Below are 62017 nucleotides of genomic sequence, written 5' to 3'. Positions count from 1 at the left end.
ATTCAAATCTTAAAAAAACTAAAGCAAACAAATGAACTGACAATTATAACTGCAGTTAATTGATAATAATTAAAGTTAAAGTTATTTCATGAAAAGCAAAGAATAAAGAAATAAATAAAATAAAATAAAAAATAAAAAATAAACGAAAAAGAAAAAAAAAAGTATATTAAATTGAAGTAAATTAAAGTTTAAATAAGGTTGATAATAAGTAAATATATAAAGATAGAAAAAGGAATCAGTGCGTTGGTACATCTTTTCTGCGTAATCTTGACGAAGGCCGCGTTAGCAATAGATTCCTTGCAAGGTGGTTCGGATGAATTTCAAGTTTTTGTTTGTATTTGCATTTGATTTTAGTGAGTTCATCTTTGATTAGTGGTATTTTCAGATCTTCATGAATTTTATCACTTCTTATATACCACGGAGCCCCAGTAATTATACGAAGGATTCTGGATTGAGTACGCTGAATTAACTCAATGTTGGAGGAACATGCATTACCCCATAGTTCAGCGCCATACTTCCAAATTGGCTTAAGTAAACTATTGTAGAGTAACACTTTGTGGTTTAGCCGTAACTTGGAATTTTTATGCAATAACCAGTGAATTTTTTGCGTCTTAAGTTTTATTTGCGTTCGCTTAGCTTCTAGATGTTTACGCCAAGTTAGTCTCCTATCCAAATGAACACCCAGATACGATACGGTGTTTGATTGCGGAATGGTGATGCCGTTGAAGGTTACTGGGGGACATGTATCCTTACGTAGGGTAAATGTTACATGTGTGCATTTACTTTCATTTACACGAATGCGCCAGTTGGCTAACCATGTTTCAATGAGTTCGAGGTGTTCAATTAAGTCCCTAGATGCTATGAATCTATTTTGGTGAGAACTAAGGACAGCAGTGTCATCAGCAAACGTAGATGTCACAAGACGAGAGTTGCTTGGTATATCCGAAGTAAACAGGATACAAAGTATTGGACCTAGAACACTGCCTTGAGGAACTCCAGCCTTTATGTCTAGATTAGCTGTTGTATGGCTTCCAACTTTTATATGGAATTTCCTGTCCTGAAGATATGACTCTAGTATTTTGTGAGAGTAGTCAGGAGTAAGTTCCTTGATTTTATAAATAAGTCCAGCGTGCCAAACCTTGTCAAAAGCTTGTGCTATATCAAGAAATATAGCAGAGCAGAATTTTTTATCTTCAAATGCTTTCCTAATCTCATTTGTTATGCGATTCACTTGCTCGATGGTGCCATGTTTGGCACGAAAACCAAATTGGTGGTGAGGTATTATGTTATTTTGCTGTAGATATGTTGTTATCTTCCCGAGAAGCATTCGTTCAAAAAGTTTTGACAGCATTGGTAAAAGACTTATTGGTCTATATGAAGACGGTAATGTTAAGTTTTTTCCTGGTTTTGGAATCATTATAATTTGTGAAATTTTCCAGCTTTGAGGAAAGTACCCAAGTCGAAGTATTGCGTTAAATATTTTTGACAGTATTTTGAAAGCTATTTGAGGTAACTCTATTAGCATTTTTGCTGTAATTTGGTCATATCCTGGGGACTTGTTGACACATAATTGGGTTTTTGCAACCTGTTGAATCTGTTTGGTTTTGAGTTTAAGACGCCCATAATTGACTAGAGGAGATTGAATTGGTAGTTCAAAGTTATTGGTCGGAGGATTTGGTTGAAATACCTGACTTAAATGGTCTGCGAACACATTTGCTTTGTCTACTTCATCCCTAGCCCATTTTCCGTCGGCTTGCCTGAGCGGTGGTGCACTCTCCTTAGGTGTTTTTAATTTCCTTACCGATCGCCATAGGGAATAATTCGTACTTTCTGTAGGTGTTAGCTTTCGTACGTAGGTGTTCAAACTATTTTCCATCTCTATGAGCAATGCTTTTTTTAGGCGTTGTTTAGCTGCCAAAAACTTGAATTTACTTGTAGGTGATCTATGCTTTTGCCACATACGTCTCAGATGTCTTTTTTCTCTGACGATATTTTCAATTGCATCTGAAGACTTTCTTGTAGATCTAGTAAAAGTTATCTTATCAGTAGGAGTAGCGTGCTTAGCAGCCAATTTTAAAACTGTGTCAAATCCATTAAGAGCCGAATCGATTTCACTTACACACTGTAGAGATGGGTTTATATCTAAGTGGCTACTAATATATTGACGATATCTTAGCCAATTGGTTTTCTTTGACGTCAGTTTTGATGCGCTTTGATTGCTTATAGGTACCTTAAATAAGGTTATAAAAACTGGAGAGTGATCGGATGATAGTTCGAAGCTAGAGTGCGCAGATATTAGTTCGCGGTCAATATTTTTCACTACACAAAAGTCGATTAGATCTGGTATTTTTTTGGGGTCTGATGGCCAGTAAGTGGGTTGTCCTGATGATATGAAATCTAAATTGTTGCGGCGATTTGTAATGGTAGAGTAGAGTTGCTTTCCTTTTGGGTTTATTAGACGGGAGCCCCAGTATGTATGTTTAGCATTAAAGTCTCCCGCTGCTATAAATTTTTTACCGAGATTATAAAAGAAATCCACGAATTAAGCTTCTGTTACAAGAAATCTAGGAGGACAGTAGACAGCACTGAGCACGACTTCATCTTCAATGAATTTAATGCATATTGACGTAGCTTGTATGTGGGCTGTGGAGTGCTGTTCTAGGACGTGATGCTTAATTCTTGAATTAATTAGAATTCCTGTTCCCCCGTGGGGCTTATCTTCAGGATGGTTTGTGAAGTAAAAATTGAATCCAGGTACAGAGAAGTTGTGTTTACTACATAGATGGGTTTCAGATATTAGAAAAACATCAATATTGTGGGACGACAGAAAATTTATGATTTCAAGTTTGTGCTGGCGGATGCCGTTGGCATTCCAGTGACACATTCTAAGACAGTTCATTTATTAGCTGAAAGAAACTGCATCATTTGGTTTTGAGATTTTACTATATCTTGCACTAAGTTTTGCATTGAGGCCATAAAGTTCGTCATAAGCTGGGTAAGAGTTATTAGCATTGATTCTAAGTTTTGATTGGGGGTTACTGAATTTTCAGGAATTTGTTTAACTAAACCATTTTTTAAGACGGCTGAGTATGAATTAGCTGTTTCAACTTCTTTTGTGTTTGTTTGGTTAATATTGACTGGATTTAGTGGAATTATGGATGGAGCATTTGGTACCTTTTCGGAGCGTGGGATAGCTTTATTCTTAATTTCGATATAAATTGGACAGCCACGGTAGTTTGCAGTATGATTACCACCACAGTTGTTACATTTTCTGGAATTAATGTTGTTTTTATCTGTACTGCATTGAGTTGAGTGGTGAGCACCACCGCAGGCCACACAAACTTTGCGCAGAGTACAATAACTTTTAGTATGCCCAAATTCCTGACAGTTTAGACATTGCACTGGAGTTTTGCGTTTATGAGGCTCCTCCACTGTTATCTTACGGTTTAGCAAGAAACGCAAGTGGTAAATTGGATGAATCTCGTTATTTTTTAATTTTTTAGTATCTGGTTCTAATTCAATTTTATATAAAGGTTGAGGAATTTTATCTTTGTTTTTTATGTTAAAAACTGATTTTACCTCAAAGCCAGCATTTTCAACAGCAATTTTTATTTCTTCAGTATCAGCATTCGGTTCGATGCCTTTAACAACTACTGCTATTCCCTTGCTACTTTTGAGCTGATAAGTATAAAAATTTTTGGAGTTTTCCTTTAAATAGTCGTTAATCTTACGGAACTGGTGTTCGGTTTCAGTTTGTATCTTCGTTTCTTCTATTGCACCTCTTTTAATTTTATATTATAATGTTCAATTTTCTGTGATTCCAATTGATCGATTTGATTTTTGATTTCTGCAACTTTGTTTGCGTTAAGATCCTTAAGGCGTTCCAACATCTTATCAATATAATCATCATTCAGTGACAGAGCGCTTTTCAATTTCCCTTCGATTGACACCTTTTCAGAAATCTTTTGCTGCTCCAATTTTTCAATTTCTTGTGAATCAATATTCAATTTTTTCTTTAGGTCACTAAAAATAGCTTCACGCTTCTCCACATAATATTCCATTTTAGATTCCAATTGTTCCTTCATTTGATTGATGAATTCATTGGCGATTTCATCCTTTTTACGTTTTGCCTCTTCAATCTTAGCAAACTTATTGTTTAAAGCTGCTATTTTCTTTTGGTCCAATAAAATACGCCTCTCTTCGGCAGCCATCAATTTTTGCTCAATCTGTTTAGCTGAGACATTTTTACTAGGTGAAAGTGGACGCTTTGGTAGAGTAACATATGGTGCTGGTTCAGCTAAAATCACTTCATAACTTAAACCGCCGTGAGATTTCTTCTGGCAGTGAATCTCAGTGGCTTCATCAGATTCATCATCTACAGCGACAACTTTATCAGCAGTTTGAACCATGATTGTAGTTTGAAAATTTGTTTGTATTTATATATATTTAAAAAGAAATTGCACAAAATTTCATACAAAATGATATAAAAATTATTTTAAGCGCATTTTTTTTAAAATATTTATTCACTACTATGTTTATATAAAATTTTATTTAGACTGTACAATTTTTTATTTATTATTTATTAAATATTAAAAGAGAAAATAGTGTTGTTGTTTTGCGTCAGCCAGAAAAGGTAGTAACTTGCTGTTTTTTGCCACACTTGCGAGCCACCGAAAGGGCTAGTCGATCTCCAAACTCTCCATGACAACCAAAGAGAGTGTTTTCGCCAGTAATTTCAGCTTAAATTGGAAAAATCTCGACTTATAGAAATAATAACTGCGGCATTTAGAAATTGAACATCTCTCAACCTAAATGGAAGTTTCAACCGATAAGCTGAAAACAAAACTTAAGAAAACAAAAGTTGTCAATAAAACCTATTCACGGCCGATTCTACAGGTCCATAAACGTTGACAATATTTATAAATTAATGTCAAACAAATTGCTATTAAATAGAAACTTGTATGCTGTGACCGTAGCTTTTATGTTCGTCATACAAGACCTAGTAATCCCAACGAAAAATAGTAGAAAGAATGTCATAAAAGATTCAAATATCTCCAATGATACTTGCAAAAGATGTATGAATCAAACCGAAACCATTGAATATATAATATCAGGATGCACGAATTTGACACAAACAGAGTACACGCGAAGAAATAACGTCGTGAAGATCCTCCACAAAAACCTATTTAGTAAATAGAAACTCCAAGCAGAGGAACAACCGTACTACAGATATAATCCACAACCAATTATGGAGAATGAAGATGTCAAGATATACTATGACTGAACAATCTACTCAGATCGTACGAGACTCGATAACCGCCCAGATATCACGATTCTTGATAAGAATGAACATAAATGCTATTTCATTGATATTGCAATCCCTACTACCAGAAACATGAGTCGTACGTACATAGAGAAAATTAGCAGATATGCTGAGCTAGCAGTGGAAACTAAACAAAACTGGAACCTTAAGGAAATCAAGACCATTCCAATAGTAACAAGCGCTGAAGGTGTAATTGACAAACATTTCATGTGTACAAATGAGAGCATCTTTGGACTCCGACAAAACCTTGTCGATACCATGCAGAAATCAATCCTCATCGATACCTGTCATATCACAGGACTGAATACCTGTCATATTAGTTGATTTCATCAACTAAATCCTCATATACAAATAGAATAATACAATATATTTTGTTTTAAGCTAAGGCTTCCAAAATATATTTTTATACCCACTAAGGAAAAAAATAAGAAAGAAATAAAAATAATAATAATAATAATAATAAAGATTTTATTATAAATTCATTTTATTATTTAAATTATTAGAAAAATTTCTATATTATGGCCGTGTGTGAATTCGAGTAAATTGAGGTAAAGTAAATTAAAATTTCCTCGAGATATTTTGCACTGCATTTATTTACACTTATTTAATATTTTTCTGTTCAAAGTTTTTAAATTTATAAGGTAAATTTTTTCTTGCCGATAATGGCGTGTTTTTTTATGACGAAAGAAACTATTTAAAAGTTTTCAAATTTATTTATTATTATGTTGAGGCTAATTGAGTCAGTGCACTTGAGCACTTTTTTTCTCTATTAACTGCGAGGTTTCTTCATAACCCTTCTCTACGTCTTGCCGGATTATTGTTTATTCCTTCATCAGACTAAACAATAATTGATCTTAGATTTGCCTAACTCCCCGAGGAGTCTGTAACCATTCTGAGAATCGATAACGCAGTGTTGGTAAGCCTGTCAGTTTTCGTAAATAATTTCAGTGCTCTATCCTTTATTTATTTAGTTATTAAACATCTTATAAAATTTTCAGAATGATAATACTTAATTTTTACCTACTTTATCCTACTCGAAATTCTGGTAAATGCTAACATTCGTTGGTATACCGACATAATTTACTATTTCCCTCAATTTACCATCAATTTACTAGAACTCGCACACAGCCTTATTGCACTTATTGATTATTTTTCTGTTAAAAGTTTTCAAATTTATTTATTAAACATCGTAGAAAATGTTCTCAATGGTAATAACTAATTTATCTAATTTTTATTTAATTTACCCTACTCGAAATTCATGGTAAATACCAACATTCGCTGCCATACCGACTTAATTAACTATTTCCAATAAATATATTAGAACTCGAATGCGGCCTATATCGTAATAATTTAAACAAATTATTTTTTTTTGATTATTTTTTTATAAATTATTTTTTTTTAAATATTATTCTTTTTAAAAATGATTTTTTTTTTAAACATTATTTTTTTAAGCATTATTTTGGTTTAAAAATAATTTTTTTTTAATAATACTAGATTCACATATACGTATAAAATTTCATATTTCAATAGTTTTAAATAAATTAAAGTAAAATTTTTTTTTAAGAAATTTAATCAAATTTAATTTTTTAATAATTACAGTTTTTTTTTTCCAAAAATAAATTCAAATATTTGCTTACGTCCAACTTTACTTCCTCAACTGTTAACATTTGTTGTTATTTTTTTAATTGTTCTCATTTTAGGCACTCAACCACGAATGAATTGTTGTTGTTTTTGCTGTTAACATTCAACTGGGGGGGCAGTCGTCAGTCGTCAGTCGTCAGCTGTTAATTGTTTTGCGGCAGGAGAGCAATTGAGAGCTTCGCAACCGAAAGAAGAGCGACGGAGAAATTTTAAGACTTGCAAAAACACTGAAAAATGCGATTAAGACAACAAAAGACAAACTAAGCGTCAACATACATTTTAGTCTAGCGTGAATTGTTGCTTTAGTTGGTTAACAGCGCTGTGTTCAACTCGCGTGGAGTACGTTCACTTCATAGCCAAGCCAACTTAGTGATTTTGTATGTGTTTCAATTTACTTTTAAACAACAAAAACAAAAATAAAAATAAAAAAAAATTAGAAAGAATCTTCTGTCTATCTACCCTACCCTACCCCCTTGTGAAGAGAGAAGAATAGTAGCAAAATAAAAACAAGTTGGATTGGATACCGTTCAGTAATATAAGAAGAAGAAGAAGAAGAATTTATATGAGAATAAAAAAGGCAAAATAAAACGTGTACCGTTGCGTTGTTGGCAATTATTTTACAGTAAGAATAAAAAGCGTTTGGCATCACGCGATTGAAAACGAGAACGAGAACGAGTAATAGTAGATTTGTACGTTAAAAGCAAAAAAAAACTCGAACAAAATTTGAATAAAAAAATCCTATTAGAAAGTTTAAGTGCAAATTATATATATATAGATATTAAAATTTGTTCAAATATAATGACAACTTCAACGCTTAAACCACACAATTCCAAAACGCCAAAAGAAAACAATGAAGCAGATGCGAATTCCACCAGTTCATTGACCGCGATTGAGAAAACAGACTCAGAGGATAATTCTTGGGCGTCAGATGGTTTCAATTATATAAACCCATTTGTTCACCGGGTGAACATTGATAATCATGTTGATTTAGCCAAGGTAAGTTCAATTTTAAATATTCAATAGTCAATATGTATAGTTTTTTATTTCCGCTTTTTCTGTTATTTTTTTTTTTTTCGTTTTAATTTTTACTCATTGATAAATTTTTTTCGTTCTCTTCAACATGTACGGCCTTCATTATAAATTCATTTAGTATGTCTTCCTCTTACGGCCATGCATGCACTTGACATTCATTCGTTGCCGTTCTTTGATTTGCTTACGCTGACTTTGATTTCATTTTACTTTACACTATTTTTTTTTTTTTTTTTTTGGTTTTGCCAAACTAAACTAATTTCGACGTTGTTGTTGTTTTATTGTTTTTTTCTTAATCGAGTTCGCAATTAGTCTCTCATCAGCAGTTTTTTTTTGCCTAAACTTTGTTATTGTTTATATCTTAAGAAAAAAAAGTGCGAAGTGTGGTGTTCCCTTCCACATATGCTGTTGATGTGATTTGGGTTCGTGGAATTTTCTATATTTATAAATGATAAATTCAAAATTCTCATGATCTTTAATCGGAATTAGTTCATTTTTTATCTTATTTATTTTTTGTCACCTTAAATTTTTTCCCCAACTAAAATAAAACTTAATAGAAAGTAACTTAAAAAGCATTTTAAGTAAGTTGGCTGTAAAATAGGGGAACCACTTTTCCATTTACACAAAAGAAGAAAAAATCAAGAGATATTTTATATTCTTTTTTAAAAAATTGATTTAATGTTGAATATGTTTATAGAGAGGTTTTCTATTAATATTTTTGGTGTCTATATATTCTTTATTTTTTTCGTGTTGTTATATGGCACTTTTTTATTACATTTTTGTTCCTAGTTCTTCCGTTCTTTTGGTGCTATTGTTGTAGTCTCCTTTGAATGTGGCGTACTGTATTTGGTCGTCGAAGTCGACCAGTGGCACCGAAGCCATTCTTGGAATCTTCTATTAGTGCTCAGATGGAGATACTTTAGCTAATTCTCTTTTTATATTTTGTTTGTAGTGCTGTTAGCTTGCACTTTGGCACATAAATATTTTAATGTATTTTTATCAGGACAGTCTGGGGTAACTTTTTTAGTCTAGATTCACATTTAGAGTAATTCCCATTTTCGATTTGTAAGGGTCCTGTCCCTTAAAATTTTTAATTTTATTAGTATTGTTAGCAAATTATTATAAGAAGACTTCTCAAGGTACCATGATCGTTCTAATGTACCATGATACCTTGAAAAGTCTTCTCAGGGTCCTCAAGATTGATCCAAAATTGATCAAAAAATACATAAAGAATAGAGCCCTGAAATTATTTACAAAAACTGACAGACTTACCAACACCGCTTTATCGAATCTCAGAATGGTTACAGGCTCCTCGAGGAATTATGCAGCTCTGAGTTCAATTATTGCTTAGTCTGATGAAGTGATAAACAATAATTCAATCAAAACGCAGAGAGGGGTTATGAAGAAACCTCATAGTTAATAGAGAGTAAAAGTACTCAAGTGCACTGACTCAAAGCTTTTTCTTATAGTGAGCATAACTATATTTCCTTTTCAATTTAGGCTCAACTAAAAAGTATAAAAATAGTAGTAAAAATATGATATTGCTCTACACTCTACATGACAATACTCTAGATATTTTGCCGGAATTTTAAGGTAATCTTGCTATTACCTTAAGACACACAGCTGTTTTCTATGAGATTGGCTATTTTATAATGAGTTATTGTGATTATAAAATGGGTAAGAAATTTGTCTTTTACATTCTTTGTCTGTGGCCATCTTTAGTCAATAGAAGATTAATAATTTTTCGGGAATCTTTTCTTATCGATCTGATAGAGCTGTTATCCTGTAAAATCAGGGACTTAGTTATGTTTATAACCCTATGTGGCTGATTCATTTTCGCTTGAGTACGTCTACAAACGACACTCTAATCTAAGAAAGTCAACTTTGTGAATAAAACATTTTTATCGTTTGGATTAATTACTTTAGTAAATGATGGAGGGGATTTTTATAATATGAATATAACTTAAAGTTAATCTATTTTGTGCAGTTAATTTCGGTAGAAAATTAAAACTTTTTATTGCATAATTATTATTTTTTTCTTTTGAATCAAACTATTCAGTTACTTCACTCTTCAATTAATTATGAAACAATCACTTTCAAACCTTAATATTTGGGCTATCTGAATTTATTTTACTCATATATAACTAATACTTGAAAATAAATTTAACTTTATATATAATTTTATAGTTATTAAATAACTTTTTATATTGTCTAACCAAAAAAAGTCTCATTCATTAGAAGTTATGCTGATATCATTGCTTAAATTGATAAAACTTTTTTTATTGCCCCAATAAATCTATAGTGTAAACGAACGCTCTCTTCTGTACTTAATGTGTACTGGAAATTATCAAAGTTGAATTGGAAAAAAAATGATAATCATTTTTAATACAGATTTTGTAGAAGTACGAATTTCCCTTGATAACTGGTAAAATTCTAAACATTCTGGTAATTATCTGTAAAAAATGTACAGATTAAATATTTCGTAGGTTTCATAGATTTATATGAATTTATTGTTTAAATCTATTAATCGTTGATTATAATCTATTTGATATAATGTGCGGTACTATATTCAAATGGAACAGTAAAAAAATTATTTAAAGAAAAATTAATGAATTTATTAATACTTATGACAATATCAGTTGTTTATATAAATGGTGGATCAAGTATATTGCTATTGACTATTTGCATTGCAGTCCTTATATCAGTGTTTCCATAATAAATGTATAATATATATATTATTTTTATTTTTTGACGAGATCAGAGATACTGTTGTATTTCTTTATTTACATTAAGATAGATTAAGATGGATGACTTCCATGGCTTAATGTGATATATATATTGTTTTTCTTTATAAGTATTGTAGTCCCTCTTATATCACTATTTGCAAAACAAATGTATAATATGCATTATTTTTATTATTATTATTAGACGGAATCAGAGATATAGTTTTTCTTTATTGCCAACGAGATGTATCTTGTCATTAGTTCTAGTTTTTCATTATAACATATATTATATTTTATTTTGGAGAAGTTCGCAGTATTCAAAGTTCTTGAATGTGATTCTCAGCATAAGAGTATACCATTTTTTTTGGAGACTGTTTTAACTGTTAAATTGAATTATTCATATAAACAATAAATATATTCTAAGTATAGATAATGTAAAACATTATGTATAAATAACAGTACATTCTTATTACTCATAATTATTTTTTGTCATTTCCATGTAAATTTTTGCGTTATATTTTTATTTGTTTATAATTGTTTATTCTTTAAAAATATTAAAATTATTTATTTATCACTGAGTTATTGGCTGTGTAATTCCAGTATGAGTCATTTTTGCGGATAATCTCACGTCATTCACACTTTTGTTCTCTCTTTGAAAAATATTTATATTCCGAAAATAAATAGAAAATTTGTTTATTTCGATTTCAGTTTTTCTTAAAAGTCCACATTTGAGGTTGAAAAAATTTCAGCTTCAATGTTAATAATATTTTGACCGTGGCCCCCTCTCAAGTGACCTGTAACTGTAACCCAGATTTTTTCATTGAATTGAAGATTTTGTGTCGCAACTGATTTTAATCTCAAAATCTTGTATTTTCGTAAAGTTTTAAAATTATAGTTAGAATTATAATTGTAATTATAAAATACATAATTAAAATTTTATTTTTCCGTAACTTATTTTTATAATTAAAAATTTTTTGGTTTATTAGAATTTCTATATATTTATATATATTTATAGCACAAAAGATCAATCATGGTCGCAGTGCTCTGCTCAAATGGGAGCTAGTACCCTGTTATTTCCTATTCCTATATATATTTATCCACCATAACAACTGGTTACCTAGTTTTGGCCTGACGCAAATATTTAATATTTATATTTATTGAAATTAAATACAACTATATATAATTTCCATATTCATATTGATATATCTTGACGTTTAATTTTTTATTATTTATAATGTGTACTTAATAAAAGAAAATCAAACTCTCTTATTGAGCCACCGCGTAGAGATATCAGTCTTGTAGTAGGTTTACTAACAAGTAATTGTATTTTAGATAACCATGCTAGGAGACTAAATCTCTCTTTCAACTATACTTGTCCAGTTGTTCTGTCCAGCACATGCGCGGCATCGCCTTATTACTTTAGGGTCTTTCTTTTTTGAGAATCTCTGTGAACTGCATGACCTCCCTCTGAATAGTATTATAAGCTTTGCCAAAGATTTTAAGTGTTTCTAACCCTTGAGTTTTTAATTATACGGTAACACAATGGGCCTAAAGGTCTAAGTGGATCGCAAAGGATCGCAGGATCAATTTAGAAAAAAAAATTTTAATTTATTTAACCTAAAATTGGTGCCAGGTCTTAAGATATTACTGGCTAATGAAGAAATCAGAAATACCACTTAACTTTTCTTCACATCAATTCTTCCTTCCTCTTGAAATGAAAATAATAATTAACAGGATACTGGCTCTTAATGCAGCAGAATAGAGCAACCCTTTAACCTTAGCCTCTGTGATTTTTTACATAGAATACTTCAAATTAGCAAAGCAAAAATGTCAAACCACAGGTCATGATATAAACTGTCTAAAATCAATAAAGAATAGAGCTACTATGTGGTTTCGCCCGCTATTTTCAATATCCAATACAATTATCGTATTAACGCGACGCTAAGGCTCTTCGCAGACCTCAAATGCGGTATCGAAAGGTTGCAAAAGCGTTGGAATGATTGTATCTCCCTAAAAGGGGACTATGTTGATGAATAAAAACGAATTTTGGCAAAAAAATGTGTTTTTTAATTAGTTAGTCACACACATTATTGAACGAAGTGTTACTATATTTGTAGGTATACCAACCGGTTTGAGACTTCTTTTAAAGTCCTAAGATCTAGCATATCAATATTGGGATTTAGTTTTCCCATACCTTTAGGGATTTAAGAGTAAAGTAAATCTAAATATGTTCGTTATTTTTTAAGGAGTCCGTTACTGTTGTATAGTATTTTGTTGTAGACAGCACAAAAATGTACGTGTACTTTCATATATGCATTATCATATCATATCTTTAATATTAGTAAATATTTGCTGTTAACATTTCATTTAATCCATTTAAAAAAATTCTATCGATTGATTCACTTTCTTATCTCTGCTTTAACGCATTTCACGGCTATTTTTGTTTTAGTTTCAGTTTATTTTATTAATTTTTTTTTGAATACATATTATATTTACTATATGTATGACAGTGTGTATATATTCTCCAAAAATATTCAGATATTATACCGATATTTATTTACGTAAATATGTAAATTTGGCGTTTCTTTTTGGATAAATTTCAAATTATTTATACTCGCATTCTGCGAAGACTCATGAGAAATCCCACGCAAATCTTCTCGACTTTTTAAAACATCGAATATTCTGCATATTTTTCTTCTCAAACAGTTTATGAATACTAAAAATAATAAAGCACGTAAATATTTATTTTTCATTGAAAAATTTAAACAAATTTTAGCTATGCAAATGCAGTATTGATATTTCCATATTGAATTCTCTGCAATTAAAATGCAAAATCGACCGACGTTCATTTTGCCGTCCATCATTGAAGTCTTAAATTTTTACTACCATATCAATCGAACATTGCCTGGTTTATTTCAAGTTTAACTTTTATTATTTTTATGATTTTATTTAATTAAATTAAAAAAAAAACAAGTTATAAACAGAATTAGTCGCTCTAAAGATACTGGTTTGAGTCTTCAAGTTTTAAATAATCTTAAATTAAAAAAAATATATATATATAATGTAATGTTATTCTGATGAATAATGTGAATAATACATATATCTAAAGAAAAGGTTAAGATTTTATGTCTTTAATGTAAGAGAGAGTCTTATAGATTGTTTCTCTTTTCTTTACTGTTGTCAAATGTCTTTAAGTAATATATGATTTAGAATTGTTCTTTGATAGAAGATGTTCTATAGATAGATAGATACTTCTTTATAATTCAATTTCAAAATTTTTTAACATAAGTAAGTATTATGCCTTGACATAGGTCTAAAAACATTGGCTAAACTTACTTAAAAATATATTGAAAAGCAAAGAATACGACAATGACTTGATAGATAAAAGATGTTCTATATAATGTTTTTTAAGTATTTAGAATAAAGCAACTGTAAATTTGTAAATTTTTATTTATAGAATGTCTACCGCTTAATGAATATCAGAATTTTACAACTCTACTAGAGACTCGATTTTCTTAACAAAAGATCTGTTAAGATCCGAGCTATTCCAGTTATAGCTTTTCTGTATTATTTTTTTTTTTTAAAGAAACATAATACCATCCGTGGATAAGGTTTCCAAACGTAGTTATAACGTGAATAAATTATGGCTAAGCCTAAACCTAACAATATCCCTTGATTCCAAACTTTAAACCTTTTTGGATGTAATGAAAACAAGAAAAATATATTCAAGCATAAAATAACCAGATAGTTTGGCTTCCATTATTCCCATTTTTGATAAGAAGTAGTAAAGAAATAACATGCGCTTAATCTCAATTCAGTCAAATTTCAAATTTGTTTTTGAATATTTTCGGTCACTTGGAATGTATCATTTCTCTGCCCTAAAACTCCAGACTTTATTAGTTCCAATAAAATTTTTGGGGTCAAAAAACTATTAAAAATTGTCAAAACTTATGATTTTTCAATTCAATATTTTTAGATTTATGTGCTTTCGGTGCTGTTGTTACCATTTCGTGTAGTGGGATGTGTACTTTCGCTTGTATCAGCATGGATGTTCGCCTGTATAGGTCTCTATGGCATGACCTTGGATGATCTAAAAATAAAACCTTTGACAGGATGGCGAAGGTAAGTTTTTTACTTTTTAATATATTTTTTTATTCATAAAAATAAATAAAATAAATATTAATTTATTTAATCATTAATATATTTAAATTTAGGCAACTGCAACGTTTAACGGCTGGCTGTATGCGTATGGTTTATGCATCGGGATCATTTCATTATATAACATTTAAAGGAGAAAGAGCATCACCGAAAGAAGCACCAATAATGGTTGTAGCACCGCATTCCTCATATGTTGATTCTATAATTGTTGTTGCTACTGGACCACCTTCCATTGTTGCCAAGCAAGAGACTTCACAAATACCGCTTCTTGGAAGTAAGATTTTATTAATAATAAATTTGTGGTTTTTAAAAATTGAAATGTATAAGTTTACTATTTCTGGAAGACCGCAATTTCTTACCGGATTTTATGTAAATTTTGCTATTATAAGTAACTTTTTGTAACGATTTAACCATATTTATATATATATATCGGCTGCCTTACTTAGCACTATCTAATCTCAGAGTAAACATTAACCGCACGGGGCGGTATGTAGATCTTAGATCAGTCATTGAATAATCACGAAGCTTATGAGGAATACACAAATTAATCAGTGAGATGGGTGTGACTCTGCAGAAACCCCACAGCTATCAATGAGTAATAGACCCCAGATGCACTAACTCGGAAAAGGCTCAAGATAATAATAATAATATATCGGGTTTTTAAGTTTTAAACCTTTTGCTTTGATTACACTAACATAAATAAATGCGTAAGCCTAGCGGATATGAAGTATAGTATTAATCGAATAAACATAGAATAGAATTAAGACATAGAACGGAATCTATGTCTTACATTGAATAATTTTTAATTCTAAAGCCCAATAGCTGGAGAATCAAGCTATGTCGGCATAAAGTGTGGTAGAAAAAGTTTTTCAGAATGGCAAACATTATTAAAATTTATAGTTAAATTGCGGCACTGAGGAAAAGGAAATCGTGCGAAACAAAATATAGCTTTAATATCCTACACTTTTATTTAATTTAGAGAAGTACTTTTAAGAATTAAAACTTGAAAGTAACTAACAATCACATATAATTATGTCTTTGTATAAAGTTAAAAAAATAGATTAAACATATTTTGTAATTATTTTTAAAGAGGTTTCGAATAATAGTGAATTGCAACAACAAAAATTTTTATTTATTTTAATAAATAAAATTTTTGGTTGATCAAAATGGACTTCCCTAAAAAATTCATAAGTCACTACTATTCGAAACCTCTTAATTAAATACAATAGTTTCTATTAAGACACTAGCGTTATAGCTGACATTAAAATCAAATTTTATATGTAATTATTTTTAGAAATAATCAATTATGCTCAACCGATATATGTGCAACGCGAAGATCCCAACTCTCGTCAGAATACTATACGTGAAATCGTAGATCGAGCACGGTCAAAAGATGAGTGGCCACAAGTTGTTATATTCGCTGAAGGAACATGCACTAATCGTACTGCTTTAATTAAATTCAAACCTGGTGCCTTTTATCCTGGAGTACCAGTGCAGCCTGTTTTATTGAAATATCCCAATAAATATGATACTTTTACCTGGACTTGGGATGGACCTGGCGTGTAAGTAGCAGCAATTAAATGTTAAAAAAATTGAATATAAAGTTTAATTTTTTATTTCATTACTATTTTCAGGTTACGTTTGCTTTGGATGACTATGTCACAGTTCTACAGTCGTTGTGAAATTGAATTTTTGCCTGTATATAATCCAACGGAAGAAGAAAAAAATAATGCCAACTTATATGCTCGGAATGTACGTGAAGTGATGGCAAAGTAAGTTTATAATTCATTATTAATTATTTTGTATAAATGTTAATTTATAATTTTATTTGCTTAGAGCACTTCAAGTACCGACATCAGAATATTCATTTGAAGATGTTATCGTTATGAGTCGTGCCAGAGACATGAAAATACCTTTTCCTGGTGATGTTGTAGAAATTGAACATACGCTGTATAAATTAGGGTAACTATTATTAACAAATAAAAAAAAATTTAACCAAGAAGTTACTTACATTAAACAAAATTTTAATAAAAAAAACATTTTTCAGTTTGCTTGATTGCGATCGCGATGTTGAATTAGCCTGTGAATACCGATCCTTTGGCAATACAGAAAAAATTGATTGTTTGACATTTTCTGAATTATTGCAAGTTGATATTTCAAATCCACATTTCCGCAAACTATTTTCGCTTTTAGATCATGTAAGCTGCATCCTTTTTTACCTTTATTGTTTAATTTTTTTTTTTTAATAATAGAATATGTCTTTTATTTGTATATATCTTTCTTAATTACAGCGACACAGTGGTACAGTCAGTCTCAAGAGCTTCTTACTATGCTCATTCTTTTGCAAAGTCAAAAATGATGAAATTGTAGCATTTTTAGAGACTATTGTGCAGGTATGTCCATAGATTGCAATCTGTTATTATAAATAATGATATTATGTTAATTTTATCGTAGATATATGCCGAATCCAAAGATTGTATAAAACGCGAGGAATTCTGCAAAATTATGAAACATGCGACAAGGATGACAGATGAGAAAGCCAGTGCATTATTTATTGCAATAGATCAATCACATACGGGTTATATTACCTTCGGTAAATATTATTATCATTTCTAAATAAGGTATTTATTTGTACCTTTAGTGATACATCTAAAACAGTTAGTATATAACTGGAGGTTTGGACAGATGAATAATGAAACCGGGTATTGTCATTAGGCAATATACTGAGGGAATGGGTCTATAACAATAAAAACGGTTATGGACCCATGACAGTGACGAAGCTTCAGTTAGTAGATAATTGGAGGTTTGGACACGAAAATAATATAATGATATTCTTTCTTTCCAAAAAATTTTCCTATATTTATATTCTATTTATTTTTTTATTTTTTTTTATTTATTTTTTTTGCTTATTTTTTATTTATTTATTTTGCTTATTTTTTATTTATTTATTTTTTTTATTTTATTTAGTCATTTTTATTTCATAATTTTTTCCTTTCATTTAATTATTTTTTTATTTGTTTATTTTATTTTTTTACTAACTTTTTTTTATTTAATTAATTTATTATTGATATATTTTTATTTTATTTATTTCTTATTTCTTGCTTTTATTCATTTATTGTAATTTTATTAATATTTTGTATTTATTTTTTTTTAATTTTTTTTTGGTTTTTATATTGTTAATTTCCTAATTTTTTTAATTATTTTTAATTTATTTATATTAGTTATTTGCATTACTTATTTATATTATTTATTTATATTATTTATTTATATTATTTATTTTTATTTATTTAATTTAATTTTATTTTTTATTGGTTTCTGTTCTGTTTTATTTATTTTTTTATTTATTTATTTTTATTTTATCACAATTTATTTTTATTTTATTACAATTATTATTTATTTTTTTTTTTACAGCTTTATTTTTTATTTATTTATTCACAGCTTTATTATTTATTTATTTGTTTTTTATTTTTTTTTTTGTTTACTTTATTTTTTATTTATTATTATTTTTTTATTTTATTTATTAAATGTGGTCAGCCAAAAATGCAATTAATTAAAATAATATAAAATGAATTTTTGTTGTTGTTATTAATTTTTTTTAATTATTCATTTTTAAACTGAATAATAATATGTTTTATTTGAATATTAATAATTACGTAATAATTTTTAATGAATGTTTTTTTTAAATATTTTTGTAGAGGACTTCACAAACTATAGCCGTGAACTTCCAAAATACCAATATATATATAAAAAACAAGAGCACATAAGAAGAACGTACAACAATTCAAAAATGAAGATACAATAAAAAATATAGGCAAACAGCCTATATTGTGTAAAACTTAGGCTCTTCTAGTATTGTACACCATGTCACGTCAGCAGCAGAATGAAATAAGAGAGCTGAATACATTAGGAAAACATCTGCATAATAATAATGTAATCTCATGCAAAGTGTTTGGGAGCGAATGCAATTTTTCTTCCAATAAACAATTAACGATGATCTGACGAATTTGAAAGTACATCCATAATAACATAGATGTAAAACAATTTTAATGTAGAAATATGTGCTAAGCTATTTAAAAGTTACTGTCTTGAGGAAGGGATGTAAACAAAGTATTATTTAAATCTTAAACCGAAATGGGCCTTCCCCTAAACAACATATATATATATTTTGTATTTAAAACTATTATTTAGTGAACTGTGTAAGGTTAATGTTAAAAAAAATTAACACAAATTGTAAATTTAACATCTATTTAAACAAAAATCAAGAATGCCTCAGCACACTATAATCTAATACAGATACCCTAAATGACAGTCCAAAATTATTAACCCATTATGTGTACATATTTAAAAATATTTGATTTACATATATACACATACATAGCTTCAAATATGTAATAAATTTTGAAATAAAAAAATTCAATACTTCATTGTTTAGTGGTAAATTTTTATTTAATCCATGAGTTGAATGCCGTTCTATGGAACCTATTTATGTCTATTTTAAAACTGATATTTGTAAATAAATACGGCTGTCTTATATATAAAAAATTTAACGTAGATAAAATATTTTTTAAATAATTTTAATATAATTGAAAAATTTTTAGTAGATTTTCTTTTCATTTTGATAATGAAAAACTTATTTTTAATTATTTATTTTTAAGCCAAAAACAAAGAAATAGAACAATTATATTATTTACATAAATATTAAAATAAAGTTATTTTTTTAAGTTAAACATATATTGACTTTATACAATATAAGTACTTAAATTTAGAGATACTCATTTTAATTAAGTTTTTATTGAATTTTAATTTAATTTGAATTATTAAAATTTTTTATTTTGAGTATATAATTACTCTTAAAAAGATAATGTATTTTTAATAGAAAATTTATTATATTAATGATATTATAGTAATCGTAAGAAAATTATGATATATACATATATATATATATATGATATAAATAATATGAATGTATACATGTTGTGTATATTTTTGACTAAATAAATGATAGTTATATAAATGTATTATAAGTGTAATTTTATCTCGTTAATTATAATTATAAGCCCATAAGCATATATGGGTAAGGTAGGATTAATCTGGTTTGTCCTAAGCCACACATAGACGTCTATGTAGATTTGTGATATATAAGGCTTTTGTATCAAATTTTATTTTAACAATGAGGGTTCCTTGCTCGGGTTTTGTCATTGAAAGGAAAACAGGATTCCTACTTAATTTTCTGTAGAGTCTTCTTGCCTAAAAAACTGTTTCCGGCTTTTAGTTGATGAACAAGAGCAATTTAGAGCGGTTATTTTAAATTATTTGGATTTTGTGATACCACATATACATGCTATATACATATTACAAAAGTAGGCGTTTGAAAACTTAAAAATTTTAACTTGAAAATAAAAAATATAGTTTGATCATTCAAAATTTTTCTGTTCACGTGTTAACAACCATTTTATTTTTGGTAAAAATTTTACAAAATTCCATAGTTTCCAACTTTTTGGCTTTTATCTTAAAATTCTACCAAACAAAATGAAAATTTCTGATAAAGACGTACTGGAATATTTGTCGCAACTTGGAAAGCCAAGTTACTTGGACGATATTAGCGAACATGTCTCCTCAATGTATAATATTCCGCAATACAAGTTTATATCTGAGTTGCTATCGACACTGGAAAGTTGTGAAAGCCGTGGATTGATTTTGAAATATGATCACAAATATTTTCTTCCACGCAATAACAAACGATCACCGGTACATATGGCTGGTATGCATTCAGCAAAGAAATTTGTGTCCTTTAAAGATGATGAGAAGAAAAAACGAAAAGCAACACCATCCAATGTAGTTAGAAGAATTTTTAACAATGTGGAACAACAAAGATCATCTGCGGCCGGTTATCTCTCTGGAAATCCACTGTGCCATAATTGCGGAAGGAAACAACTTAATTTGGATTCTTTCTTTTGAAAGAGTTGTGACTGTTTTGTGCGACCGAGCTTAGTTTATGAATTGGTCTTCCAATGTGGATATGCCTGGATGCTGGTGTGCGTTTTCATGCTATATGATTCTGTTCGCCTGCTGGTTTGAGTCTCCCATCTATGTGGTTCTGTTCGCCTGCTGGTTTAGGTCTCCCATCTATGTGGTTCTGTTCGCCTGCTGGTTTGGGTCTCCCATCTATGTGGTTGTGTCCGCATGCAGCTGTGCTTTTCTTTTGATGTCGTTGTAATTACGAGCTGATGTCTATTTTCTTGTGTCTTTTCCAAAATTGTTGTAAATGTGAAGGAAGTTCATCATGAATATCTTTTGGATGTTATTTTAACCCAAAATATATATTCAAACAGTGCCAGTACTTAGTTAAATGGTAGAATAACGAAAATTGAAATATAATAGAACTTACAACAAATTTTAAATGTTTTACTTATTTTTATTATTACAGTCTCTTTAAATCCCTTACTTCAGTGGAGATGTCTCTAAGTATGCTAAGTTTAATTTCTAAGCTTTTCAGAAATATTGACTGTCATGGTAAGCTCCATTATGTTTTTATGAAGTAATTGCTTATAAAACAAATAAACGAAAGTACTCTAGCACATTAATGGACGCTTATGAAACTTAAGAATATAGAATGTTCAAAAAAACATCGAATTCATTGGTTTTTCTGTGATCTGAAGGAATCTGTAGGATAGTAAACCTTATATAGAAGAGTAATTCATGGGTGGTTTAATGAGTTGTAAGGTAAGAAGAAAATAGGGTATTTGGGAAGGAGAAGCTGTGCAGGATGGAGGGGTTTTGCGGTATTGAAGGGCTGTGTGGGATAGAGAGATTGTGTGAGGGGATGCTAATTAAAAATAAGTAAAAGTACTAGCGCAGGATAGTTTCTATGCCTAATGCAGAATCAAACTACAATTATAGGAATTATAATTCGTTGTTTACAATATATATCGAGATAGGGGATTGAAGAATATGGAGATCTATGATCATTTGAACATTCACGATGAAATATGTGAATCGTTGTTTTCACTATAAATGAAAAGATTGAGGATGGGAAAATATGATTATGATCTATGATTATTTGTTCGGTCATGGTCAAATATAAAATTGTTGTTTTCAATGTAATTAAGAGATTGTGAATGGGAGAATATGGTGATCTATGATCATTTGATCGGTCATTTTCAAATATGAAGTCTTTGTTTTGAATGTAAATTAAGAGACTGAGAATGAAAGAAAGTGAGAAATTTCAGTGACAGTTTGTCACTGCAACAAAATGTTCTGTGCTTTTGCCAGACTGTCTGTATAACATAGACCGATTAACATAAGTGGAAGACCTTATCATTGTTCATACTTTTCACAAGAGAAATACAACCGTTAATAGACCTAAAGTGTCTAAAATTTAAAAGAAAATGTTCTATTCGAATTTAAAAATGTTAAGCTATTAAAAACAAAGCAGAAATTTCTTAAGTCCGAAGAAATTTCATTTATTGGAAACAAGAAATAACAAAATTATTTTGTAAATAATTTAAAATTAATTTTTCTGCCCAACTTTTTGAACACATTTGTTTTTCCTCAAAGCTTTGGCAGCATTGTTCAATTGCGAATATCAGCTGATTTTTTTATATCGAATCCAACACAAACAAAAGCTCCGCTCATGTCATTTGTAAATACAAATTCATTCAAAATTTTGCAAAAGAGTTGGTCTTTTCTAACTAAAACTCCTAAAAACTTTTTATTAAATAAACCGTTAACAACAAATAGACATCTCATGTAAGTGCTAATCTTAATTTTAAAGCACTTACTATTTCTATTTTATAAATAATTTTAGTCGATTTTTGCGTTGTGATTATTCAACGCGAGGTGCAAAAATGAAATTTCTTAATCAAACCGAAGCAATTGCAGTAGATCAGGAGCTTTTCAATGAATATAAATTTAGCGTTGATCAGTTAATGGAATTGGCGGGTTTAAGTTGCGCGCATGCAATAGCAGAATGTTTCCCGGCTGATTGTTATAAACGTGTTTTGATCTGTTGTGGACCGGGCAACAATGGTGGCGATGGTTTAGTTTGTGCTCGTCATTTATCTCTAATGGACTATGTACCCTGTATATACTATCCAAAGCCGACACCAAGAGAATTATACGAAAATCTCACACATCAGTGCAAAAAAATGGATATTGGTTTTCTGGGTTGTTGTCCAACGCTAGAGCAAGCAGAGGCAGATTATGATTTGATAGTGGATGCTTTATTTGGTTTCAGTTTTAAGCCACCAGTGCGTGAGGATTTTGTACCTATTATCAGTGTACTGCAAGATACAAAAATACCAATTGCAAGGTAAGTAAGGTCGTAAGTATATATATATAGAGATATTTATATATAATTCTTAATATTTTTAGTATTGATATACCGAGTGGCTGGCATGTGGAGGATGGAAAGACGGATGATTGTGACTTTGAACCGCACTTATTGATATCACTGACAGCTCCAAAAATTTGTGCTAAACATTTCAAAGGCGAATATCATTACTTAGGTGGACGTTTTGTGCCTAATGCTCTGCAAGAGAAATATGAACTTAATTTACCGAAATATCCAGGAAACGACTTGTGTGTTAAATTATAAAAAATCTGTCTGCTCAAGCATTTTTTGAAAATGGGAAATAAATATGTTTTATATGTAGTATAAGAAAATAATATTGCATATTCCGAGCGATTTAATAATGACTCTGCGCTTACCGCAGACCTGAAAGGTATTTATATTAAGTCTCTTCATAGTTTTTGTTAAGCATGCTAAACTCACACTAAATAGCTAATAAGAAGTTTAAAATTAGTTGCGTTTCAGCAAACAATGACCTCATTAATGAACATGGGAGACAATGACTAAACATGGAACCGGTTCGTATACTGTTTTAATATGGAATAATATGCATAAAATAAAAGTTAAATCAGTAATTAGTGGAAAGTGTCATTACTATGCGACTTTTTCTATATGGCGAAGTTAGAATACAAAACAAGCAACAAATAGAAATGAAGATGAAATTAAAATATTAAGAAACTAATATATTTGCCCAGTAATTTCATTTGCTGTTGTGCTAACCCGAAGGGAATTTCGAATACATATACATGAGTTTTGATAGGTTGTAAGAACAACTAGGTCTATGTTGCGGAACCATTCGTCAACCACGACGACCAACTTTCGTTCATCACACCTCAAAAAAGGTTACAATAATAACAACAAAGTCCAATTTAGAGCGGTCAGATTCACTCGTCAATTTTAATGACCAAGTGCCGTTCACCATTCCATAGCAGAAACTAGACCAGCTGGTGTATGTTGACTTTTATTTGTGAACTCCAAACAATGATCTGGATCATCTTTACTGAAACGATATTACTTTAATATGTTAGTTGACAGGCTATATAAAAGCAAGCGGAGTTCAAGTGAAACGTAAGTTAGTGTCTTGTTCATAAATTGAATTCTCGGTTTAACATGAGCAACTCCATTTTATATTTTCAAAAATTGATACTCTACATTTGCCTGCGTTATGTTGACACATTCAAAATAAGGTAAAGATCAATATATATTCTGTTAAGTGCACATTATTTACAAACATAAAAGCAAATTTTACTAATTCCTTCTACCAACACAGCTGGTATTCATTTTATTTGTATAAACGATTATAATATTTCTTACGGCGATCCTCTTCATATGTATTATTGCGTGCCCATTCTTTCAAATGACCTTTGGAACGTAAAATAGCGGATTTAGAGTCTACATCACGCATAACGAAAGGTGAAAATCCTGCAGTATAATCCTCTTCCAAAGCATTTGTTTTTGTTTTCGCAACACGTGAAGGCATCTGTCTAGGTATTGGCTGATCCTCGAAAAGTATTGGATTTCGTGAGTGTTTACCACCTTGAAAACGTGGTAAACTTTGATTCTTATACTTAGAGGTTAATGGACGTCGTGTATTGATGTGTATCTATAGAATTTAGAGAATATTTTATTACAATATTTTAATTAATTAATTTAACAATTATAACTTACCACTTGTTTGCCATTTTCATCTAAACTCACAGCCACACGCTTCAACGTTTTGTTACCACAATTGGGACAGAATACCTTCGTCATAATGCTTGTAGTCTTAAAACAGGCATAACAACGTAATATATATGTACGCAAATGTTTAATAACGCGTCCATTCAAGGCAGATATATGTAAGTTCATTTGCTTCAAGACATTTTGCAAAGCAAAATCTGTGGACATACAAGCAACTAAAGGAATAATATCGTCTTCAACTTTACCCTCCAGTAATTTTTTAGCTTTTTTAATATTTGCTGGTGTTATCCAACCATCATCGACAAGATCGTCAGATTCAGGTGTAACTTCTTCCTCTGCTTTCTCTTCATCTACACAAATTACTTCTTCGACATCACTTTTCTCTGGCACGAGCAAATCACACATTTGTTCTGTTTCTGTTGGTTCACACTTCAATCTTTCGAAGAGTGTTTCCAACTCTTTTTGTGTGACCTCATCCTGTTCATTGTCGTCCGCATTTGTTGCTAATGTGGATATATTTATTGTTTTTGTGCTTTCACTATTATTGGCATTTGTGTTGTCGCTGTCAATAATCTGTTTTTCAATTTCTTCTTTTAAAGTATCTACATTACTCGATGAATTGTTGTCATTGTTATCACTATCATCACTTTCATCAACATCGCCTTCGTCGCTTTCGTCTTCATTTCCACCATGTTTAGGATTGTACCAACCAACTAATTTTGTATTATCTTGAAACTCTTCTGGCTTGTCTTTTGAAGCTACAGTCTTAGACAATACTGGTTCTTGGCGTAAATGCTCTGTGCCCACATTATCAGCTTCCAGTTCATATGTCAATGCTATAACTTTTATGTCTATGCCTGAGAGTGAGGCATAGTCACCAGTTTTCTTTGCAAATTCAACGCAATACTTCACACTTTCAGTGCGTGGTTCTCGCACTTGCAAATCAAATGGCAGTACACAGAGTCGTCTTATTTGTCGCTTATTACGCACTTCTGCAACTACGTCTGGTACGGTAAGCACATTTTCTGCATATTCCTGTCAAATATTTGTTTCTTTAAGTTTAACTTGGTTGTGTTAACAAACTAGAATACTTACATTTAATTGCACTGCATTAATGAAAGCAGTCGTATCTGCCACCAAATATTTTATTTTGTTTGTAGATTCTGTCATTTCGTTTTCGAATATTTGGGATTTTGAAATGCTTATATTTATTTTGTTTTGCACGTGCTGTTATCAACAAATAATTGACATTTAGTTGATGCTTTCGGAAAACTTGAAATACGTCAAATAGGGTATGTTCAGTATATGCTGCTCAAGAACATTAATAAAATTGAACACATTTTATATAAGAGTTTCTATACATTGCCGCGAAATGTTATTTTCGAAATCGTTAGCGAAAAATCAGGTCTTAAGACGATATTGTTACTGAGATTCACAATTTTCTTTAAATTAATTAATAAATAAATAAATTAATTAATAAAATTAAAAAAAATTTCCACATACTGCCACAAAATGTTATTTTAAAAATTGTTAAAGAAAAATTAGGTTTGAAGGGGATTTTGCTACTGAAATTCACAAACTTATTTAAATTAATCAGTTATCTGATTTTTTATCAAAATGTTCAAGAAAACTGTTAAAAGAAAAATATTTTCGATTTTCTTTCTGTTGCTGTTGTTATTCTACTAAGTAAGGTATCTATGGTGAGCTACGTAATTATAGCACGGCAACAAAACAAATTAGAAAATCATTGTAAACAATATGTAATTATTAAAACCTTTTAAATTTGATATATGGTTATAGGATTTATAGTTATTCATTGTTTCATTATGATAAATAATTCATGTTATGAATATATATTGATATATTTTCACGTACATCAATAGGCTTTTTCTTTTGTAAGTATATAACAAAAGAACAACAGCATATTTTAAAAATAACATATGAAACAACAATACTGCTGGTTTATTTAGTCCAAGCTTTTTGAAATCGCTTAACTAATAAGCAGCTGAAATCGTATGCTTGCCAAAATTCGTCTATTCTGAACGACTTTTGGAAGTACCTACGAAATTTCTATTTAACTGTCAACGAATGATTTCGTTAAATATTCGTATTGCGTTCGTATCGTCGTTATTGGTGGTAACAAATACGTTACTTTTTCTCTTTATTATTTTACTATTAAAACGTATGAAAATTCATATTTTATTCACAGTCATTTAAAAAAATATTCTTACCAATAATTGCAAAGAATTATTATTCATTTTCAAAATTTTAACTTTAAATTTTATTACTTGTTTTGCATATATAAGCCTAACAAAATTTCCATTTTGTCTAGAGTTGCCATTGAAAGTAGTATTTATTTCATTTGTTTTTTTGCAACAAAATAAAAGTCTTAATGATAACATTCAATAATGGCGATGTATCACAATTTATTCAAATTAACTCTCTAACGTGAGATATATTTTCACTGCGATCCAACATATCAATTTATATTAAACAAAAGATTATTTAATTCTTAATTTAATAATTAACTAACAATAGTTAGGCGTGTGTAATATTGTACTATAAATACAAGTACTATGAAACTACGAAGAGTACTATGATTTATACTGTACTTCGGTATATGATACACATGGGTTTTTCTTAAATTTTTTATTATTATAGTAGGAAAATACTATGAACGTTTAGACTTTACGATTATTTAAAATACCTGGCTAATATTAAATTATTTGAAAATATTTTCGATTTATTATTTTTATATGATCGTATTTAACGTATTTTTGCAATTAATTCTATAAAATATGTAGCACTTAATGGAATTTTTCATACAAATCTATAAAAAAATGAACGAAATATTAAGTAAAATTAAAGAAGACTGCATTGTATTAAGTTTTCATATTGGATCATATTGTTAATTTGAAGCAAAAATAAATAAATTAATATATATATAGGTTTTATGGTATTTAATTCTATTTTATTATTACGTTGAGGCTAGTTGAGTTAGTGCACTTGATCACTTTTACTCTCTATTAACTACGAGGCTTCTTCATAACCCCTCTCTACGCATTGACTGGATAATTGTTTATCACTTCATTAGACTAAGCAGTAATTGACTTCAGATCTGCATACCTCCCCGAGAAGCCTGCAACCATTCTGAGATTCGATAACGCGGTTTCATTTATATTTAATTCTTTTATAATAAATTAAATTTATTAATTTGATTTATATCATTATATATATTGCGATATATGGTATTCTTTTTCATTTTTTGATTTGCTTTAAGCAAATTTCATAACCATTTATGTCAAAGAAAACCACTGATTAATATCATAACACATATTCAATACAAACTTCTTTAATTTTATAAAAATAATTTCAGGGTGTTAAGTCTTTAACTGTGTTCTGTATTTTTTTTAAAAACTCACTGCTAAATATACGATGAATAAAATTTGACAAAAGTGTATACTTTTTAACAGATAAACTCATTATTTACAGTTGAGGAATAATAAAATTAAATTGTTAGCAAATTTTTGTGTACACTTCAGTTTGCACAGTTGAGTAATAGACCCTTAGTATTTATTAATTTACCTGTAATCTAATTTTAATTGATTATCAAATTATTTAATTTCATTCTTATATTATCAGCTCAATTATGTGTCTTTCAGTTCAAATTAAAATATTTAAAACTTCAGTAATAAACTAAAATCATTTTAATTTAATTATAAATTACAAGAAATGAATTTACAAGAAATTTAATTTAATTATCAACATTAATTAGGTATTTGCAAAAATGTCATCACAAAAGTAAACATTGATTTTGGTATTTTGAATTTAAATTTCAATATAAAAAAATGTTAGCTTGGCAACTCTACTTCATCCAAATAAACTGACATATAAAATAAAAGCAGTTTCCAATACTAAGCACATTCGAAAAGTTTTCTTGGCTTGAAGTGTTGACCGGTTTTTTTAACAGGTAAAACTAACATTTATTAGGTGTAAGTAATAGTAATTAAGTATTGCAAAAAGTTAACTTTTAATTAAAACAAAAATTTTAATAAAAATGTTAGAAATTTCTAACTCTTATATTGGTATTTTAATTAAATAGCACTTAAGTAGTTTTTAATTTTGCACATAATTTTTTGCATATTAAATTATTAAGAACTCATTGAATATTATTTATTATTCAATAATTGAATATTATTATTTATTAAATATTTTTTTTAAGATTTATGCAATTTCATTTTAAAAGTTATTAAATAGACATTTTGCAATGTTAAATTTAAATATTTTTCTCTAAAACTTTATTGTTTATATAATTTTTTATATATTCAAAAATAATTACTATATTAGCACTTATTTTAATTATAATTAATAAAATTCTTAAAAAATCAAAATTTTTAAATAGAATTTTCGAAAATTGCAAAAGAAAGTTCGAGATTAAAATCGAAAAATAATAAATCAAACGTCAAATTTGTAAAAAAAGTTTCATTTGAAAAATGCGAACTGAGAAAACAAAAGAGATTTTTTTTATTAATTTTATGATCAAGCTAATATAAATATTTCATATAATATATAATTTTTCAGTACATTCTATATTTCTACTAAAAAGTTTCTGAACAATTTTGAAAATGGACAAACAAGTAGAAAGTGATTATTCTTCAAACACTGATGCAGGCCCAAATCAGGATCTTGAATATAAAAGTGACGATGAAAACGCGCAATTCTTTTCTGTGGATAAATATGGTGATTCCGTATATAATGGTTTGCCAATGTCAATGGTTGATCGTGTTAGTGCTGCTTGTGAAGATTCAACTGAAAATCCGCAATCATCCACTACAAATTCCGAAAGCGTTGAATATCTGAAATGTGCGGCTTGTTGGTATGTACAATATTTATTAGAGTATATAATATAATAAAAAAAGTCTATATATATGGTATAGTACATATTATTATATAGTGTAGAATATAGTATTAGTATAGTATAGTAAGGTATATGGTATCATATAGTATATAATATGGTATAGTTAAGAACATAGTGTTATATGTATATACTATATGTAGTATGCAGTAATATAGTATATAGTATAGTATATACTATAATTAATTATAGTATACAGTATATTATTATATTATATACTATATAATATAGTATAGTAAAGTATACTGTATCATATAGTATATAATATAGTACATAATATAGTATATAATACAGTATAAGTATGGTATATTAAAGTAATAAGTATCATATAGTATATAATGTAGTATATAGCATAGTACACAGTATATTATAGTTTATAGTATGATATAGTATATGTAGTAATATACACAATTTACATGATATCATACAGTATATAGTATAGTTTATAGCACATATAGTATAATAATATATAGTTAAATATGTATTATAATTTCTATACTGTAAAGTACAATATCTATAGAAGGTTAGATGAGATTAAACTGGTTGCTCGAAAACCGTTACACATATACACATTGGTCCTAACCGATATCAGATACAAGTAGCCCTCATTTAGGATGATATTTTTTTCTGCCATTTTAAGTTTTTTCTTTCGAACATCAAGCATTTTTTAAAAATCTTGAAAATTTTGTTTTTTGATCAGAACGTAGTGGAATTTGTACTCAGAACATTAACATCATGTTCTAGAAATATTTATATATAACATATTGTTATATATGTTATGTATTACAATAAATATAAGAGAATATGGTACAATATATATAAATACGTAGTACAATATCATATAAAATAATATATGATAAAATATATAATAAAGTAATAAAAATATATACTTGTATGTAATACATTATGTAGCACAATATATAGTAAAAAATGTATTACAATATATATTATAACATACATAATACATTAACATTGTCTACTGTATACAATCATTGGTTCCTTAACTAGATGTAGTTCTATTCACTTCACTTTTTTAAAGAACATTGACAGATTTGTTGTACTATCCTCGTTGAAAGTTTTCTAAGCCAATGTTCACACAGTAATGTCTTTATAAATCTAATAACATCTTAAGATTTTATACCTTATTCCGCCTAATTAAAGGTAAAGGTTTGTCAGTATTCGAATATAAATAAACCTAACCACAAATCAAACCATTGACTGTGCAATAACTGCACCGACGTTGAAGTTTGGATAAACCGGTTTTTAAACCAAACTAATGGTTAAATGTATTGTAGCTCTGAATCAAGTCTTTTGACTTTGAAGCCCGGATATCCATATTGACAGACTATGCTAGTCACATAGCATAGTCAAATATGTTGTCAAATGTGCCCAGTAATTTGTAATTGTCACAAAAGTTGCAATAATTAATACGTATATATATTAGGGCTGTGCCGAATCGGTTTTAAATAAGTTTCGTCGACTTTGTAATGGGTGGTATAACATATAGGACAAAATATAGTATAATTAGTGGTGCTGAATGGGAAACTGAAAGAAGCAATATTATTCATAAGATGTTAATAACCTTCTTCCTTTTATTATCATATATTTTATTGACATTCTATAGACGTCACTTAATATTATTAATATAATATATATATAGTAAAATTATTGCTATTTTATTTTTTCTTTATATTTTTAATTATAGTAAACCAATGCGTAATCCACGTTATTTATCCTGTTTACATCCTTTTTGTGAAGACTGCATTCAGCTCGTACCGTTTGAACAAACTGTGTCAATGGGTGAAAATAAAAATTCTGTAAAGTCTGTCTATCATATACACTGCAAAGTCTGTAAACAGATCACAAAGGTAATGTGTCGAAGCAGGAGTAAATAATCAAAGATCGCTTAGAAATTTTATTTTACCTTTAGGTTGGTGATGAGGGTGTTAACGAACTCGTTAGTGGTAATGGCTTTAAGACCTTAATGGCTACGTCCAAATTGGGTACATGTTATGTTTGTGCTAAATTGCTAGATCTTGTTGCCTATTGCAATGAATGTCGTGCTGATCTGTGCTCCACATGTGACAATGCTCATAAACTTCTGTACTGCTATGAAAATCATACAACTGTTAAATTTGCCGATAGGAAGAAAGAGAAAATCGATGAACTTCTTTGCTGCGCTCGTCATCCAGATTGTAAATTGTGTTTCTATTGTTATGATTGTGAAATTCCTATTTGCAAGGAATGCTTTCGTGAATCGCATAAAGGTGCGAAACATAATTGCGATATTATTGCTTTTGCTCAAAAAAGAGAACGTAATGATATTGAACTCCTGATGAATAAGGCCACCTCAAAGGTTTGTATATATATTTTCTAATAATTTTTAAAATTTTTATTTGAAGAGACTACTGTTTGTGCTTTCAGTCAAATAATTATGTGGAATTCGCGAATATATCAAATGCTGTGTCGGAGATGGAACAATCTGGTCAACGTGCTTGTGATAAAATTGTCGACACTTATAGAACTATGGAGCATATACTTGCGAAATTTCGAGATATCGCATTAAAGAACTTGGATGAAAATTTTCAACTACAAAAGGATGAACTTATTCTCACAGCAGCCAAGGTTGAAAATGAAAACGATGAGGATGGCAGTAAGAAGAAAATACCGACGAATATTAAAAATGAAATTATGCAAAACAAATCTACACCAATTCTTAACACAAACGTTGAAGCATATTTTAATAAGATTGCTGACTGCTTTGGTAAAGTAAAGGTTACAGAAACAGTAGCTGGTTCCAAAACTAATAGCCCTATAAGTCCTCAAAGAACTAGCAGTCCTTTGCCGGATACAATGCGTGGTGGATTTGAGGGGAGTCTCTCTTCTGTAGAAAATAGTTTCACTTTACCAAATGATTTGACACAATCGTCCGTAATGTCCACAAATAAAGATAATACCAACAAAAGCGGCAGCAGTGAGGACGAACTGGAAGTTAAAGACATGTATAAAAAAATAGCTAACAATTCGTCCTTAAATGTCAATGCCCCTATTTTTTGTATGAGAGATAGTAGCGCATCTTCAGATACGTTTATAATGCCTCTAAAATTTGGTGCAAAGAATTCGTTTTTTAATCACTCAAAAAATAATTGGCAGTTAGCAAAATTAGATGGAGGTAGGTAAAATTTTGTCTATAACTTCATTATTACATTAAATATGAAATCAATAGATATGCTACTAACTTCTCAATATGGCAAACGTTTGAAAAAAGTGATGTATACTGCATCTGATGTTAAACCGTTGAATGTTCGATTTATGTTCGGTGTACACGGTTTTAACAAATTGCAGTTTAACATTCCACATGGATTCTGTTTAAGCAAAGATGATGACATCGTTGTGGCTGATACAAATAATCATCGCATTGTTGTCTATGATAAACATGCAAATTTCAAGTTTCAATTTGGTGTGCCTGGTAAAGAGGAAGGTCAATTATGGTTTCCACGTAAGGTCACAACTTTGCCCACAAACAAGAAGTTTGTAGTCTGCGATCGTGGAAGTGAACGTTCCCGCATGCAAATATTTTCCAGAACTGGACATTTCCTACGCAAAGTTTCAATACGGTAAGTATTTCAAATATATATCATAAAAATCTTATTTGTTTAGACGTGTATTTCCCTCACGTCACTCGTATGTATTCTTTGTACAAAGTAAGCGGAATCCGGAACCATTGTCTGTGCAGTATCTGAACCGAAGTTTTAGCTTGAATAAACCTGTTTTTTAATCAAACTAATGGTTAAATATATTACACCAATAAACCAAAAGTCTTTATAAATAAGTCTTTTTAACTTTAAAGCTCGATATCTATATTGGCATATAGCCTTGTTAAATATCATAGTCAAGTCTGTTGTCAAATGTGCCAGGTAATTTGGAATTGCCCCAAAAGTTATAAAAGTTAATAAATATTTGGGTTGTGCCCAATTTGTCTTAAAATGGACTCGTCGTCTTTTGAGTATAATTTAACCAAAACAAAAACCGAATCAATCGAAGATATATGTTTAGATTTTTTGTATCGGTCGGGTGGACATATCCCAAAAATGCCAATATTATGGCTTGTAATGGCACATATTTTCCTAATACCAAATGGTATAGCCTTAACAAGATCTTTTGGTGCAATATGTGTTGCATACATATACATAAACTATCAGCACTCTATCTAAGATGGACTAGATTACCCCTCATGTTAACAATACAGATAAGAATTCCAAAACTAAGATCTATTAAATAAATCTATACACTGGACTTGTTCTAGTCTAAAATCACCCGACTAATACAAAACATCTATTCCAAATCACAAACCGAACTTATCGAAGATATATGTTAAATAAAATACTTCCAATCAAATTAACAGTATTGAAACAATGAACTAAAGCATTCCAAAAATTTAGCTGATTTATTTACCCCCGATATATTTATATTAAATATCCAATATCCAATATATATATTTTTTTATATATTAAATATTAACATATTTCCATATTTTATAATTTACAGATATATAGATATTGTTGCTGGTTTGGCTATAACATCTAAAGGACATATAGTCGCTATAGATAGTGTTTCACCTACAGTATTTATTATATCAGAAGAAGGTGATTTGCTCCATTGGTTTGATTGTACCGAATATATGTGTGAACCATCTGATGTGGCTACTAGAAGTAAATTGAGAATCATTTTCATTAATCTGATTATTATATTTCAATAAAATTTATTTAATAGATATGGAGATTTACATATCGGATTTTAAGGGTCATAGTGTTTCGATTTTTAATGAAGATGGCAGATTCTTGTATCGTATTGGTGGTCCAGATATTACATGCTTTCCAAATGGAATTGACATATCTGCACAGGGTTGTATTTTGGTCGGAGACTCGCATGGAAATCGTTTTCATGTTAATTGCTTTTCTCGAGAAGGAGAACAATTGGCTAAATATGAATGTCCTTTAATTAAGGTATGCATTATTTTATTAATTTATAATTGATAATTTTTTAATAATATAATAATTTTAATATATCTCTATACTTTTTCTTTGTGCTCAAAACTTCAGTTTCTGAAGATTTGTCACTGTCACGGCCGCATAATCATATCGTGGTTACAAGGCCATGCCCTCAGTATATTGTTCAATGACAATACCTGGACAACAGTGGTGGTAGCACCGTAGATATACTTGTAGTAGTTTGGATAATACAACCATTTGTTTAGAGCTTCTAAAGTATTTTTGTGTGCATCATCATAAGCATATAATATCCTCTAATATGGTATAACCTGATATTATGGTATGACTAGGTTAGATTTGATTTGGCAGTACGCTGATCCTTGGGTTTCACATAATCCATTTATTATTACAATACAATGGATTTAACTCTTTGAGCTTGTTATCACATTAGACTCCTTAATCCATTAAGCTCGTTAACTTATTGGGCTAGGTTATCCATTGAGCTTGCTAACTTGTTGGGCACGTTAATCCATTGTACTCGTTAATCCACTGGGCTCCTTAACCAATTGGGTTCGTTAATCCATTGGGGTCATAAACCAATTGAACTCGTTAATGTTGTTGATTATTGTCTACACAGTCGCTGTCTGAGCAATCGAAAAAATGAGAAGTCGAAACAAGTACAATCGGAATATGAGAAATCGAAACGAGTGTTAACTTTTTATTGCTTTTAATAAAATTAGTGTGGAATTTTTGAAATATCTTTCTACTTCTAGGGCTGTTGACTTCCTTGTGATAAAATTAACCAAAAAGACTGTAGACGATAAGGTTTCTGATGTCACGATGTAAATTCTTATAAAGCTTACTATTCTGGGTCCTCTTTATGTTATCGTTATCATTCTTAGTATCCCAATTTACTTTTATTTCTTTCCAATCTTCTGTAGTTAAAAAGTAAGTAGCAATATTATTATTGAAGTTTGGAGTAGAAGATATCTGAAGATAGACTACTAAGACTAGAAATAGTGGAATGTAGTTGACTAAAACTATAGGCTAGAAGCATTTTAGGATCCTTCAAGAGTGACTATGATTTTTGTTCCTTTGTTAACACTGATCTGTATAGTCTCTCCATATAATTTTATTTATTATTTTAATTTAAATAATTTTTTATAATGTACTTATTTAATATTTAGTCTCAATAGATATTGTTTTATTCATATATAGTGTTTATTTACTGATTTTATTATTTAATAAAATGATGAATTTATTTTTGAATTTGAATAAAGGTTTCACGTTGTTGTGGCTTAAAGTTAACTTCGGAGGGCTACGTGGTAACATTAGCCAAAAATAATAACACCGTCCTATTGTTTGCTTTGCAGAAGTGAAAAAATAACAAAGCTTTCTTCTCAAATTAATCAAGAAGTAATCAAGTTTCAACATTTCAAGTAATTTCAAGTTCAAGAAAATCAAGAATTCTAACAATTTTTTTTTTACTATTCTTTTCATATTGTTCAGTTTTGCTACTTAAAATTTTTTTTAATAATTTTTAATTCACAGTTCACATATTTCAAATTAATTACTAATTTTTATTTTATTTAAAAAATGGAATTGTCATCAATTAATTATAAAAATAAAAACTAATAAAACACATTTACATTATGTATTATTTAGTTGATTTGTGAACACATTCTCCAGCGATCCATGTCGACAATACATGTAAATCATCATCCATTAGAATAAAATCAGCATCAGAGCCAAAGTCCAGTGTACCTTTTATATGCTCAATTTTAAGACACTTAGCAGGATGTAAAGTGGCCGTCTCAATAGCATAAACCGTTGAGCAACCTAGAGAAGTTAATAAAAAAAGATGCATCACATTTTCTTTAGATGGATGAAGGATGAATACATAAAGAATAATTTTTGTTACTAAGCAAAATTTTTGATACTAAGCAATAAAAGGCTGGAGTCTTAGCCTTACTATTTAATTCATCATATCTTTCAGTGATAGCAACATATAAGGAATTAGCTGCCTAAATGTACGAGTATAAGGTGAGTTGTGTGATGTTATTCTTTAAGAATAACATGAAGAATACCAAAGATTTGTAATCATATGTGTGATTAATGACTGCAATTTTTTTTTCAGGTCTGTTTTTTTGAACTTATTCTATAAAAAAAGAAAGCAATATTCCATCTAATATAACAATTGGCAGCTCTGTCTGCAATGTTGATTGCATCACTTTTTAGGTCTAGAAATCACACGCAGTTATTTTTATTATTAAGACTTTTTTCATGAAATATCCTAATAGTAGGTACTGCGGTCAGAAGAGTCCTATTGTACCAAAAAGCTTTCTGAACAAAGTCCAGAACCAAATCGAGAGAACAGCTGTGAAGCTGTTTTGGTGACAGAAATTTGCATATGGAATAAGTTTCTTCTGTACATTGTTAAAGCTGGACAATCACAAAGAATATGCATAGTTGTTTCCTCATCTTCGAGGCATAATCTGCATTTTAAATTAGTAGATAATACGAAGTGATATTTCAGATCCTAATGACCTGTAATGAAACCCCTTAGCCACCTTAAATCACCTTTTGAGAGTTTAAGAATGTTTTTGTAGGAGTACGGTTTTATCAGTGTTTTGCTAAGTCCTGGAGAATCTTCCCAGTACACCAGCAGCAAACGATTCTCCCTGTCCGTGATTATTTGTTTTGTACTATAACAAATAATATATATATCATATAAATAATATTATATGACGACTATATTGCAAAAAATATTCCATTCTTTTATTAACATGATTATATTATAATTATAATGAAAACTGTATTATGGCAATATAAATTAAATAAAAAATCTTAATAAAAAAAATGTTGGGATGAAAGTACATTCACTTTCTGCTTCAGGACTAAAAAGGTATTAATAAATTTTATTCATCCCATTTCATAAATTGTACTACTTTAAATATCAGATAAGTATAAATATATCAGATTGTCAGTATCAATTAAACAATAATTAATTATATTAAATACTAACCTGTTACTTTTTTAAATATTCGCACACATTCATCCATTGGTGCAATGCTGCCACATAATGTGTTAGTATTAGCAATAAATGCTTTTCCATCTCTTACTTCTAACTCAAGTTCGCCAATATGATGTATACCTTCTTCAAGACCCAAAGCTGATATAGCATCTGTCACCAATATTAAACCATCAGGATGAGTGCGATGTGCAATACGTAAGGCGGCTGGATGCGTATGTACACCATCAGATATAATACCAAAATAAATAACTTGTTCGGAAGGTAGACCGTCTGAAGCCAGCAGACCAACTAAGCCAGGGTCACGATGATGAAACTGTAAGGAAAATATATTACAATTTTCTATATACAGAAAAAATTTTGTTTAATAATAAATAAAAAAATTATTATTAAGAAATCTTACTGGCAGCATAGCATTAAAAAGATGTGTTATTAATGTAGCACCATTTTGTGCAGCTTTCTCGCCATCCGATAGATTTGCCATGGAGTGACCCAAAGCTACCGTAATTCCACGATTTGTAAGCGCACGTGTTACCTCACCTGTTGCATCTATTTCTGGTGCTAATGTAATGATCTTAACATTATTGAAAGAACCATAAGCTTCGAGTATACTGTCAATGCCCTATTATTGGAATAAGTAAGTGGGTTTTATATATATATGTTACACGAGTACATAAAATAGTTTTATGGTATTTACCTTTTCTAGATTTTTAATACATTGTTCTGGATGTGCACCTTTCTTTTTGGGGTTAATGAAAGGTCCTTCCAAATGCATACCTAAAATACCAGCTCCTTCAGTTTTATTCGGAATTTTTGGCAGTATTTTTTTATAGTGTTCTACTGGTGATGTGACTAATGTTGGACAGAAGGAAGTAACACCATTGGTAATAAGACCTCGAGCTACTTTATTAATCCCTTCCTCTACAGTTTCCACATCATGAGAAAAATCAACACCGTAACCACCTTTGGTAAGTGTAGAAGATTTTTAATTTTTTTTGAAATAAATTTATTAAATACAGTATCCAAAAAGTCTATTTAACAATAAGTTGACAATAAATAACTGCTTAGTTTAATAAATAACAATTCAAAATTTTTAATTGAAATGAGAACTTGAACTTGCTAAGCTTCGACACCTAGCTTCCTACCGACGTTATTATAAGGATTGTTATAAGGAAGAAGATTTGCACAGCATTTAAAAAAATTTTGATATATGGTGGTTTAGGAAGTAATTGGTGCAATGTGACCTATAAAATCTTTAGTCTAGACTATTCCTGGAAAGAGTCTTCTAAACTAACTCAGATAAAGCCCCTGTTATTAAATAACCCAACAATATCTTGTTTAAGATTCCGGACATCATCTGGTTCATTAAAGTCCATAAATGGGTTCTAAACTTGTTTCATTGTTGTTGCAGAATATGGGGGGATAAAGGACAAAGAAGTATCGTTTTTTTATTTTACAGAACCTATAGGTGTTGTTGTCTTTCAGTCCAACCTTTGAGATTGGGAGGTAACAAATATATGTTTCGTTAAGAAACCAATGATTAGTCTGAATTTAGTTCTATTTAGACCGTGAAATTTGTTGCTGATAAATAATGAGCCGCTACTTTGCTCTTGATAATCACGCGCTATCACCGTTTTAATTATTATAGTTCAACTGTGATAGCCGATAAATCTAATGTGTTGTATTAAAAAAGCCTGATAAATGATTATTAGGGTTTTAGGTCTTATGGATGGAGTTAAGCTTCCTGTTTTCGCAAGATATTTCGTTACTATCGAATCTCTTATGGACGGATTTTATTTCACAACTATCAATGGCATGCATCTTTCTTCGAAAAACTGTGGGAAAATTTTCACTTGGAACGGCTAATGGTACATCAACGGCACTTTTCCATTGAATCTGGGTCTGTGAATGACTTGAAAGCTGTAATTTCAAGTTTTGGTTTATTGATGAATCAAACACACTCATTGGTCGGCTAATAAAAGTCGCCTGAAAAATTGGGGAAGTTGTGTATTGCAACGGCTACATTGGATCCAAGGAACACATTTTTTACCTTTTAGGTTTTGATTTATCGGTGAACTGAAACCCTTTAAGGCATTATATGTTACAGCTTTCAATGGCATGCGCCTTTGTTCGAAGAAAAGTTTTCCATTGCAATCGTTAATGGTCCATCAACATCAGTTTTCCATTGAATCTGGATCTATGGAAGACTTTTTCAGCCTTAAAGTTTTGGTCTATTGGTAAACCAAACATACGCTGTTTAAAGTCACTTGAATAATTAGGGTAGTGGTCTATTGCAACGGCTTAGTTGAATATGGATTCAAGTACCACTTTTTCAGCTTTTAGGTTTTGATTTATCGGTGAAGCAAGAACATAAATTGGTTCAGTAAATAATTTACAGAACATATAAATCGAATAGCGTTTATGAGAGATTAAGTTATCACGTCGCCTTTAAAAAACCACTTAGGTCTGTTGAAACAATGTGTTGACGCAGAAGAGTGTATATAATTATAATATATGTATATTGTTTTTATTAAGTATAAAAAGTACGTTGTATTTAGACATAAAGTAGTAAATAATAATAATGTTAAAGATAAGTGCCTATAATAAAGAAATTAGAAAATGAATGTTAAGAAAGTTCAATGAACACATAACTCATACATCCAACGTTTACGTTAGATTGACCTACTTATGGATTTATATAAAATATGTTGCGTTTCAAAACAAAAACAAAAATTATCTACGATTATATACTATATAGTACATACTATTTGAGTCAAGTTGAATTACATATTGATAAGATAATCTCTGTTTGCAAAAATTCTTGTTTTTAAATAAAGATACCCGTGTTAAATAAACGAAGTCTGGTCACTCAAGCACTTGTGCTTTAAGTGTTTTGACACTTTTGCTCCACATTTTTGCAAATGAAAACAACTTCACAGATACAAAATGTAAAGAATATGAACGCGTGTAATGCAGCGTTTTTCATTTCGCTTGTTTACCGTTTATTTGGAGGTCAATGTACCCGGCTGCTATAATCGCATCCCCGCAATCAATTTGCTTCACTGCCTCCACTTTCTCGTCGAAAAACACCGGCTCCGGATTTATGATTTTGCCATTGCGTATCCACAAATCGTCGCGAATCAATTGGTGGTCGCGAATTAGTCGACAATTTCTAAATTGTATTAAACCCGCGTTTGCCATGTGTACGAATATTTCAAAATTTTAATTAAATTCAATTATAAATAATCAAAAAACTAATTGAGGCTCGTCAAAAAAAAAAAAGATTAATTGAAAATAAACAAAAATACCGAAAACGACTAACTTCCACTTTGAATAACAAAACTAAACTGAGCGAGCTGTCATTGGAGAACAGCTGCTTTGCTCAAAAGTATCTCACGGATGCAAAATGTGTTTGTGGTTGAAGATACTTTATAAAAAAATGTTGTGTTTTGGTTTTACTGCGATTATTTCGCTCCAATGTGTGGTTTTAGCTTAGTTCAACAGCCAATTGGTGTGAAGCCAACATGTTGTAAGTGGTTTCTTGTTTTTTTTTTTGTTTTTTCTTGATAAAAGACGAAATATAATACTAGTATCTGTAGGGTTATACTATTTGAAATATTTATGATAAATATATCCTACATTATTTATATATTTATAAATTAACCTCACAAAACATTTTTGTGAATTTAGATACAATATTAAATCTAACAAAAAATATTTATAAATATTAATAAATATTTTTTTAAATACATATTTTATTTCCGGCCTGTTAAAGGTGGTTGGTTGGTTGGTTGCAGTGGCAGGCCATTAGATAACTTCCATGTACCACAATTAGCGATTTTTCGACGTTTTGCTACCACATTCCTTGCAAGAAACCTACTATAGAAGAGTAAATAATTTAATAGGTCTATTGTCTTCACCGATGAACAATCTGATAAACTAACAAAGAAATATCTTCCTAAGAACTTATATCTTCTGAACGCCAAAGCCGGGCATTTACAGAGAAAATGTATTAGAAAATGTTAAATTTGATCTGTACACCTTTTTTAAATTAAACGATTAATATTTTTTTAAATTCTATAATTTGACACTCCTTGAAAGTCATCATCAGGACAAGGAATAATTGGAACCGGGTTTGTATCTCAGACTTCTTTCACTATATTACAAACTGAATAAACCTGTTAATATACCATTCTGTGCATTAGAATTCAGCACTATATTTACCTAGGCACAGGAACAATTTAAAATCCTATACTTTTCAAAAAATAATACTTTAAAAAACAGTCCTCTATATGTCAGATCAAAAATTTTCAGTTCATTTATTAAACTATTGGAATTTATTTTGTCCAATTGTTTAATAGAATAAAAATGTTATTATTAATTAAAACAAAATTATAAAGAAGTACATAATATATTCCATTCTAGGGTGCTACTATGATTATTTTTCCTTCTGTTACATCTGATCTATCTTGATAATGCTTATCTCATATACAGAGTATGTTATTGTGAATGTTCTATTGAGCTTCATTAGCTATTTCCATTTTCATTTTAGGAACCTGTTTAAATATGATAATTATTTCTTTTATATCTGAATTCTGCTAACAATGCATATCTCATACTATATCCTATGTATGAGTATTATATTAGTATAATATTTGTATTATAAGTATAATGTTATAGTGAATATATGATCCAGGTTTTTCAAGAAATTCATATCTTCCATTTGAAAGATTTAATTATATGATTATTTCTGTTTCCATCTACCTGATTTTTCTGGAATATTATAGTGAATAATCATAAATCTTTTTTCATAAGTGTATATATTCTATTTCAAGGATTTCTTAAATGATGGTTGTTATTCATTTCTTACATCTAAACTCTTTTAATGCTATTATTATTATTTAAGTAATAGGCTATTAAAGCACCCCGACCTAAAAGATCTATTCTGCGCCTAAAGGCTCAACTAGGACAATTTTAGACTATTTATAAATCTTGTAATTGCCTATTTGATTTGGGTCTAAGATCCCGGTTCCAAGTTAGTCGAGTATATGTCTTGCCACCGCTGGGCAGTTGCATAGAACATGTTCTGATGTTTCCTTCTCCTCATGACAGAGTCGATAGGAGTCACTTTCTACCACACCTATAATCTTCATGTGGTAATTAAGTCTACAGTGTCCTGTAAGAAGTTCAGTGTAGATTTTAATATCGTTTCTGCTAAGGCCAAGGATAGCATCAACTTTGATGTGATCAGGATCAATGAATGTTTTTGACTGTGCGTGCCTGTTTGGGCTCTCCAGTGTTCAAGTAGATGTTGTTTCTCCCGTTCACATCAGGACCAATGAAAGGAGTACATGCACCCTTCTTTCTAATGCTTCTTTTATAAATTTAGATATCCCGTTTTAAGCACCGATGATTAATTCTCTTTTCTCATTTAATTCTCATTGTCATATCTGTATACTTCTGATATCGTATCGCAATTCTTCTGGTATATTACAACACATATATGATGTCTTTTTAATGAATTTAATATCTTCTACTTTAAGGTACTGTTTGAAATGCGATGGTTATTGATCTTTTCCTTACATCTGCTTTCTTTCGATAATGCATATCTTATACATTTTTTATGAACTTCATATAACTTATTTTAAGAACCTGTTTAAAATAAGATGATTATTTTTCATTTGTTTATATCTGAATTTTTCTGACATGGTATCTTAATTCTTCTGGTATATTATAATAAATATATGATAGTCATTTCTTCACGAATTTCATATTATTACTTTTAAGGGATAAGAAGTCTTTTATGTATCCCATCTAAGGACTTAAAATTAAATTCTTCTGAAAACTTAAACAGAATTCTTTTGGTATATTATAGTTTATATATAATAAATTAATAAAATTTAAAATAAAATAATTTTCGTCCTAACCACAAATCGTGAATGCTAGTTCAGTTTACACACCAAATATCTTCCATCCTCCAGCCTTTAGCTTCCAAAGTCAATAGCATCGCAAACAAAACAGTTGCTGTAATGAATTCGTTCGTATGCATTTAACATTTTAATGAAAATTCTTAATTACACTTGATTAACATGAAAAAGATAATCTATCCGAAAGCGAGGTATGAACTCAAAGAAGACATAGCGCCGCCGCCGTAATGGAAGGAAAGGATACACTTCAACATTGAGTACATTTACTGGTAATTAAGTGTGTCTAGTGTTTCTGTCATTCTTTACTCCTCTGCGCAGTTTAGTATTTTCGTTGGCGTACTTCTACGAATAGTAATATCAACCTTCACTAGGTGTTCCTCTGCTATTACTTTTCACATACACTTTTTATCCGTGTCGTGCTGTTCGCAGCTAAATAAAGTTATTTCAAGCTTTGCATCTTAGGAGAATATCTTTTTTTTTCGTATCTTCTTTTTCAGGCGCAACAGTGGAAAAAACGTGACCGAAATTCCAAAGTTTTCATTTTGCTACCAAAGCTGATTTTTAAGAATCCACCGTCTGCCGTCTACCGTCACTCGTCTACATAATTTTACTTTGAAACATAAGCGTAGTACATAAGCGTATATAAAATTTATTAAAGATAAAAGTATTTTAAGAGCAGCTACCCAGAAATTTATCATAAAGTATCTTTTGCTTAAGCTTGTACTCGTATATCGAGGCGAGACCGTGCCACACGGCACATAGCACTCCATGCGTGCAACTGCACAAAATATGAATAGTTCCAAAGATGCCAAATTACAAGAATCCTAAGTGCGGTGCGGTGCGGTTGAAAGGGAGCTTTATGCTTGGTGTCAGGTATGTGTTCATGTGTATGAGAAGATACTTTTGAGTGTGCATTTCGGGTGAATTAAAATTTTTAATTACATCAAATGCAACCATCTTTTGGCAGTGTGCGTACTCGTATTTGTTAAACACACACTTACTTTGTGGCTAATGAAGAAAATTAATATTCAAAGGTATTTTCTCAAAAGTAAAATTCTGCAGCAGAGCATAGAAGTTTACCTGCAGATTGCTTTAGGTTATTTGTGAAGTCTAAAATTAAATTTATTATTTTCCTGCAAACCAAACTTAATTACTGTGCTTTCGAAATTTCTATTTACTATCTGCAATATTAGTACGAGATCGCAGTATTTAACACACTTAAGCTTTTTACAGAAAATTAACTTTAATTTAGATACAAATTCCTGAAGAGAATGATATTAGGTGGATCTGCAAAAAAAAATATTTTATTTAACATTTAATTTAAAGTCCTTTTATTTTTTAATGAAATCATATTTTTTGCAAACCTGTTTCAGTTATTCGGTATGGGTATACGCGGGTATGGGTCGGATGTTTTGGTATTTAATTGTTACATGTGTTAAGAGTATTCCCAAATATTCGTCATTTACTTCATCATTTAGTCTTTGGTATGAATATAGTTATTCGGTACCTTTAAATACAAATCCAAAACCAAAAAAATGAATTCGTAACTATTTCAATATAATTTTTATTTGTAATCTATAATAAGACCAGAATAGCTTAAAAGAAGAAACATTTTTAAATAGTATTCTTGAAGCTCTTCGATGTACCCACAATTCTTTCCAATAACAATACATTTTTTATGATATTCTATATATCAAAAACTTACTATAGAATAAAGAGATACATATGAAAATCCTAAATAAAAATAAAAATACATACCGTTATCTATAGTATTTAGCTTTTAACTAGATGAATTATAAATTTTTATGGATCGAAAGCTTAGTGGGGAAATAACTGATCAATCCTTAAGATTGTTTGATAAGCAGTTAAAAACTGAAAAACAACGATTATTATTATTGTTATTAGACCTATTATTATGCGATCCAAAAGATCTATTGTGTCCCTTAGTCGGATTAGAGTATTTCTCCAAGTCCGATTTATTTAACGAAAGACAGTATAAAGCCTATCTTTCCTGGCCTTGAATCCTTATGTTTAAGGAAATACCCTCCTAGGTGTTTCATCGCTTGTGCATCAGTGCTGGGCAATCTCCTAGCACATGGTATGCGGTTTCTGTCTTTTTTCTGCAGTATCTGCAGTCTGAGTTGGATTAGATTTTTAACTTTCTTAGGTGATTATTCAATCTACAGTGATCCCGTAATAACTTAAGTTAATCTTACTTTGTTCTATGCAATCTTTGAATTGCTTTTAGGTTGTAAGACTCCAAAAGTATTTTAGATTGCGATACTCTTGATAGTTCTCCCCAAAACAACTTATTTTTCAATTATATTAATTATGAAATCCTCAAACTATACTGTAAAATTAAATAGTCCACAGCTAAAACACGAATTACAAACTTAACGATCTATTATTTTTTTATTATTATTAAAAGAGTAAACGTGCAAATTGCCCAACAGCCGGTATTGCGGCCAGAAGAGACTTATAGTACCAGAACTTAACGATCTAATCTATAACCTAAATTTAAAGCCTGCATGGCGATATAGAGGAAATCAAAAGGTCATAGCAGGTAAATCTTAAGCTTGTGTTTCAAAAGCCATACAGAAAATCACTAGAAAATGGACATCTTAAAACTAGAGTTTTAAGATGTCCAGTACTTTGTAAAGGAACAAAGTACTGGTTTACAAGAATTCTATCACAGATCCACTCTTAACCCTAATTTAACCTATTTCCCATGTTAATCATTTTAAAATAATGAAGACAATCATTCTGTTGTGAAACACATTTATTCTATATAGTATGAAAGTAGGCGAGTGGAAATTCAAACTACTACTTTATATAGTTTTATTTTTTTTACCATTCAAATTTTTTAGTTTAAACGTGAATATATTTTTCTTGGAATTTCTTTAAAATTCAATTGTAACAATATTTTGGTTATAAATTCAAAATCCTATCAAATAAGATGTATATTTCTGATCCAGAAGTATTAGAGTTTCTTTTCCAACATGGGAAACCAGCTACTTTGGAAGAAGTGACAGAACATGCATACGAATTTTATAGGATGCCAAAATCTGAGATTATCCATGATCTATTAGTGGCTCTAGAAAGCTGTGTGGCACGTGAGGTTATCCTTAAATTCGAAAATAAATATTTTACTTATCGGATTAACAAGCAATCAGTGGACAAAATGCTGGGGTTGCATTCTGTAAAGAAGTCTGTTTCTTTTAAAAGAAAGATGAAAACTTTAAAGAAAAGATATGTAGCATCGCCAAATATAGGAGATAAAATTGTTCAGAAGGAGGAGCAACAAGAAGCAGAAAGGGCCCTGTTTGCTGAAAAAAATTCAGTCTGTCGCAATTTTGGAAAGAAGTTTTTTGATTTTAACTTCTTCAATGATTGATTGGACCTTGCTTGGTTTCCATACAGGGCTTCTAATATGGATGCTGTTGTTTCTGGTCTGCGCTTACTTTTGATATGACTCTAGTTGCCTATTGAAGTGGATTTTTTTTTTGGTGTCTTGAGTTTAAAATCGTTGATGAATTGAAGAAACCTAATCACAAACATACTTTTGGCTTAAAATTTACTTTAAATTATTCAGTATAATCTATTCGTTTCAACTGTTCTAGCAATAGTTTAATAAAAAGTATTCTATATGTACTTAAATCTGAATTATAATAGTGAAGAATTGTTTGTCCTTTGCATCTATTATTCAGACTAAGTACAAAGTCTGTATTATTCAGTATAATCTATTCGTTTCAACTGTTCTAGCAAGAGTTCAATAAAAAGTATTCTATATGTACTTAAATCTGAATTATAATAGTGAAGAATTGTTTGTCCTCTGCATCTATTACTCAGACTAAGTACAAAGTCTGTATTATTCAGTATAATCTATTCGTTTCAACTGTTCTAGCAAGAGTTCAATAAAAAGTATTCTATATGTACTTAAATCTGAATTATAATAGTGAAGAATTGTTTGTCCTTTGCATCTATTACTCAGAGTAAGTACAAGTTTCCTATACTAAAATTCATTGACTGCTTTTCGGAACTATAAACAATTCTACTTAAATCTGTCGAAAGTATTTTATTTTAATACTTTTTTTTTAATCTACAATCATAACAAAAAATTTGACAAAGTACTGTCAACTTCTTTCAAGCGTTTTAAACATTTGATAACAGATACACAGAATTCACAACAATGTGAACAATGTTCCGAGAAAAATTCTTTAAAAATCAAATAAACTTACTAATTACTTTGTCCCTAGTAATATAAAATTTTCGGAGTGACACACCAATTTCAAAACAGACGATAGAAAAGTTAGCTATTTTAAGCAACTTTTTATTATTATTCTATATGCCGATATAGCTTACTTCAGGAGATATAGAGGTTTAAAGCTTCATACATTTGTTACAGGAGCACAACTAATAATAAGAGCTCCAGGGTTATGTAGCGAACTAACAGACGATCTCCGTGGAGACCAATCAGTCTCGTAGCAAGAAAAAAAAATAATAAAAATAGTCCAGAGTATGGGAGGATTAAGATAAGCAGATTTCACTTGAAACTAAACCTTATAAGAGGGTTTAAATGGGTTCAAATCTTACACTATGACTATCGATGTTTTCATCTATCGGAAAATACATATTACTTTTGTATACTTGTATATTAGATTTCAATCCATTATGATGAATGAGCTGAAAAGGTCGAAGTACGTGAATCCTCTACTATTTTAAATTAAATTCTGTAAATCACATTTTTTTTTTTCTAAATGCATAAAATAATAATTGATTAACAAAAGGAATAATCAAATCTATACGAAGGAGACACAACTTATAATAAGTGCTTAAGAGTAACGTGATGAACTAACATGCGGTCTCCGTAGAGTCTGAGCCGTCGCGCAGCAAGAAACTCAGTTCGTTGGACTTTCAACAATTTAAAAAAATTATATATAAATATGTATAAAAATAATCGATTTTAGAATGGGCTTGGTATGTTAGCTACTTAATTCTTTCTAAGATCCTCTACTTGCTATTAAATATTTAATTATATTTTAATTTTTATGCAAAATTATTAATCTTACCGATATTTCGGTCTACTTCGTAGACCATTTTCAGTGTACATTAATAATAAACAAGTAGTATAGAATAATAAACAAATTTTCTATCTCTTAAGAGGAGCTAGAAATATTGTACATTCTTTACTCAAAATGCAATGCCATCGCATTTTAGAAAACATTTTTCACAAAATTACGCACTCCAAGTGGAATTATATTTCATTTGATTTATAAATGAGTTTTTTTTTTATTAATTGTTTTTATTTTGGTGAATGTTGATAAAATTTATTTTTATTTAATCAACAAACAGAATGCTATTCACATAATATTAAAATAGTTGCGGTGAAATAAACGCAGCCGCAGGGCCACAAACAAAAATATTGCCTTACACACGGTCAAACACGTTGCAAGCTGATATGCATGTTGATAGAGGTGAAATCGGAGGCTCATACACCAACACACACCGCGTCAGACATGCAGTTGTGTGTGTACGCGAAGTGCTGATAAAAAGTTGCCATAGGCGCTTGGCGTTTTGATTGCCATAAACAAATAACAGTAATTTTAATTAAAAAATAAAGAAAACACAAACCAAAACCATTAAAATAAAATAAAAAACAAAGCAGAAAATTATGTAAATAACCAAAGTAAAATAAATAAGGGCACAAAAAAAGAAAAAATTAAACCAACCATTTTGAAATAATTTTTGAAAAATTTTCCAGAAATTTTTGCAAACAATTGCCAATTTGCAGTTGCAGTGGCGCCATTTAGCGAATTTGAATTTTAAGTGGCGCTTTAACGTAACACAAGGACTGTCATTACGCTTTCCCGCTTTCTGCATTCCGTTACTATATCTACATTGTACTCAATTTCCGTTTCCGTTTTCGTTTGGAATTCTAATTTTTTTATAATCTTTTTATTTATTTTTTCAAAAAATTTCTTCCACTTTTGGTTATTTTTTTTCGTTGTAAATGCCTTTGTTGCGTCTTCTGAACTTCTTCTCAAGTGTGGTTGGTTGGCTGGCTAAGGAGTTGCAGTCGAAATCTCGAAATCAAGTGCGGAAGATTGAAGTTAACTGAGAACTTTCGTCCAAACTAAATTAAAATTATTATTTTAATTTTCATTAAATTTTTTTCTCAACTTCTTAAGTTAATAAAATTGAAGTCTTTTAGTACTTTTTTAAATAAGTTAATTTAATGAAAGCATTAAACGGAAATGAAATAATAAAGAATTTAAATATTTGCTTGAAGCATGAAAAGTGATTCAAATTACTTTTTAGAAGAATTTTAAAACGGTATAAATTGATTTTAGAAGTTTTAAATGGTATAAAATTGATTTTAGAAGCTCTAAATGGTATAAATTCAATTTTGAATATCTAAATGGTATAAATTGATTTTAGAAGCTTTAAATGATATAAATTGATTTTAGAAGTTTTAAATGGTATAAAATTGATTTTAGATGCTCTAAATGGTATAAATTTAATTTTGAATATTTAAATGGTATAAATTGATTATAGAAGCTTTAAATGATATAAATTGATTTTAGAATTTTTAAATGGTATAAACTGTTTTAAGAATTTTTAAATAGTATAAATTGATTTTAGAAGTTTTAAATGGTATAAAATTGATTTTAGATGCTCTAAATGGTATAAATTTAATTTTGAATATTTAAATGGTATAAATTGATTTTAGAAGCTTTAAATGATATAAATTGATTTTAGAATTTTTAAATGGTATAAACTGTTTTAAGAATTTTTAAATAGTATAAATTGATTTTAGAATTTTTAAATGGCATAAACTGTTTTAAGAATTTTTAAACAGTATAAATTGATTTTAGAATTTTTAAATGGTATAAAATTGATTTTAGAATGTTTAAATAGTATTAGTTAATTTTAGAATCGTATAAATTGATTTTAGAATTTTTAAATGGTATAAATTGATTTTAGAAGTTTTAACTGGTATAAAATGATTTTAAAATTTTTAATTGATTTTAAAATTCTTAAATGGTATAAATTGATTTTAGAAGTTTTAATTGGTATAAAATGATTTTAGAGTTTTTAAATGGTACAAATTGATTTAAGAAGTTTTAAATGGTATAAATTGATTTTAGAAGTTTTAAGTGGTATAACATGATTTTAGAATATTTAAATGGTATAAATTGATTTTAATTTTGAAATTAATTTTAATGCGAAACAGTGTAGGTTTTAAAATAGTAATATTTAGATCGAATTCGATGACTTCGTGAGTAGTTAGGTAGAATGAAAGGAGAATCGATACTTAATTAGCAATTGTGGGTAGTTAGTTGGGTATATTAGAAATAGCCGGACATGTTGATAAATGTTATTTTTCTCCAAATCCAATGTAAAAAATTTCGTCAAGTGTATTAAAACATGGGGTGTCCAAAAATTTAAACCTTATTGTAGACAAGTCCAGGCGTAGACACAATATATGATCTCGTATCTCCTTTTCGACGAGCTTAAATATGTACTACAGCAGACTCAACAGTGGGGTAGGTCGAGCCGGGCTCTATGCCGTCCTATAGTTCAGCGTCCCGTTCGGACCGTTATTCGTATTATCTTTAATAATTTCAATGCAGTTTCATGTACTAAGTCAGAAGTTCAACATTTTAAGTATAAAGGCCATATAGCTCTGCTAAAAGAATATGAGCCCAATAAATGACCCATACCATTTGCATACCCGATATATATATAATCCCTTAAGTTATTCATTCTTACGGATAAAAAATATTTCACTTTCTCACCATAGAACCTTACAGATTCCAAAAGATAACGTATCTAGAGGAAAAACCTTTTAACGATTTTCAAATTTTTAAATTTGAATATAAAGAAAAAACTGTAACTGTTATTAATTTAAAATTGTGTGAATAATAATAATTCACATACCTGAAATCTACTAAAGCTAATGAAACTACTAAATGCCATTCTTTATAGTTATAATAATCAACTCTTAAAATTTCTCAGATACAAATAGTGTTTGGAGCATGTAATTTTTAACATTCGATTTGTAAACAAAAAACATATGATTTCTCTAATTTAAGGCAGTATGAACACTTTCGAAATTAACTTAATTTTATTTTTACAAAATTAAGAAAATTTGGGTGTCTGAACATAGTATTACAGCTCAATTGTTTGTTTACATTTTACATCTAAAACATAGGACAAATATTTCAAGTTTTAATAATTTCCCTAGTGGGAAATTTATTTTTAGGGGTTCATAGGACAAATATTTCAAGTTTTAATAATATCCCTAGTGGGAAATTTTCGCCTTAAATAAGCTGATTTAAATGAAAGCTGTTTGTATGTTAAATCATCCTCATTAGTGGCTATAATGAGCAAAACCGCATAAATGAGACAGTGTGAATGTGCTATAAAGTCCTTATTAACTCAAATTAAATTTTTTATCTTTTGTGCGTTTGCTCTTTCTCTGAATTCGTTTGCTTTCTTATGCATATACGTATATAATAATATAATTTAATATAATAGTGTATTCTCTAATAACGTTATTGTTATTATTGTTATTATTGTAATACGTATAATAATAGCGATTTTAAATGAAGTAACACAAACATCAAAAAATATCAAATTATATATAATGTTTATTACCACTTCCCATTCATTTCAAAGTAAATTACTTTATTATGGAGTAAATATTTTTTTATTTACCCTTTATAGGGTAAAGATTCCTTTTTGCTTAAATATCGTTAATATTCTCATGAAGTTTTTCTCTATGAAAACAAAAAAAAAAAAGGGGGAAATTTTATATTTAATAAAGGCAGTCGGCATTTGATGTTGCGATTCCATACTTGACGTTGGAATCGTTGTTGCAGCAACAACCACAGTCGATGTTCTCCAAAGTGAAGTAGTTTCGTTTGCAGGGATATAAACTAAAGTCAAATGCAAGTACTCGTGTCAAAAATAAAGAAGGATCTCCGAAAAAACAAGCACTAAAATAACAAAAATAAGCTCAATTCACATAAAATCAACTAAAAGTGCACTTATAGCCTTTGCAACTCAACGTTTTTTGACTTTAAGCCAAATTTGTGATTGTGGCCATGCTGTGGGCTAAACACTGACACTTCTATGAAAATATTTTCCTCCCCTCCCCGAAATTTTTTCTTTTCAACTTTAATTTTTTGTGAATACCCGTATTTGGAAAATTTTTGGTAAAGTACGCGTTTCAAACTTGGCACGATTGAGTGTAAGTTTCTCATGCAAGTTTACTTTAATTTACGACTATATTTTTGATGTTGTTACTGTTGTTGTTGTTGTTGTTGTTGTTGTCCTTACTGCTGCTGTACTTATTGTTGGCATTGTTTATGTTGTTTTTAAGTTTCGAAAGAATTGTTTACTTTAGAAACAATAGTAGCCATTTCATAACATTGAAATGGAATAAAGTTAAACTTTGGCTAGAGAAAGATATTTTGTTTTATTTACACAATTTAAGAGTAAAGTTTGGTTGTTTAAATAGGACTATTTTACATATAAATGTTTTTCTGTTAAATATTTGTTGATATTTTTACCTTAAAGTTAGTATTACAAAAAAAAAAAATTGTATATTTATTTATACATTTATAAGAAAGTTATTATTATGAAGTCTTAAGTTATAAATAAACCTTGATATTTTCCTAAATTTATTTAATTATTAAAAGTTAAATCGAATAAGACTTGGCTGATAACAAAAAGAGATATAAACATATATAGGAGACTCCTTGATTCAGTTAAGACCATACTCATGCTGTTATAACAATCGAAGATGATGAATCAGGTTAAAAAGTTTCTTAACTCATCTCATCTCTTTTTCATTCCATAATGAAGAGGACTGTTAGGCAGTGAGGGGGACAGAAACAGATGGAAAAAATAGTTAAAACACTGCTCAGTTCGACTCAGTTTGCAATTTTAAGAAATATAAATCCGAAGTGAACAAATGATTAAAACAGATAGGGGACACTCCTTAAGTCAATAACCCTCTACACGGGTTTTATGCTGTTATAACAACCGAAAATGATGAATCTTTTCCAAAAAAGGTTAAAAAGGCAACCCAGGGAAATATGAAGATTACAAGAACTGGTGGACAGTAGCGAGAGTCAAGATGATTAAGGCAATGCAGCTTGACTTAGGTTTATATTTTTGATAAAAAGTTAAAAATGCAACCCAGTCTTTTTCATCCTATAATAATGAAGATTGTTAGGCGACAGTAACAGTGCAGTTTACCGTGGGTACCTGCCATGAAGGCTTAAAATCACGGTGCTCTACAAACACTTGTATCAAGATAATGCGCCGATTAACAACCCTTAAAAATTCTAATAATTTTCCGTCGGTTTCAAATGAAGTTATATATTTTAGATATAACTTCTTCCTTGGTAAGAAGCAAAGCCTATTAATACTTCTGCCGAACTGTTAGACGACAGGGAGGGATAGAAACATTTGGAAGAAATAGTTAAAACGCTACTCAGGTTGAATCAGTTTCTTAACTCATCTCATCCCTTTTTCATTCTATACTCAAGAAGACTGTTAGACAGCGAGAGGGACAGAAACAGTTGGAGAAAATAGTTAAAACCCTGCTCAGATCGACTTAGTTTGCAATCTTAGGAAATAGAAATCCGAAGAAAACAAATGATTAAAACAGATAGGGGACACTCCTTAAGTCAGTTAACCCTCTACTCTGATTTATTTAGTTTGGTATTTTTGACAAAAAGTTATAACTGCAACCCAACAGAATAGAATCCGATAAAGACTATTGAGCAGCAGTGAGGGATAGCAAGCAATGTAGGACATCCATTAAGTAAGTTAAGGTATTGATCTAATTGGTTATCATGTGACTGTAGCAATTATAAATAAAGTTTTGTGTTAAACCATTGTCATTTTCTCAAAGTAGGCACCGATTCGATCACATTTTCAGACCAAATGCTACAATATGCTGTGATTTTTTGTGAATTTGAATATGACATTCGGAAGTTACTTGTTGATTTTTATAGCCACAGACGCTACAATTTTTTTGTTGATTTATCCATCAAGAGAAATATGGGCCTTATCATTAAAAAAAACTAGACCTCCAAAAATTGTTGGAGGTTATTTTGTAAGCTGAATTTTAAAAGTATTGTGATACAAATTTAAATCCAAAATTGCTGTAAGATAGGTCCATATGCGAACCGTATAGATAAATAGTTTTAAATAGATAAACTTAAAACTATTTTAGACACTTTCACTTAGAAGGCACTATTTTTAGCTGAGCATGCTACGAATTTGTCTTTTCGATAACATTTCTTATGTATGTAGTTAATTCATGTATCTTCACAGATTTGAGATAATGCGATTAGATGAACGATTGTGTGGACCAGGGCTGTTCAAACAAGATGCGATCATGGTATATAAGCATAATATATATATATATATGTATATATGCTGCATAAAATAGCCTCGGGCCGCATTTTCGCCGCTTGCCGTGCTTTGGACAGCCCTAGTGTAGTCTATAATCTCCTCGTGTAGCATAAAATAAACCTGTTACAGAGCTATTAATTTTCTATTACGGTTTTAGAATTTTAAGACGTAGCTTTTTAAACACAAAGCTTTTTAAATACAAATCTAAATTCAAATCTAAATCTTAATCTAAATACATGTTATTTTGAATGAGAGTTCTGTTCTGTATTGTTAAATCTTATTCTTAAATACAAATCTAAATCTAAATCTTAATCTAAATCTTAATCTTAATCTTAATCTAAGTCCATGATACATTGAATGACAGTTCTGTTCTGTATTGTTAAATGGCAAATTTTATTCTAAATACAAATCTAAATTTAAATCTAAATCTTAATCTAAATACATGATACTTTGAATGAAAGTTCTGTTCTGTATTGTTAAATGGCAAATCTTATTCTAAATACAAATCTAAATCTAAATCTTAATCTAAACCTTAATCTAAACCTTAATCTAAATCTTAATCTAAATACATGATACTTTGAATGACAGTTCTGTTCTGTATTGTTAAATGGCAAATCTTGATCTAAATCTAAATCTAAATCATTCTCTAAATACATAATACTTTGATTGAGAGATCTGTTACGTATTGTTAAATTGCAAATCTTGAGCTAAATACAAATCTAAAGCTAAATCTAAATCTTAATCTAAATACATGTTACTTTGAATGACAGTTCTGTTTGAAATATATGAGTAAAAGTGTATTGCCTGCCCAATCAGAGCCTATAACGAGATAAATCTTTGGAATATAAATTTATGGCTCATTAAACTTTATTTATGAGATTTTTTATTGTTGTAATCTATTTAATTATCCTAAATTGTGCTATTGACAATCTAATTGAGTGATTATTACAAATTTTATTACTAAGTACAATAAAATCTGAAAAAAAGCCGCTTAAGTTTAAAGAGTTGAAAACTCTGTACACTGTACCGAGCTCCTAATTAAATTTTATTACTCCCAACGCAACTTTAAACTGCGCAAGGAAAAATTGAGATACTTACTTGACGGTATAAATTTAATATAAAATTAACTTCATAAGATGTGATGTGGAAACTTAAATTTTAAACAGTAAAAAATAAAAAAAAAAAAGAAGAAATCCTGTAAATTGTGACTTAAGTGTCACATGTGTTGAAATTTTTTTCTTATGTACTACTCACCATTGACTAGCCTGTATCCTGTATTCCGTATCCCGTATCCTGTATCCTGCATTGCATGACTTGATTGCGAAATGTATTTCATTGGTACAATGTCGCGGCAACTCAACGGCATAAAAGCAAATGAGTTTGGATATCGCAGGCGATAAATTAATTCAAATCACTGTAACGAGGTCGTCGTAGTCGTTGAGCAATTCATTTTCTTTATTTCTCTATATAAATTTTTATTATGTTCGTGCTGTAATGAGTTTGTTTCGCTTCACCGTCGAGCGAAGATGGCGCGGTGTGAACCCTTCAATTGAGTTACCCTTTTAACATTTTGTATCCTAATTGTATTTAACATTTTAATAAAATAAAATTAGAACAAAAAAAAAAGAAAGAAACCCGAGAAACGTAAATAGAAAACTCAAAGGATTGTCGCGCCATTTTAATGATTGTTAGGGTTCTTCAAGTAATTCTTATACTTTAAACTTACACTCATACTTACGCTTACACGCATTCACACTCGCATTCTGGAGGCTCAATCTCAATCTGAATCTCATTCTCAGTCGCATACGCAAATCTAAGCACGAGCTGTGGAGTCACAGTTAATTTTTGTGAAATAAATTTAGAAACCCGGAAAATATATGAGGTGAACGTTTCTTAACTTAAATTTATGAATTTCTTGCATCCAAAACCTTGAATCTTAAATCTTCAATCTTGAATCTTGAATCTTGAATCTCTTAAATTTAACTAAAGAATTGTGAAAAAGTTAAGTGTAGTCAAGTAAATGGATCGGTATTGCGGGTGGTTGAGTGAGGAAAGATAGTGAGGTAGTGTCGAATAGTTTAAAAGTGAAATATAATTCATTTAAAATTTAACAAACACAATAAATTTTATTTGTTTATACATTTTAAGTTTATGGTTTTGACATTTATTTTGAAAACATGCAAACTTTGCAATTTCATTTAATTTTCCTGCAAAACCGTAAAACTGACTTCAATGCAAATTTCCCTTCTGGTTAGCAGAGCTGTGGTCTCTTCGGGCACATACTACTCGTTCTATTTACTCTATAAATATCTGTTAACTGCTTGTTGAATTTGTAATTAATTTTAATTAATTTACAATTTTAACTATGAGTGAATTTGTTTGGTTGAAGTGAATATTGAAGAAATTGTTTATGAGGGAAAATTTGATATATGCCATATCGATATATTATACTATATGTGTATGTAGTACTCGCATACGAAGCAAATATAATTTACATGATTGCAATACATTTACAATAATATATAATGTATGTAATTGATTTTAAACATATTTACTATTTAATATTGCAAACATAATTTATAATTAATGTGTTTTGAATATGAAATTAATATTATCAAAAAAATTAATTAAAAGCAAATCTATGAAAATTCTAATTATGTATTATATAAATAAAATAATTTTAGTAAAATCTATACTATAACACTATATTAGGTGTGATCTCTTGCAAACATATTTGCGGTATTTACTCTGTCATTGCAAGGTGCCGAAATGCAAGAATGTTATATTAAAATTGCAAGAGTATAGCATGAAGGTGTACCCACACCAAAGTGAATACTTGCGAATGAAAGTACATTCGCTTATAAAAAATGGAAGACACATAGGTCATGTATAACTTTTTGGTTAACATAGTCATCATATAAGAAGACCAAATCTTGGAAAGTTCTTGAAAAGGATCGCGTGAATACTGCAAGGGTAACTGTGTTCTGTCTGGCCACGAGTGTTTAGAAACTAAGGCAGGAAACTGTACATTACTTTTAATACTCACAAAAAGTTAAACATTTTCTCCATGAATGTCTTTGCTCTCTAGAAGAAATAAGTTTTTAGGAAAGTATTTTTTCTGACAGTTTGTCAGGCTGTTCAGAGGTAAGCAGAAACGATTTGAAAGATTACCTAAATTCCATGGATAGATTTCGTTTTTTATCTTCTTTTTGTATTTTGAGACCTCTTGTGAGAAATGTGGTGGTAAAATGGACAATAGAAAATTAAACATTTTTGGGATCTTTTTCTTAACGATCTAACAAAGGTGTTATCCTATAAAATCATGAACTTGGTTATGTTTCAAGCTTTATCTGATTGACTTACTTTCATTTAAGTGGAAGAATCGTGCCTTTTTGCGTAATTCGTAAGGAGAACATTGTGTTCCATCTCATGTGTCAGTGCCCATCTTTGGGGCCCATTTTCTTACCGAACGGACCGAGCTGTTATCCTTGAAAATTAGAAACTTATTCATAGAACTGTCAGGTTGGTTCATCTTTACTTAATGGGGGAGTTTTTGTTTTTCGGTGTTGGTCGTATGCTGACCTTTGGACAATGTATGAACAAACGCCAATCTTGTGGTACCACAACGAATCATTATTTGAGTTTAAGTGGGCTTTTTTAGGTACAAGGTCGCCACTCCAACCTAGCCTTACCTCTATTGAATATTTTCGAGTTTGCTTCACCAGTTCAAATTGCGCTGCAATCGTCTAATTAAATCATTTATATTAAGCAAGTTTTTACCATCTTCATTGTGTTTGCGAAGTCTTTCCTGACTAGTATCGGGTAATTCCTTTATATCATTGAAAATTGTTGGTACATTTTATCTGATGAAATTGGTCTATTTCTTTACTTTAGTGAAGTTAGTTGGCACTTTTTTGCTGATGAGATTCGTGTAATTGCGTTACTTTTGGGATGATAGTTGGTACATAAAAGTTACGATGAAGGTCGCTGTTTCTTACGTACTAGTGTGCATTTGCAATAGAGTGGAGGATTTTGTTTTGGAAAAATTTCGAAGTTTATTTTAGTTGCACAAGCCCAAAAAATGTCTGCCATACATCCAGGTGGGTTTCAGAATTTGATTATATAGTATCAATTTATCGTGAGTTGACTGAGTTTGCATTGGAAGCACAAACTGTATAACCCTGTATTTTGTTTAAAGATATTTTTAATGTTTTTATAGTATGATACGAATTTTAAAAAACTAATTATATTCATTTCAGTATTTTAAAAATTTATCTAAGGGGAATTGAATGAGTTATTTACACGGTCAAGGCAATTTATTACATTCAACAATAAGAATTTATTTATTATTTGTACATTAATTATTTTTATATATTAAAATTTAAGTTTTTCTATAGCAGCTGCATTTAAAAATTGTAATTCATTTTGATTTGAAAAGTATATATGACTTCAATATTAATCAAATCGGAGAATTATTATTGAGCAAATATGTATTTATTCACATTTGCCTTAACTTCACTTCGAATTTTTGTTAATGAGTATGTTCGAGAAGATATTAAATCATTTCGAATGAAACATAAATCACAATAAATATTTTCTTATCTCACAAATTGAACTAATAACATGGAAATAAAAAAGATACTTACTTACATGCCTGGTTTATGATATATGGCCATATGCTTTGGCTACCGAAGCTATTGAATTGCATTCTAAGTATCTGCTCTTAATCCAATAGAATAGAAAGTCAAACGATTATATAAAATAAGAATTTATTGGAATGGAATTCGTATTGATTGCTCCGCTCCATATGAGCTTAAGCGTTTATGATTTTATAGTAATTCCACTTACAAAAAATGTTACTGGTTTGACATTGAACGTGCTTGCTTACAGATATAAATTAATCAAATTAATGAAACTATTATCTATTTTATTTCATATTTATTTGCTAAAATATTTTCATTAAATTGTACATTTTTATCGATTTCATATTATTACATTTCAGTTTTAATTGAAATTAGAGCTTTCTAGCAAATCTAGTATAATTTATGATTCTGTATATGTATATAGTCGTGTGTAATCGTTTATAATCGTATGTATAACTATTCCATATGTCAGAAAAATATGTGTTAAGATTTCATTTGTATTTTAATTATAATTCGAAATATTGATAAATTCATATATAATTTCGTAATATCTTGTAATAGTTCAATTTATTTGGATTACATGTGTAGTAAGCTAAGCAGCTTTTATAATTAAAATTTCTATTTGAATTTATTTACTGTAACCATTAAACACACAAATTCGTGTTCATGTGTAATTATTTCAGTATTTCTGTATTTTAGTATTAAACAATAATTGGTTTTTCAGATACTTTTTGCCAAAGAACCACAATCAAACCTATTTTAATGTATTTAAACTTAACCACAGCTTATATTGTTGAATAATTCAATTAAATTTTAATTCACAAATTGCTAACCAGAAATAAATTAAATCAGTTTGCGTTTTTCTATTTTTTTTTATAAACAAAGTTAGAACACTACTTATGTACTCGTATATTGGAGTAATATATACTTTTCTAAAGCAAAGACAGGGATGTAAGTAGAAAAACAACATTTTAGTAAAGTTACCCGTTAGTATTAAACGAGTTTTGGTGAAGACGAAAGTCTCTACTCTTTTAAACTATGGGTAAACTAGGAGAAGTACCAGTCAATTGCTTTAAATTAAGTGTAACCTGCTCAGCGCCACTGGTATCGGTGTTAATAGTTCACTGTGTACTAGGATGATATAGTATAAAACTGGGTCTATTTTATAATGACTTTTGTCTCTAAATGATATATCGACATAGTTCAATATTTTTCTAATTTGGTTTCGACAACTGCAAAGCAGACTGTCCAGCTTATCTGCTTCAGGTAAACACTTGGAACATCTGAAAGAACTGGGCAAACCGCTGGCATCACAGTTGTTCAAATCTTTCTCTACTGGGCAATTTTTAACCAGGTGGGAAGACTTTACGAACATCTGTGCAAACATCTGAGTGTACTTTGGCTGTGCTTAATTAAGACAAAATAAAGCAATTATTTTGTCCTATAAAGATATCAGTTTTAGGGGAACGGTTAGATCATGGATTTCTTGATACTAAACAGTCTAGAGAAAACCTGGATTAAGAAACCATGATAGAAAATTACACACCCCGTTTAATGATTCTAGTCGCAGTAATAGGAAGAACGATGAAAGTGCCTTACATTTAGCATATAACTGTCCACATATGCGTTGCGTTGATCGACTTTATTTAGGACTTAAGTTATTGAGGATCTTGGTAAGCTTTAAGACAAGAAAGGTTTAGAGTATTTTAAGATTTGTTAAAGGTTTAAAGTGGTTTTTAAACTTTCGAACTCTTATACACAATTGGCTAATAGGATTAGGTGAGGTATAACCTCACCTAACCTGACTCATTTAAAGAAATAAAATCCCTTTTTTGATCTTTAAAGATTAGGATCGCAACTGTAACCTAACCTTACGTAACCTGCTCCATTTAAAACCCTCCTCAATTTGCTGAGAAAATAATTTTGTTACTGTTTTACTCCTACATATTAGAACCAGTCCGACGCATTAAAAATTCAAGTATTTGGTCAATGCTATTGTTGAAGATATCGTCGAGTATATTAAAGAATGGAGCATCTAATAGCTTAAGCCTGGTTTTGAATAATTCTGAACATATATGCAACAGGTGTTCCAGAGTCTTCTCTTCGAGCACGGATAGACATGCACTACAGAAGATTAAACAGGCCCTGGCTTAAGCCGGGGTTTGGCATA

General features: G+C 29.7%; 6 protein-coding genes across 8 annotated transcripts; 3 read left to right on the top strand and 3 right to left on the bottom strand.

Moving 5' to 3' along the window:
- Positions 1–3167: 3167 nt before the first annotated feature.
- Positions 3168–4433, bottom strand: LOC119670702 (stathmin-like). Its single transcript, XM_038081082.1, has one exon. The coding sequence runs from the start codon at positions 4407–4409 to the stop codon at positions 3771–3773; it is 639 nt and encodes a 212-aa protein (XP_037937010.1). The 5' UTR covers positions 4410–4433; the 3' UTR covers positions 3168–3770.
- A 2540-nt stretch (positions 4434–6973) lies between these two features.
- On the top strand, positions 6974–19422 carry LOC119670690 (lysophosphatidylcholine acyltransferase). Its single transcript, XM_038081068.1, has 10 exons — positions 6974–7960; positions 14693–14838; positions 14931–15148; positions 16169–16436; positions 16509–16646; positions 16711–16836; positions 16922–17072; positions 17166–17267; positions 17329–17467; positions 18570–19422. The coding sequence occupies exons 1-10, from the start codon at positions 7763–7765 to the stop codon at positions 18674–18676; spliced, it is 1593 nt and encodes a 530-aa protein (XP_037936996.1). The 5' UTR covers positions 6974–7762; the 3' UTR covers positions 18677–19422.
- Positions 19423–22425: 3003 nt separating this feature from the next.
- On the top strand, positions 22426–23598 carry LOC119670698 (NAD(P)H-hydrate epimerase). Its single transcript, XM_038081078.1, has 3 exons — positions 22426–22623; positions 22682–23185; positions 23248–23598. Exons 1-3 carry the CDS (start codon positions 22508–22510, stop codon positions 23468–23470), a joined length of 843 nt encoding a protein of 280 aa, XP_037937006.1. The 5' UTR covers positions 22426–22507; the 3' UTR covers positions 23471–23598.
- Positions 23599–24467: 869 nt separating this feature from the next.
- LOC119670681 (RNA-binding protein NOB1) lies at positions 24468–26350 on the bottom strand. Its single transcript, XM_038081055.1, has 3 exons — positions 26000–26350; positions 24893–25939; positions 24468–24827 (listed from the first exon to the last, which is right to left on the bottom strand). Exons 1-3 carry the CDS (start codon positions 26072–26074, stop codon positions 24507–24509), a joined length of 1443 nt encoding a protein of 480 aa, XP_037936983.1. The 5' UTR covers positions 26075–26350; the 3' UTR covers positions 24468–24506.
- A 2419-nt stretch (positions 26351–28769) lies between these two features.
- Positions 28770–36343, top strand: LOC119670680 (B-box type zinc finger protein ncl-1-like). Of its 3 annotated transcripts, none has more exons than XM_038081052.1 (9): positions 28770–28874; positions 29486–29780; positions 31525–31687; positions 31750–32175; positions 32244–32991; positions 33046–33436; positions 34368–34531; positions 34593–34825; positions 36091–36342. In XM_038081052.1, exons 2-9 carry the CDS (start codon positions 29530–29532, stop codon positions 36187–36189), a joined length of 2475 nt encoding a protein of 824 aa, XP_037936980.1. In that variant the 5' UTR covers positions 28770–28874; positions 29486–29529; the 3' UTR covers positions 36190–36342. The 3 variants fall into 3 exon arrangements, with proteins under 3 accessions (XP_037936980.1, XP_037936982.1, XP_037936981.1); XM_038081054.1 differs by having other exon boundaries at positions 28778–28874; positions 29511–29780; positions 36091–36343; XM_038081053.1 differs by having other exon boundaries at positions 28782–28896.
- Positions 36344–36423: 80 nt separating this feature from the next.
- LOC119672138 (N-acetylglucosamine-6-phosphate deacetylase) lies at positions 36424–41170 on the bottom strand. Its single transcript, XM_038083118.1, has 5 exons — positions 40841–41170; positions 38539–38804; positions 38245–38463; positions 37836–38157; positions 36424–36649 (listed from the first exon to the last, which is right to left on the bottom strand). Exons 1-5 carry the CDS (start codon positions 41040–41042, stop codon positions 36468–36470), a joined length of 1191 nt encoding a protein of 396 aa, XP_037939046.1. The 5' UTR covers positions 41043–41170; the 3' UTR covers positions 36424–36467.
- Positions 41171–62017: the final 20847 nt, after the last annotated feature.

Source organism: Teleopsis dalmanni, chromosome 1, assembly GCF_002237135.1.
Source record: "Teleopsis dalmanni isolate 2A chromosome 1, ASM223713v2, whole genome shotgun sequence".
Lineage (NCBI taxonomy): Eukaryota > Metazoa > Arthropoda > Insecta > Diptera > Diopsidae > Teleopsis > Teleopsis dalmanni.
The sequence above is the reverse complement of the archived record's forward strand: the minus strand, read 5'-3'. Positions and strand labels throughout refer to the sequence as shown.

Bases quoted from the DNA above. Each gene is read 5' to 3' on its own strand.
- LOC119670702 (XM_038081082.1), bottom strand. From the start codon at position 4,409: ATGGTTCAAACTGCTGATAAAGTTGTCGCTGTAGATGATGAATCTGAT.
- LOC119670690 (XM_038081068.1), top strand. From the start codon at position 7,763: ATGACAACTTCAACGCTTAAACCACACAATTCCAAAACGCCAAAAGAA. The intron at 7,961-14,692 runs GTAAGTTCAATT...CAATATTTTTAG, and splicing joins ATCATGTTGATTTAGCCAAG to ATTTATGTGCTTTCGGTGCT. The intron at 15,149-16,168 runs GTAAGATTTTAT...AATTATTTTTAG, and splicing joins ACAAATACCGCTTCTTGGAA to AAATAATCAATTATGCTCAA.
- LOC119670698 (XM_038081078.1), top strand. From the start codon at position 22,508: ATGTCATTTGTAAATACAAATTCATTCAAAATTTTGCAAAAGAGTTGG. The intron at 22,624-22,681 runs GTAAGTGCTAAT...AAATAATTTTAG, and splicing joins ACAACAAATAGACATCTCAT to TCGATTTTTGCGTTGTGATT. The intron at 23,186-23,247 runs GTAAGTAAGGTC...TAATATTTTTAG, and splicing joins ACAAAAATACCAATTGCAAG to TATTGATATACCGAGTGGCT.
- LOC119670681 (XM_038081055.1), bottom strand. From the start codon at position 26,074: ATGACAGAATCTACAAACAAAATAAAATATTTGGTGGCAGATACGACT. The intron at 25,940-25,999 runs GTAAGTATTCTA...AATATTTGACAG, and splicing joins TTAATGCAGTGCAATTAAAT to GAATATGCAGAAAATGTGCT. The intron at 24,828-24,892 runs GTAAGTTATAAT...TAAATTCTATAG, and splicing joins ATGAAAATGGCAAACAAGTG to ATACACATCAATACACGACG.
- LOC119670680 (XM_038081054.1), top strand. From the start codon at position 29,530: ATGGACAAACAAGTAGAAAGTGATTATTCTTCAAACACTGATGCAGGC. The intron at 29,781-31,524 runs GTATGTACAATA...TTTTAATTATAG, and splicing joins CTGAAATGTGCGGCTTGTTG to TAAACCAATGCGTAATCCAC. The intron at 31,688-31,749 runs GTAATGTGTCGA...TTTTACCTTTAG, and splicing joins TCTGTAAACAGATCACAAAG to GTTGGTGATGAGGGTGTTAA.
- LOC119672138 (XM_038083118.1), bottom strand. From the start codon at position 41,042: ATGGCAAACGCGGGTTTAATACAATTTAGAAATTGTCGACTAATTCGC. The intron at 38,158-38,244 runs GTAAGATTTCTT...TTTTCCTTACAG, and splicing joins TTTTTAATGCTATGCTGCCA to TTTCATCATCGTGACCCTGG. The intron at 36,650-37,835 runs GTTAGTATTTAA...TAACTTCTCTAG, and splicing joins AATATTTAAAAAAGTAACAG to GTTGCTCAACGGTTTATGCT.